The sequence below is a fragment of the Pleurodeles waltl genome, chromosome 4_2 (genome assembly GCF_031143425.1).
Source record: "Pleurodeles waltl isolate 20211129_DDA chromosome 4_2, aPleWal1.hap1.20221129, whole genome shotgun sequence".
NCBI classification, from domain to species: Eukaryota; Metazoa; Chordata; class Amphibia; order Caudata; family Salamandridae; genus Pleurodeles; species Pleurodeles waltl.
Genome location: NC_090443.1, coordinates 630,903,464 through 630,975,552, shown reverse-complemented (window position 1 = coordinate 630,975,552; position 72,089 = coordinate 630,903,464).

Sequence of the window (72,089 nt, the reverse complement as noted above, 5' to 3'; positions counted from 1 at the left end):
GCTGCCACTATGGGGCACATGAGTGTAAAGCCAGACCCCCTGGACAAGGAGGAGCTCCAGAAATCCCTGGACAAGGAGGAGCCTCAGAAATCCCTGGTTAAGGATGCCCCACAGAAATCCCTGGACAAGGAAGAGCCCCAGAAATCCTTGGTAAAGGAGGCCCCACAGAAGTTGCTGAACCACAATACAGTGGCCATGGAGCAGCATCCAGAACCAGAGGCCAAGGAGCAGCATCTGGAACCAGAGGCCGGGGAGCAGCATCCGGAACCAGAGGCCAACGGGCACCATCAATAATCAGTGGGCAGCCAGCCCCCACCTCATCCTGTGGGCAGCCAGCCCCCTCCTCATCCTGTGGGCAGCAAGCCCCCTACAGAACCAGTGGGCTAGGAGCCTCCTCACAATGAGTCACAACCCCCACCCACACCACTCCCCAACCCCTGAGGTGCCTGGCCATTTCCAATATGAAGCCCCTGAACAGTGGAGTCCCGATGCTGTAAGGAGTCAAGTTGGGGCTTCGACTTTGACCTGTGGGCATTAGTGACTTTGGACTGGCATTTGGGCCTACATTTCTTTGTTTCTACAGTTGTGCATGTTTTTGCATTTTACATATTCACACAAAAGGAATACAGTGGTTGGAACTGTGTATGTGTCCTTTTTTTATTTACTCCGGGGTTCTGTTGCTGTTTATTCCTGTGCATGTGTTTCTGGTTGTGTGGTGTGTATGGTGTGTGTTGTGCATGTGTGTGCCACTCTCCCCCATCCCACCCTTGTGTGTTAGGCAGCTGTACTCACCGTTGTCGTCTTCATCGGCGTTGGTGCTCCAGGATTACCATGGCGTGGTACAGCATTGGTAATACTTGCTATACAGGATCCATGGCGGCCACGGACTCCTGTGTGTTCCTGGAGGTGAGTGGCTGGTTTTAAGTGATGTGTTTCCACCAGACTTTTAGTGTTGTTGCTACCACCCCTGAAATTGTGGAGCTGTGCTATGTCATGGTATGGTGGGTGGATCCTTATCTTCTGCCTGCCTGTAGGTGGCTACCTCTGTGTTCCGGTTCATACCTCGCTGGCGGTTTGTGTGGCACATTGGCTGTCCATGAGAGGGATCACCGCCATGGTCATAATTTGGCAGTCATTACCGCCAGCCTGTTGGCGGTGATACTGCCATGGTAACCCTGGCAGTCAGAAAACCGCCTGGCTCATAATGATCACATATATGTGTGACCTGTACTATAAACCCTTTTAACAGAAAACAAAGAAACAGAATCTTGGAACCGACTGCCCCTCCAAATTATAGAAAGGGTCAATTTAGACCATACTGGTATATTTGACAAAGAATGATTATGAAATAATAAACACAATGACAGTTGTTTTATCTGGGGAGGTCAAAACCACTAGAATTAAAAGAGTAAATCTGCAGTGCAAGGAACCGAACTGCCATTTTTGAAGGATCCAAAGAAAGATATTTACAGAGGCCAAATATGGCTGCGAACATCAATAGCATTATGTAGCTTTGATGACAGTTAAAAGTGAAATGCAAAGATTTCTCTTTACATTTCAGAATCATCCTAATTTTTTTTAAAGAAAGTTAATTTAAATGAATGATTGATCTTTGCAACATATAAAAAGCATTTTAAAAAAACTTTTAAATTCCTCTGTAGCATGACTATGCACCAATATGGAAAAATCATGAACTTCCAAAGAAGATTTTTTTTAAATAAAGCAGTGATACAGCCTTAAATAGAAAGTAGCAGTTGGATATGGAGATAATTGATATGTGGAGAGGTAATTAAGCTATTTGAAAAGTGAATGACTGAGTTTTCATTCCTTAATTTTAGGAGCGGGTGGGATGAAACCATAAAAGACTGGGCAAATTGGAATTCATGAAAGCTTAAGTCATGAGAAAAGAAAGAGTTGCTATACCTCCCATTTATATTGTGTTCCTATTAGTTGACATCTCTTCGGGTATGATAAAGATGAAGAAAAATGAGAATAAGTCTGCTGGGATAGAAATTACCAGAGAAGAGTGGAATTATTCACATCAGTTAGATCAGTTAGTGCATAAAGCCGTAATTGTGGGAAATTTTGGCTAAATTCAATTCTTCTGCATATGCCATTTCCATTGGACATATAAAAGTACATACACTATTTTATACAGTTACTATTGCTGAAGATGTTTAGGGTTTGAAGACAGATGGGAACATATCTTTTATACTGTCTCTCCTTGAGTAGTTTGGAGACTAATACACTTAAGGATTTAAGAAAGGTCACAGATAGAACGCTTAGTATAAGTGTAAGTAGAAAGTTAGCATTATTAAGCATTGACTTAATAAGTATAAAGGAAACAAGAAAACAAGATAACTTAGGAATCATATTGTATACTGGATCTATGCCAGCAGAACATCTTCACACAACACTGGTAAGAGGAATATCATTCTATTTTGTTATTAATAGAAAGAGAAAATTGCTTGTATAATGTTTCAGTAGAAGCTGTTTTCTTCAAACAATAGGGTTGGGACATAAATGGAAACCCATTTGGCAACCTTGATTAAAATATGTTCAATCATATATACTATTCTTCACTTCAGCACTGTCCTATTGTTTTATCCCATATTGGCTTTCACATTTTTCAGTGAGTTCAGACTGACATGATAACTAAAATTTCTGAATATGAAATGGACGTTTAGCTTGGCATTTGCACATGAATTACACCCAGGACTCTGTTATAGAAACTGCTGATCATGAATTGGTTGTTGAAGAGGCAGCATTAAAAGAAGCAATGTTTATTATGTAACACTTAGAGATAAATTATTAATTATATTAAGGGTGCTTAAAATTTTGTACATCTGTACCACGACTGAAGACAAAGGAAAAAACTGCATAAAAGGTTGCCATTCACTGGGTTTTGTAAATGTCGCATATTTCTAATGTGTTTTAAACTTTGGCATTAGAAAAGCATTTAATAATGTGTTATTTTTCAACTGACATACTTTATTAATTGCAAAGCAACATATGTATTCCTTAACATACAATACCTATGTAATATGTTAATCATTGGTAACGCTATACAATGCTTGTAGACATGTATCTCTAGAATCAAGGCTACTATGAAAAAAGTAGATTAATGTTATCCCAATGTAATGCACTGTAGATAGAGACATGAAGGTGATACATCCTTGCTGGAATGTGCAGACATATTCCTTTTAACAGAACATTATAGGCATGGAAGGAGAGAAATGTGGTTGAGGCAAAAGGGAACAAAACAGGTTTATTTTATTTTTTCAAGTTGACATCAGGAATGAACATTTATCAAGGAATATATTTTTTCCTTATAGCAGTTTGAGTTTAGAGACTCTTTTTTAAGAATTATATGTATAAGGTTATTGTTTAAACTTAATTCCTCTGTTGAATAAATAATGACATTAATTCTCAGCTGTTTTTGTAGTTTAACTCTTAAGACAATTGCATATTCTGGCATTTAAGCTCATTTACATACTTATGTAATAGGTCATATGACATATATAATTTTAAGAATCCTAATATTGCACATGGCTTCATACAAATGGATACCTACTGGTACACAGAGAGGGGATGAAAATGTGTATTTCTAAACTAAAATGATTTATTTGTGATGGGTGAAATCCCCTCCCTTATATGTGATTTGTTTTGCTATGTTTTTAAAACACTAAGAAAGATAGGGCCAGATGTAGGTAGCGTTTTGCATGGCGCAAACTGCGAAAATCACAGTTTGTGCCATGCAAAACGCGCATCGCGATGCTCATTCACATTTTGTGAGTCGGTACCGACTCTCAAAATGGGAATGTGACTCACAAATAGGAAGGGGTGTCCCCTTCCTATTTGCGTCTCGCACCGCAATGCTAAATTGATTTGTGACCGCAAACGCGGTCGCAAAGCAATTTGCAGTTACCACCAGTGTCACACTATGGGACCCCTTCCCCTTTGTGAATGTTGCCATAAATGTTTTTTCAGAGCAGTCAGTGGTCCAATGGACCACTGCCTACTCTGAAAAAACGAAACCAAATGGTTTCGTTATTTGTTTGTATTGCAACTCCTTTTCCTTTAAGGAAAATGGGCTACAATACAAAAAACAAAAACAGCCTTATTAAAAAAGCAGTCACAGACATGGAGGTCTCTTAATATTAATGAGGTGGGTCTTTGCGACCACATTGCGATTCGCAGATGGTGTCTGAGACACCGTTCTGCATCCGATTTTGCGATTCGGAAATTGCTACATCTGGCCCATAGTGTAAAAGGTGGAAATTTGGTACTTGTGAACACTGTTTAGTGAAAATTGAATTTTAATAAATAACACACTTTTTTGGTCCCCGATGTTTTCATGCCTGAATATAATTACTTTAGAACACTGTGGCCCGTATTTATCCTTTTTTTAGCGCCGCATTTGCGCCGCTTTTTGACGCAAAACGGCGCAAACCTACAAAATACAATGGCATTTTGCAAGTTTGCGCCGTTTTTGCGTCAAAAAACGACGCAAATGCGGCGCAAAAAAAGTATAAATACGGGCCTGTGCACTTTATAACTACTAAAGAGTAGACAAGTGCCTGTGGTATTTCTCTAAAATTGAATCTCCCTATTTGGCATATTTAACTTTCTTGTATTGCCATTGTAAATGGTGCTTAAAGTGCACCTATGGAATGGTAAAGGATATGCCATATGTGAGCTTCAATGTATGATTTACACCATTCACATACTTGAGAAAAAAATGTATCTACCAGGGAAACCACTGACCTCTGGCTGGGTTGCAGTTTAAATGCACTACAGTGACACTTGGCAGGACAAATGTATTTGTCTTGCAGGAAAAGTCTAAGTTAAAAATTTCCAACATAGCATGAACATGACTGTGCAGAAAATAAATAAGTGTATACATATAGGCAAGGTATGTATGGTAAAAAAAAAAAAAAAAAAAGTTTTTTGTTATTTCCACTCACTGTATTTTGTTTTCGATTCATATTCTAAGCATGGTGTTATTTGTGTTTGGGTTATACAACTCCTTTTATTTTTCAGTGGCCTCATTTACAAGCAGTGGGAAAACATGCTATAAATATGCTTCTAAAGTGTTACTCCTATGTTAGAACGAATGCATGACTTATATGACATGCTTAATACACCCTCAGAGTACTCCTGAGAAAGTATAAGGTCACTCATTTAGTATTCCCATGCATACAATTCTTATTTGGGTTACAGAAGTAGAGGTGTTTCTTCTCCATTCCCATCTTGAGAAAAAACACCTTCAAGTTTGACAGCAGTACATTCATGAGTTCTTTCTGAGTGGAAAAATACCCCCAGGGGACACACACATAACCATATTCTTATGAGGCTAGTGTACTTGCTTAGAGAGTGTCACTGGAGTATTCAAAACTGACATCTAATGCTAAATATGTAATGCAAATATCATTTTTGAAGGTAAAAGTTCTGTAAATCTTAATCATATACACCAGGAATGGAACTTTACCCGAACAAATTAGTTTATTTTCACATATATTTTTTGTGACATATATGTACAAACCACTTTTTAATGATCTTGTAACTTAGATAAACACTTTTTACGTATCTGATATTTTCTAATATTAATTTGTAAATTCTACATTTGAAATGTATTATTTGCACATTTATTTTTCTAAAGTTCTGTCAATGGAAGTATAAAATAAACTGTGTCGCTATCACATTTAAACACAGGGGTGCATTGTATTATACATTTTACATTTTATCAAAAACAGTATTGTACACATTTTGTACATGTAATCAAACTAGCCACCGTTTTGAGTGGCGATGACGCACTTAGTATTAAAAAATAAACTGGTTTGTATTCTAAAAAGATGGGCACCTAACCTTGCCATCAGGACATTTGCAATCCAATGGCCGTCGGTGGAGGTTGACCCTTAGCAGGTGTAGCACTCCACAATGGACACAGCCATAGGCTAATGTGTGTGACAGAAATGTAAGATGGCCAATGGCTCTGTCTGTCTCCATTGACGAATGTGTACCTTGTGTAAATGTATGTGGTGTTACAAAAAAGCTCACTTGCCCCCTAACACTGCAGCCAACAACACCTTCTCCACTTCTGCTGGTGTTATCAGCCACTGGGAGCCATGATGGCAGGGAAAGCATGTGATGGTGCCCCGAACTTTTCAGCTGAGGAGTTGGAATTGCTGACCACAGAAAAGCTGTACCTGTACAGCCAACTGTACGGGAACCCAGATGAACAGGCACATGCTTGAATGGAAATGTATTTCTAAGTAACTTGTTTTTATATCATAGGCTAACTTGTCACTTTTAGTTTCTGACTGCAGTATTATGATTGGAGTGTAGTCAAATCAATAATTTGGTTGAGAACAAAATTATGTTTAACAATGTTTTTAAATGTCTGTAAATTTAAATGAAAAGCTTCTGAATGGATAAGGTGATTTTTTATTTCAATTTACTCACAATTCAACATTTTCCATGGACACACTGCATGCCTCTGACTCCCAGTGGTCAATAGACACTGTACCATAAGTATAAGTGAACAATACACCTGTATGTTGAAATGAGAGAAATGTAAAGTGAAAGTTATGGACTTGTCTGAATATTTTTTTCACTTTAAATGTCACCCATTTTCAGAAAAGTTAGTATCTGGAAGTATTATCCATGTAATGGTATTGCATATGGGGAAAGGTATATCTCTGCAGAAAATACATATGACACAGGCTCTCGGTTACCCATACAAATATGACCCATTACTGCATACACATTACCAAAAACCATTCTCTCATTGACACATATGGCAGCCCTCCAATAATATCCTTAGTCATAGTATGTGGTTCTAACCATCATATCTGGCTCTTAAAACATTAGGTATTAAGCCAATGAAACTGGGCATGGGGGTGTGTGCTAACAATGTATACGTTGTTTAGCCTTCAGTAGGTCAAAATGATTTATACTGATCAGAAGTTCCAGTCACAACAAAAAATATTTAAGAACCCTGGCCTAGATGATGTTTGTGGCCTTGATTTGTAAAATGAGGACATCAAAAGTGATGAGGGTACTCACCATGCCACTGAAAATTAGTATTTCCTAGGAAATAATACTTTTTAGAAAATAATCTATATCAACATTTTGGAAATGCTTGTGATATATGTTACAAAAGTATGTTACAGCAATATAGAAAAATAAAAACTCAGAAATCTTTTTCCCCTTATTTTTCTTGCAATATTACACACCCAAGAAAGTGCATAACCTGGGGATCTACAAGCAGTGCAGCATCCTTTGCCATAAGAGGTAGAAGGACCTATGACGGTGGACCCAAAAGTAATCTGAAGTCCACCATGGCCAGTCCTCCCAAAATGGGAAGCACGTGTGTCACACATGGACTCCCCTAATGGCTTGCATACTTGCAGTGGCCTATCTAGACCTTGATGGACAATTGAGAACCTAACATCAGCATCGAGGAGGAGCATTTATTTTGAGTTCTTATTGTAAGTTAACTATTTTTTACAGCAATAATTCATGGCATCAACATAGAGGTTGACACACATCCAACACACAAGAAGATTTCTGAAAGGTGTAAGTTTTCCACAAGGAGCATGATGATGTGTTTTGTGTATTGAGTTGTGGTAACGGTTGACACTAAATTCCTTTTTACTACCAAAAGACTGTTTTGACTAGACACTTACCTTCCTAAGACAAAAGAGGAACCTGGATTTTGTCTGTTCTAAGGGACAGTTTTACCAAAAAGGTCACCATTTATGATTCTTTCAGGTGTGATGCTCCATCACAAATTTGAGGAGGTTATCTTGGCCCTAATACAGGTTACATAGCATAAAATGTAAGTATGATGCAGTGGATGCTTTTGACTTCACATTAGTGAGTTGGTATAGTGACCAGACAATACTGAGCATCTGATCCAAAATGACTAGGAACATGAGAACAATGGCAACATTTCTTTAAAAAAAACATTTCATAAATATGTTTTCATTGCAAAATTCAAGTCTGTTCATGTTAACAGTTGCAGATTGGCATGAAGCCTTACTCCTTCATGAAAGTGCATGTAAGCCAGTTCTGTTTCAACAAACAAGAATTTAGTAGGCAAACTATGTTAATTAAAACAGACAGGAATGTGTACACATTGGTGACAGAGTTACACATACCCCAAACAACATTTATTCTGCCCTTTTTTATGTTTAGATGATAAATACGGCCCTCATTATGAGTCTGGCAGTCTCATGACTTCCAGACTCGCAGTGCCGGACCCACCGACAAAAGGCTGGTGGTGGGACCGCCACATTATGTCTGTGGTGGAGCCGCCACGGTCAGACCACTGACCCCACCAGACTGCTGCCATCTGGCAGCCTGGTGGTCTTGGTGGTTATCATCCACCAGGGCAGCGCTACTTGCTAGGGATTATGAGTCCCCATTCGCCAGCCTATCCATGGTGGTTTACACCGCCATGGAGAGGCTGGTGGAATAGGGCCCCCTCATTGCTCATGCACTTGGCATGTCCAGTGCAGGGGCCCCCATGAACAGCCCCATCACACATTCCACTGCCCGAATGACGGGCAGTGAAATGCACGATGGGTGCTGCTGTACCTGCCGCACATCCACATTGGCGCCAACTCCATTAGTAGTTGGCATCCATGTTAAGGCCCTGTTTACCGTATGGCTGGTTGGCGAAAATGCTGTTTCCGCCCGCCAGCCCTGCTGTGAACTCTTAATAATGCCGGCGGGGTTCACCCACGACACTCATAATGATGGCCTAAATGTTGCAGCAAAGGAGTTATTGGAAAGGACTTTTTCAAAGGAAAAATATACATGGAACAAAGGATTCTTGCTAGACATTTTTCAGGACATTTGTTTACTTTTCAAAACAACCAACCTCTACCATTCAGAGGTGTTAACAATTCCATGAGAAATTTGAATTGTTGAAGAGACGTGCTCTAAAGTGAAATGGGACCAGTGATGGTAATTTACAAAACTGTGAGAAAATGGGTCCATAATATGTATCCTACATGCATGGGGTAGTGCTAAAGTATATCTACGTTTTATAACCGTGAAGCAGGTGATAAGTTGAAATTAAGAAATGTTTTGCAAAATAACCTTGTGATCATTTTGATTTGCACATATATAAAAAAAAATGCTGGATGTGTCTTTTCAGCATCTTCAGGAGCAGGCCAAAGACACATAGGCCAGGAAGGTGAGGGAGCAGCTGCAACTGTTTTTCAGGAGTAGAAATTTCAGACACCAGCAGACACAGTGACATGGAGGGTGAGGAGGCTGGCATGGAGGGCACCAGCTCTTCATCATTTTCAGAGGCCTCCACAAGTGACCAGTCCCTCATGGTGGCAGTCCCTACATGACCTGTTCCATTTGCATCCTTCAAGAGCAAACTCAAGGGGCTAAGAGTACCAGTAGTTTCCGTCCTAATTCAATGGGATGCTCTACTTGAACCAGATGTCCAGAATAGGAAGCCCCTGACCTGTAGAAAAACATAAATTATGGCGAAGGACAGAGCTGGTCCCAATATGTAATCATGAGTCCAGAATCTCAATGGATAACTTATACAACGAGCCACAAGTCTTTTCACTTCATTTAATTAACTAATTTGCTTATAAAGTTGTTGACAAAAACAGACAGGAGTACAGCCAACACATGTTTCACCCCCAGTGGCTCCCATTCCTGGGGCTTTTTGAGTGCATAATAATAGTTTTCCAGTCAAATGGCACAAAGGGCTCACCACAAGAAAAAATCGCAAGGTAAATCACCCATTGCTGCAGTCCTAGACTGCTTTAATATCAGTAATGTAGCTCCAATCGGATCTTTCTGTCTCTCTGCGGGCAACCAACCATGATTGCTTAGACACTGCTAGTTAAGCACTCATGTATGTACCAAAATGGTCATGCCTCAGAAGTAATGTGAGCTATGTGAACTGCTTTAAAGTCAGTAATGTTGCTCATGTATGGTCTTTCAGTACCATTAGAGTCAGACCCTAGATATATTGAAAGAGCTCTGTCCTTCACCCCAATTTATTCCACTCTGCATCCTTGTCCACCACCCAGGTTCTCATCTCCACCCTCCCTCTTGCTCCCCCCAGTTGGCCAAACGCACCACTCTGATATGGCTGGGAATTCCTTTGCTACAGGCACCTCCCTCCTGTCCCTGTCTCCCCAGCTGGGTTCAGTGAAGAGGATATTGACCTATTACCCAGCACCTCTGTAAGCCAGACAGTATTTGTGAATGGCATCTACGGGCGTGGATCCTAAATGCAACAAATAGTTGCATTCCAGATGCAATTCATAGTTCAATGTCTGACATGCAGAGAACACAAGTGAAAATAACCTCTGCACTGACTTCAGGCCCCCTACTGACCAAACCTTGTACCCCTACTCCTGTCCCTTCCTCATCCTAAATACCACCTCCCTTGCCAGTCCCAAGCACAATCACTTCTTGGCACGTATGTACTACAACAATCAAAAGCAGCAAACATATACCTGCACATAAACACAAACACACAAAGAAATACAATAATAAGCCCATCCAACAGACACAGACTATTGACACTATACCCACAGGCACCAAAACAACCACTACCACCACCACCCCCCTACCAAGCTCAGAAGCACCACTACCACCCCCACAACCATCACACTCACAACGAGAACACCAAACACCACAGACATGCACCACCTTTACTACAACAACCAGAGCCATCACCACATCCACAACCACCAGCACACCCAAAAGCACCACAACCACATCATCTACCTCTACATCACACTCATCTAAGCATGCACAATCACATAAAGTCTCTCACACACACACACACACACATACACAAACCTGCAGGCAAAATAACACCCACCAAACCCACATGCTCACAATCACCAGGGTACAAATCACCTATAAAACCACATACATGCAAAGATCCATCAGATACACCTGTATCTACAACACATACAGACACATGTACCACACCCACACCAACCACCTCAACAGCACATTCACCCAAATAAACACACTCTAAGAAAAACACATACACACCAACATCCACCAAACACAAATGCACACATTCATCGGAATAACACATACCGTCAAAGAAACTCACATCCAATTATTCACCACATACACCAGTCCTACATGTACCTGCAAAACAGATAGACACACACACCTACTCCAGCTCCCCCTACCCTTCAAACCCCATCCTCTCCCACCCCTTCTTTCCCTTCTCCTCCACCTGCTTTTACTCCTTACCTGTTCCTGAGCCAAAAGAAACCAAACCCATCCCTCAAAGATCATTGAGGTACCTGCTTTGCTCACTTGATGATGCTTACTGAGGAGGTTGCCTTTGGCAGTGTCATTAGGAGCCAAGTTCCTGGACAGAAGCCCAAATTGTTCATCCAAAGACTTTATGGACAATTATTATTATTTTAGTTTCAACATTAATTCTGAGCGAAGTATCTAATTTGTTTAAAAAAATTATTATTTATTTTCACAAAGTTTGTCCTGACTTATTTTAAAATTATTAGTAATTGATTGATGACAATGTTCTTAAAGCAAATGTGAGTAACATGAACCTAATTTCATTTATGACAGTGACAAACAAGTGTATAGTGCATATATCTGTGATAAACAATTGTAATTAACATGTTAATTTTGCTGCAAGCATTAATCAAGATAACAAACACACGAAAATTAAACATGTTTATATTTTTGTACCTTGTGGATGAAGGTGTGTTTATTTGAAAGTGATAAGCGTTAATAATAAACGCTTATGCATTACACATGAAAAAATACTTTTCAGTTAAATTACATCTAATGATTAAGAGAAAATGCACTAGACGAGGGGAAATGTGACATCAATACATATATGGCATGTTTCAGGTTTAGAGGTGACACTGAATATTCATTTCTTGTTAACCCACTTGTTGCATTGTGCAGTGCAATTAGGGCATTTTATTAGGTTTATGTAGTTACAATAATGTCTGATTTGACTGGTAAATGTAAATAAAATATAGAGGTGTGTTTCCTTACATTTCTATAACTACAGTATTACACACATATGCATTGGACATTATTGTACTATTGCTTGCAAGTATTTTTTTTTAAATGCACAACTCCAGAACTAATGTAACAGGTAAAACAGTAACGTACCTTTGGTTCTGGCAAGAACGGGGTTGATTTTTGTTGAGGTCCAGTAACAACAACAAAGGTAGGACTTGTACAACTGGGTTAAGGGTGGCACAAAAAGTGAAAAGTAGAAAAAGGTATGTTTTGACCTTATATGCCTTCAATTCCACCAACTCAGGCGAGGAGGTTTAGCTGCGTGTCGGCAGAAGGCACATTGTGATTGGCCTGGCACTAAAACTGGCTGTGGTCCTGCAGGCAGCTGCTTTTGCCTGTGGTGCCATAAACGCAGGTGGAAATTCTGGTGGTGACATTGGTTCATCAACAGACTTTGATCTATGAGGCGCCAGCATCTATATAGAGAGGGCGGACTGCCTAGTGTGTGGACAGATTATCTGACAGAAAAATGACAACGGGACCGATTTTGCCAAGATCGAACTCAGGCCCTAAGTAATTGCTCAAATTGTGTTTTATGTACTATGAAGGATAATCATTCTGGTGAAATGGTAATATTGATTTCTCTATGTGGTCTAGATGATTAGTACTCTTGTTAATTGGTGAATACTCTGTATTCACTATAACCTCACTTTGTATTAATAATATCTTGGTAACGGCTCCAGTTACCAAACACTAGATGCAAACTAGATTCTATTTATTTACCTCTATTTTATGCACTTCTGAGTGACATGTATGGGCTGCAATGGAACAGTTTACTGAATAAATGTTTACAGACATGGATCAGTAGAGATCCTGCTCCTGGCTGACTGAAAGTATAGATAGAGAAAATCGTATTGTGTGACTGTTCAAATTGTCAGCCTTATGTTGGTCCTCCCCCAAACATTTTGGCTTCCTTCTCCATTGTTGCTGATCTTATTGTTGCTGGCCATAGGACTCCAGTGCTAAAGTAGATATGCTCACTTGTTAACATTTGGAAGTGGTTGTACATGTACCTAGAGCCTGTAAAGTAAAAGTTACAAATAGGTCTGCAGCACTTATTATGCCACCCAGTTAAGTAGCCCTTTAAACATGATTCAGGCCTGCTATTGCAGTCTGTGTGTGCAGTTTTAAACCACCTTTTCATCCTGGCAAAACAAACCTTTTGCCAGAACCACACCATCTTCTTTATTATATGTGAGTCACCCCTAATGTAGGCCCTAATCAGCCCACAGGGCAGGTTGCAATGTATTTAAAAAGTAGGTTATGTATTTTTAGGTTTTACCTGTCCTGGTAATAAAAAACTCTTAAATTTGTTTTCACTACTGCAAGGCTTACCTCTCCGATAGGATACCATTGGAGCTGCCTTTTTACATCTATTAAGTGACAATTTCCAAATGGGAGTAGTTAACCAGTTCATGTTTGGTGTCTTTAGAATTTGAATGAAAAATCATCTCTTATTGCACAGTGGGCTTTTAATTTACAATTTTAGAAAGTTGGCATTTCCTCTATTAGCCATTTGGTACCTGTAGCAGGGCCCATGGTCACATAACTGTGTGTTGTTGATAGTTGGGCCTTGTGTATTTCTCCTAGACAGCCACACACAATAGAGAGCTTATGCGTGCCTGATTGGGCCATTGCTAGCTGTATGGGAGGGCACAGCTGGGCATAGCTGTACTTATACTTGAATAGACTGTGTCCTGCCTCCATACCAACGTCTGCATAGCCCCTGTAGTTAGTCTGGAGCAAGGGCATGCCTGCTCCTCTAAAGGTATGCTGCCCTGCTGTGCTCACATTCTGCCCTATTAACTTGGTGACCACGACTGCCCTGCATCTGTTGAACCCAGTACCCCAAAGTGACTCACAGGGACAGAGGGTTCCAACAACCTTGAACCCAGCACCTGGACTATTCCATCAGTGAGTCCTACCCTGCCAAGTGGTGCCACCCCCGTCCTGGACATTTGGAAGTGGACTTAAAAGTGCTCTGCCAGCCCAACTCTGGACCTAGTAGAACCAAAGTATCTCCTCTGCTGTGCAGTCAAACCCAAGCAGAATTGATGCACCACCTCTACTGCAAGGGATTCCCCAATGCAAAGCACTCCACATCAACCTCACAGCCCACATCGGAAATGTTGCCTGTCAAAGCTTTCAGGATGCAGGCCCTCACATCACGAAACTCTCCGGTTTGGCAGCCTCAATGACAATGCAGGTTCTCGCATAACAGCATCACAGGTCATCCGAACCAACATGTACCCTTGACTGTGCGTTGCATTCCCAAAATCAGGCTTAATCAACTGGATTCTCAATAACAATGCAGGACCTTGCATCGCAGATACACAGCTCCTCAGAACAGATGCATCTCCTTGGCTGCATGCCACAGCACCAGACCTCACAACACTCTGCAACCAAGATATAATTGTGCCCAGCCTGTACTCGTGACTTTGTCCTGGACTAGTGCAACCAGATATCCACAGTTGGTGATATGAGAATTTAGGGACTATTCTCACTGAAATCGTTAAACCTGAAAATTGCCAGTTCCAATGATTGGATTTTTGTTGCTTTGTTATTGTTTTGTTGTTTTATTTATTCAAAATAATTCTATTTTTTAAATCTGGTGTTGGATCCTTTTGTGGTGTGTTTTCACTGTGTTACTGATTGAAGGGTTGTACAAATTTCTTATACATTGCCTCCAAACTACGCCTGAATGCTCTGTGCCAAGCTGCTGAGGCTTCAGCACAGGTTAATTTAGGGTTCACTTGTGACTTCACCCTGACACAGATTGTGGTTTCCTACAGTGACCTTGAGACTTATGACATTATGGCCGTCATTACAACCCTGGCGGTAGGTGATAAAGTGGCAGTAATACTGCCAACCGGCTGGCAGTAAATACCGCCAAATTATGACCATGGCGAAAAGAGCTCAGACAGACAGCAACTTTACCACACTGACCGCCGGGGTGGAAACAACAGGCACCACGGTGATAGCCGCCAAAAGCCAGATGGAAGTCAATGTTCTGCCCACCATATTAAGACACATCAATCCACCACATTTTCCGGGGCGGTACCAACGACATCGAAAGCGTGGCAGAAACAGAGCTCAGAATTGAAACAACACCAACTGTGGAGACTCAGGGAAGAACCACGCCGCCATGGAGCCTGAACTGCAGATATTCCAAATGCTGTTCTACGTCCTGCTCCACCACTACCACCAATGATGGCGAAGACGACCACGGTTAGTACAGCTGCCTAGCACACAGGGGAGAGGGGGAAGAGAGTGACACACCCCCCACACACACACCATACACACAAGCAGATGCAGTATTAAAACATATAAATCCAGTACCCCTCAGGAAAAATGTAAGGACAACACGAATAGATAAAAGTGAGTGTAATAAGATAAATAAAGTAGTAATACGTGCATCCAATCTAAATGTATATCCATATTTACAAATCAAGGGACACTGCCCAGTCCTCAGTGTTCGTGGGCCACAGGGCAACACCACAAAGTCAAGGGTTCCCATTACTCCTTCAGCAACACGGAGAAACACTGGAGGGGCATCAGTTGGAAAATAGGCAGGCACCTCATGGGGATGGGAAAAGGGGGACACCTCAGGCGGCAGATAGAATAAGACCACTGGTCCTGGAGGGGGCAACATGCCCTGTGCTTGGTCCTGGGGAGTGCAAGGCCACAGTCTCTTGAGTGGGTGACTTGCCCACATGATCTGGAGGGGGCAACAAGCCCTGTGCTTGGTCCTGGGGAGTGCAAGGCCACAGTCTCTCAAGTGGGTGACTTGCCCACATGCTCTGGAGGGGGCAACATGCCCTGTGCTTGGTCCTGGGGAGTGCAAGACCACAGTCTCTCGGGTGGATGGCTTCTCCACTGGTTCTGGAGGGGGCATCGTGCCCTGTGATCTTTATCCTGGGGAAGATGGGGTGAGTGTATGTCTTGTCCACTGGTTCTGGAGGGGGCATCGTGCCCTGTGATCTTCATCCTGGGAAAGATGGGGTGAGTGTATGGCTTGTCCACTAGTTCTGGAGGGGGCATTGTGCCCTGTGATCTTCATCCTGGGGAGGATGGGGTGAGTGGATGGCTTCTCCAGAGGTTCTGGAGGGGGTATTGTGCCCTGTGATGCAGGTCTTGAGGAGAACAAGGTCGCAGTCTCTCAGCTGGGTGTCAATCCCAGAGGATTTGCAGGGGCAGCCCGCACAACAGCCCATGGATGGAAGACTACACACTGTCCGCCGGCGGTGACGGCTGCTCAGTGGTGGGTGATGGTGATGTTGCCACTGTTGGTGGGGTGAAGCTCCTGCCTATCCCCTGCAGCCTCAGACAGCTGCCCACCACTGGTGGTGGTTGTGGGGGTGATCGTGGGGGGAAGTTTCTGCCCATCCCCTGCAGCCTCGAAGGACTGCACCACCATGGTTGTTGGGGGGGGCTACAACTGAGTCCCAGCACCAGGCCCCTTGTCATTTCTGCCTGTGGGTGCAGGCCCCTTGCCCTTCCTGGCAGCAGCTGGTGATGGCTCCTTGCTCCTCTTGGCAGCAGCTAGGGATGGCTCCTTGATCCTCTTGGCAGCAGCTGGGGGTGGCACCCTTACCTTCACGGTAGCAGCTGGAGGTGGCACCTTGACCTTCCTGGCAGCACTTGGGGAAGGCACTCTTTCCCTGTGGCTGCCTGGTGCCCAGGATCCCTTCCCACCACGAGTTGCTGGGGCCATTACTGGGCCCGTGGACTGGGTGGCTGGGGTGCTTGCCTGGGTTTTACACACCGTGGCCAGACATGGAGGACGGGAGGGTGGAGGGGTAGGGAAGAGGTCAGTGGTGGAGCGGAAAAGCTGCTTAGGGACAATGGAGCGGGAAGAGGAAGAAGGTCTCAGAATGGAGGAAGAGGGAGTGGTTTTAGGCAGTGTCTGTCTTCTGTGTTGGGTGTCAGGTGCATGGGCTGGATGCTTTTGTGAGATGGATGGCTGTTGGGTGTCTGACTGCTTACATTAATGTACTTTGGGAGGAGGGGGCACTGACACAGTGGGAGAGGACACAGGGGACGTTTGCATGGCTGTTGGGGTGGTGACTGCCAGTGAGGTGTGTGTTCTGAAAGGGGTGCTGCTGATGGAGGTAGGGGTTGAGGTTGTAATGCATGTAGGTGTGAATGTCGACATAACTGGGAGGGAGGTGGAGGAGGAGGAGGAAGAGGAGGTAACAGGGGAGGCAGTGGATGTTGGTATGTCTGCATCTGGATGGAGTTAATGCGAGTGCCTCTGGGATGATGTGGGGGGCCTGTGTTTGCCTGTACCACTCTTTTGTGTTGTCTTCTATGCATGCTCGTCTGCATGTGTGTTTGGGATAGGTTGGGGTTGAGGGTAATTGGATTGGGTAGAAGAGGTTGGAGGGAGGAGGGTAGAAAGAGGGACAAAGGCTGCCATCAGAGGGGAGGCCAGAGCCTGGATTGATCTCTGTTGGGCCACCAAGCCAGTGTAAATGCCCTCCAGAAATGCATTGGACTGTTGCATTTGGGCTGCCAGCCCCTGGATGGCACTCACAATAGTTGACTGTCCAACAGAGACGGATCGCAGGAGGTCAATAGCCTGCTCACTCAGGGCAGCAGGTCTAAGTGGGGCAGGGCCTGAGGTCCCTGGGGTGAAGGAGATGCCCACCCTCTGGGGTGAGCGGGCACGGGCAACTTGATGAGGGGCTGCTGGGAGGGCAATGCTGGTATGGGAGTGGGGGCTGTACCGGTAGCTGGGGTGGGCACAGAGGTATTCGCCACCACCAGGGAGCTTCCATCGGAGGAGGTATCGGTGTCAGAACTGCCCCCTCCAGTCTGCGGCGTGGTGCTCCCCTCACCCTCCATCCCAGTGGTGCCCTCAGCCTCAGTGGACTCTGCCTCCTGGGTCCTGTGGGATGCAGCTCCCTCCATCACCGGTGCCTCTGCTTCTCTGACAGATGATGGTAATGCACATGAGGACATGATGACAAAACAAATGGGGGCAGAAGAGTCAAAGGATACACTTGGTCAATGGCTGCACCAACACCACCATTGGTGTACATAGCACCCTCACACACAGGGCACAGCCCTATGCACTATGCAGTGCACTACCAGTAACAATGCTAGTGCCAGGGCATGGGGAAGGACACATACCGCACACTTCAGCATACCTGGGACCCACACACCCCTGCCCACTAGTGGATGCCTACTAGCTGGTTGAAGAAATAAGACATCAGAACCATGCCCAACATGGGACCTACACTGCAATGTCAGCCCTAGCCTAAGGACCCCCACAGGCACACTTTCCCCACCCGGACACCACCCCACCAGGCATAAGTAGTAATGATGGGCTCTGTACTCACCCCCTTGTTGCTGTTGTGATGCTCCCAAATGCCCATCCAACTTCGGATAGGCCACCGCCAGTATGCGGGCCATCAGGGGGGTCAGGGTTCGACGGGTACCTCCTTCCTCATTGGGAGGCCATGCCCAGCAGGGCCTCCACCGTCTTCTGTGCCCAACATCTCAGGTCCTCCCACTGTTTCCGACAGTGGGTGCTCCGCCTGCGTAGACCCCCGGGGTCCACACATCCTTGGCTATGGCACGCCATATACCCTTCTTTTGATGGGCGCTGACCTGCGGCGGAAATATACACACAGAAAGGTATTATTTAGACCGTCAAGCCTGTTACACTCATGGCCCACCATAGCCCTCCCACCCCCGTACGCAGAGACATGGCCCAGCATACATCCTACATGCTGCCCAGGAACCATCCACCAACCCCCCCTACATGAGGCCTTCACACACACCACTCCATGCATTCATGCCCCATGCATTGTGCTCACAGTGTACTCACCTGTTGGTCTAGAGGCCCATACAGCAGTCTGTACTGGGGTAGGACCCCATCCACCAGTCTCTCCAATCCTGCAGAGGTGAAGGCAGGGGCCCTTTCCCCAGTCACACGGGCCATGGTAGGTTCCAGACACAAGTCACAGCAACACATGCAGTGTAGGTCCCCTCCTGTTGAAGGTCAGGTAGCAAATGAGTGAATAGATAGAAAATGACAGTGACGTCCGAAGCGGTGCATACCGTCACCACTGGTGTACATCACCATTGGCCACTGTACCCCATAGGGCCCAATAATAACCAATGAGCATTGCTGTTCCCGACCACCTCCCACAATGGAACACAATGGAAGTGGAATTACCTCACTTCCACCTGTCCCTCTATACAGGACAGGTGGACGCCATTTCAGGGGGGTAGACCATGTATCAAAACTGTGTCACAGATCGCAATTGTACATTCAAGCCATATGCCACTAATACATTAAAAAATCACATCATGCATTGAACTGTAGTGGCTACAATGTACATATTATAAATTCTTATCACTCTTTTGCCCCATAGATTGCAACCGCTATGGATGAATAGGAGATGGAGACATCCCCCGTGTACAGACCCCTGGTGGACTTGGCAACACTGGAGGACAGGCACATTATGCTCACCTACAGACTTGACATGGTCGCAATCATGGAGCTGTGTGCCCAATTGGAGCCTGACCTGATATCTGCTATCCATAACCCCTCTGGGATCCCTTCTCTTGTGCAAGTGCTATCAGTGCTCCATTTCTTTGCAACTGGCTCTTTCCAAGTGACAGTGGGCTTGGCAGCAGGAATGGCAGCCAAAGTTCTCAATAGTGCTGACCAGAGTGTTGTCTGCCCTGATTGAACACAAATGTAGCTACATTGTTTTCCTCCAAGTGGATAATTTGGCCACAGTAAAGGCTGACTTCTATGCAAGGGCACATATATTCCCAACATAATTGGGGTGATTGATGGAACACATATTGCATTTGCCCCCCTCCTGACAAAATGAACAGGTCTTCAGAAATCAAAACAGTTTTCACTCGATAAATGTGCAGAAGGTGTGTTTGGCAGACCAGTACATCTCCCATGTCAATGCTAAGTATCCAGACTCAGTGCATGATGCTTTTATCCTGAGGAATAGCAGCATCCCAAATGTGATGGCCCAACTACAGAGGCACAGGGTATGGCTAAGAGTTGAGCCCTGGTACCCACCCAGTGGATGATGGTGTATGGGTATGGTGTGGACCATATGGCATAGTGTGTGGCTAACAGTTGTCTCTCAATATTTGCAAGTTGGTCTGTTCACCACTACCTCTCATAGCTACTGACCTCTGTGAAGAATGCCAGGACAAGGGCAGAGGAACATTGCAATGAGGCACATGGGTGAACAAGAAGGATGATAGAATGCACCTTTGGCTTCCTGAAGGCCAGGTTTCGGTGGCTCCATCTAACTGGGGGATCCCAGTGCTACTCACCCAAGAAGGTCAGCTAGATAATTGTGGCATGTTGCATGTTGCACAACCTTGCCTTGAGATGCCATGTGCCTTTTCTGCAGGAGGAGGAGACTGGAGATGGCCATGTGGCAGCCGTGGCCCTGTGGACAGTGAAGATGAGAAGGCTGAGGATGATGACAACAGAACTGCAGTGATTAGACAATACTTCCAATGACACACAGGTAAGACAGTGTAACTTCACATTTCTATGATAGTTTTGTGTTTGACATTGTCACTGGCAGGCTGTGAATTCCCACTTCTATGCCCACTCACTGTATCCTTTGGCAACTCTTTTTGCAGATATTGGTGCCCCACTATCATTCCTGGTGTGCTCACTGCAGCCAACTACAGGTCTTTCCTATGTATACATTACTGCACAGTTGAATTGCAATGTTTAAACCTTGTTAAACTAATTCATACTTAAATCATTATAAATACTCCATACTTGTATTTTTTCAAAGTGTGCTTATGGCAGCGCCTGAAGAAAAGTGGGAAGTGCAATGGGCTGGATTGATGATGGAGGAAAGTCCAGGGTAAATTCCAGTCTCCTGGTAGCACAGGTGCATTGTCCAAGGGGGCATAGGAAGAGGAGCAATGGAAGTTCAAAGTCGACAGGGTGACAGAGTGGGACACAAAGGTGACAATCAGGAGAGTCTTATTTCCTGGCAGAGGTATTGGCATTTGTCGCTGGCTTCTGCCTGGATCACAGGGAACTTTTGTGGGATGGTTCTCCTTATGCAGGGGGAGGGGTGCTGGTGGCCTGTTGGTCCTGTGGTGGGGCCTCCTGTCCACTAGGGGCAGCGGAGGTGGAGGGCTGTTCAGTAGTCTGGCTAGTGGCAGGGGCCCGCGGGTCGGACACTGCCTCCCTCATAATGTTGTCCATGTCTGCCAGCACCGCTGCAATGGAGACCAGGGTGGAGTTAATGGCCTTCAAGTCCTTCCTGATCCCCTGGTACCGTCCCTCCTGCAGCTGCCTGTTCTCCTGCAGGTTGTCCAGGATCTGGCCCAGCATATCCTGGGAATGTTGGTATGGTCCCAGGATAGCGGTGAGTGCCTCCTGGAGAGTTGGTTCCCTGGCCTGGACTCTCCCTGGTGCACAACAGTCCTCCCAGCTTCCCGGTTGTCCTGTGACTCTGTCCACTGAACCGTGTGCCCACTGCCACTGATCCCAGGTCCCTGATTGTCTGGGTTTGTGGTGTGCCCTTGGGTCCCTGTAGTGGTAGACACACTGCTGATTGATGTGTCCTGGGGACAGAGGTATGGGAATGCTGGGTGGGTGCTGTGGTGGTGTTTTCTGAGGGGTGAGGCTCTGTGGTGTTTTGGGACTGTGCCTGGGTAACTGACTGTCCGGAGGTCCCTGATTGGCAAAGTTGATCATCCAGATCCAGGTAAGCAGAATCGCTGTCATCACTGTGGGCCTCTTCTGTGGGAGGACTAAATGTTGCTGGCACCTCTTCTCCGGTGACATTGGCTGGAATACCAGTGGGGATGTATATGCAGTCTTATTATTTCTGTGTGTGACATATTGTGCATAGGTGGGTTACACTTTATGGTTGTTATTGCCCTGGCAGCTTTTCCTCGTTTGAGTTATTATGTGGTGGGCTATATGATTCTCTAATGTGCATGTTTTAGTGATAGGTGTTGATGCAGGTCTGTGAGTGGTGTCCATGCATTGGTGGTGCACACTGGGCTTGGTAGTGGGATGAGTGGGTTGTGATTTTGGGGAGTATGGCAAGTGGTAGAGTAATAGGAGTGAGGGTTAGGGGTGTGGCATGTGATGGCATGCAGGTAGGGGGGTGATAATAATAGAGAGTTGACTTACCCAGTCCTCCTGCTACTCCTGCCAGGCCCTGGAGATGCATGATTGCCAAAAACTTGCTCCTCCCATATTGTTAGTTGTGGGGGATGAGGTGGGGGTCCACCACCAGTCCTCTGTACTGTGAGCTGGTGTCTTGTTGCAATGGAATGCATCTCTCCGTAGGTCGTTCCACCTCTTCCTGATGTCATTCTGCCATAGCTCCATCTTCCTAGCAATGGATATCTGCTGCACCCCTAATCCCAATAGCTGTGGCTCTATCCATATGATTTCTTCCACCATGACCCTTAGCTCCTCCTCAGAGAATCCGGGGTGTCATTGTGGTGCGATGGGTGTAGTGTGAGTGATGTGGGTGATGGTGTGTAGGGTGGTGTGTTGGGGTGTGTGATGTATGGTGCGTGGGTGGTGAATAGGTGATGGTGGTATTTGGCTCTGGTTCTGTGAGTGCTATTGCTGTATCTCTCTGTTGGCAATGGTTTGTAGTCGTAAAGGGTTATGGGTACTGTGGCTGTGTCTTTTATAGTGGTGTGAGTGTGTGGATGTGGTATCTGTATGGATGTCAGGTGTGTGTAGTTTGAATTGTCCAATGTGGTGTTGTTTTGTATGTGTGTGTGTATTTTGAGTGAAGTGGTATATACCGCCAATGGTTTACTGCCATTGAATGTCCGCCTTGGTGATTCGTGGGTCATAATGTTGTGGGTGTTGTTCTGTTGGCGTAACAGTGTGAGTTGTGATACTGGCAGTTTATCACTGACCTTTGTGTGGTGGAATTGTGTCTGTGGCTGGATAGTGATTGATTGGTGTGTGTTTGTCATAATATGGTGAACGGATATCCACTGCGGCGGCGGTATGTTGGCGGCAGTCAGCATGGCGGTAAATGGGATTTACCACCAATGTCATAATGAGGGCCTATGTCTTCTCTTGAGACCATATGTATCATTATTCCAAATTGTGATTACCTAATTGTGATTCTCTGTGAATCGCAATCAGGTTATTGCTACTTGAAAATATGGAACTCGATGAGTTTCATTTAGCGTTTCCTAATGGGTCTCAAGTAGACTTACCTCATTAATATTAAGGAGGCAGGTCTCAAGTGAACCCATTAGGAAATACAAAAATCACAGGGATGGTGGCCTACTGGGCTGAGCAGACCAACATGTCTTTGATTGGTTTTAAATAAAGCACTATTATTTTCTTTTAAAGCTGCCCATCCCATTTTCTTGAAAGGAAAATGGTATGCATTTAAAAAAGAAAGATTACAAGTTTTATTTTTATTTTTTAAGAGTAAGCAGTGGTCCTTGGGACCTCCCCCTACTCTTTGAAAAGAACCTTTTCTCTACCATTTACAAAGGGGAAGTGGTCTCTAGAAGATCCCTTCCCATTTGCAAATGGGTTACTACTTAAAATAGTTGGTAACATTCAAATGTTTTGCAACCGCATTTCAGTCACAAACATTCCTACATATCATTGCGATTCGTTATTAGGGACGCCCTTGACACGCCTCTTCCTAATTCCGAATGGTATGTATGTGCATCTCCAAAATGCGATTGTGTAACATTTTATCGAATTCCAGACGGAATTTCATACATACCAAGATGCATGTTTGCGGTTGCAAATGGCCTGAACAGTAATATTTTCAGTGTAGTCAAGTCTATCTATAGTATACATTTTATTCAAGCACTGTTACCATTATGAAGCCTAACTTCCCAGGATGCTAGAAATATACTTTTCATTCTACATGTTAGTATTTAGTCATATGAACAAGTTCTACCCTCACATGCATTCGGTACCAAAGGTGGGTGTATAATTCAAGCATTCCAAAGTTTATTTCTTCTAGCATCCCCACTGTTGATTTGTTTCTTAGAATACTTATTAAGAGAGTATACTACAAAGCATAATCAGCTGTCATAAGAAACATTTAATCTAATCTTATCATTGAGATCCATAGGATTCTTTGTGTTCAATCTTGTTATTCAGTGTTATTCTCTCAATGACAAGAGACTCTTGCGTGTTTGTTCTGGTGCTTCTTCAATTTAAAACCACATTTGAGTTAGAGTTTGTCCTTCTCTTAACAATGTTGGATCACAACTGTATTCATATGCTTCATTCTTATTATCTTTTCTACATGGGCATTCGAGTAGATATACACAACTGGATATTTTTCAAGTCAATGTAGTCTAATTCTAATTTCCTCACCTGTTTTGGGATGGTGAATTGTGTTACTTTTTATTAATCTTGAATAATATTTGTAGTTTAGTCATAGAAAGTTTAACTGTGGTTATGCCAATGTTAACCTTTCCGATTGTGGTCTTCTGTCTCTTCTAAAGATCTTAATGGTAAGATTTTTACCTTTACACAGGCAAACAAGTTTCTCTGGAAACTGATTGCTTAATACTTTCCTGATTCTACAAGATTACTTGTGTTCAAAGGATACTTTGTGATTTATGCATCTATTCAGCTTATATATTAGAAAAAAGAGTTTTGGGTTCTCAATGTTGTGAATTTAGTTGGTTAGGTCATCATTGTGATTAAAGTCTCTTTGGTTTAGAAAGTCTCTTATTGGAGCAGGACCAAGACTGATTTGAATATGGCTTGTCTTTGTCTAGGATTTTATAGTGGGCAAAAAATGTGAAACATTTGCGTTTTTATGTAAATTTACATCAACCTTTATTCAAGAAATGCTCCCAATACTTTGAATAATCTATGTTTGACCTATTCATCCACAACATGATTTAGATAAGACCCAAAACTCCGTGACTGAGACAAAGGCAGAAGTGATGTTACAGGCTGTTGAATAGTGAAACACATGACATGTTTATTGGCCATGAAAGGTAGCTTACAAATAACCTTCCTATGAGAGCTAGGCAGGTGCCTGAAGTATTCCTAAGACTTTGCTGTTATACCTTGCCAATCTCACGTTATGCATTTGTATATGTATGTGGTATTTATATAGAAAATAATGACTTGAAAGGCTCATGCAAGGTAGTATATATTAAAAGACAAAGACAATGTCAACATGTGATCAGGTTCGAGGAATGTTACTTCATCATAATTTAGTGTTCTTTAAAGAGATTACTTTTCAGCTCTTTCCCAAATTTACTTGATTCATATTTTTTGAGCCACCTTTAGCTGGATAAAAGTCTTCTGGATAGAAAGGCAATAATTAGGTCTATTCCAAATGGCACAATTGCTGATGGAAGAATTAATATCTCCTTTAAAAATATTTACAGCAAAACATTGTACCCAAAGTCATAGCTGAATGCAGATGTTAAGATTTATGAAAATACTTGCAAGTCAAAAATCCAGATTGGTCACCAGCAGGCAGCTTGGGTTTTTTTATGGACAGGAAGACACAACCAGTCTGACTAGCTGCCTTCTTTTCGAAAATGCATTAAGGGTCTCTTTTTAGACTTTACTCTGGTAACCACCAAAACACTATGGGCCTCATTATGACATTGGTGGTTAATCCCACTTACTGCCACGCTGACTGCTGTCAACATACAGCAGCCACGGCAGATATCTGTTCACCATATTATGACACACATTCATTAATCCCTCAGTATTCATTCACATACATAAATCCGCCACACCAAAGGTCAGTGATAAACTGGTGGTTTCAAAACCCACACCGTTACGCCAACAGAATTATGTCCATCACATTATGACCCATGAATCACCACGGTGGATATTCAATGCGGTAAACCATTGGCTGTACATACTACCGCGCTCAAAATACACACACTCAAAACAATACCACATTGGACAACACACACCTGACACCGATACACACACACCACACCGACATACCCACACCACTATAAAACACACACCCATATTACCCACAACCCCTTACGAATACAAATCATTGGCACAAGACAGACACCACAACCACAGAGAAAACCAGAGCCACACACTACCTACACCTATGCACCACCCATGTACCACACATCACACACCCCAACATATCACCCTACACACCTTCACCTACACAACTCACACAACACCCATAGCACCACAAAGACCCCCCAGATTCTCAGAGGGGGAGCTAAGGGTCATGGTGGAGCAAATCATCAGGGTAGAGCCAGAGCTATTTGAAGCACACGTGCAGTAGATATCTATAGCTAGGAAGATGGAGCTATGGCAGAGAATCGTGGACAGGGTCAATGCCATGTGACAGCACCCAAGAACCAGGGATGACATCAGGAAGAGGTGGAGCGACCTACGGGGAAGCTACGTTCCATTGCAGCAAGACACCAACTCGCAATCCAGAGGACTGGCAGTGGACCCCGCCTCCTCCCCCACAACTAACAAAATGGGAGGAGCAAGTCTTGGCAATCATGCATCCTGAGGGCTTGGTCAGAGTAGGAGGAGGACTGGACTCTGGTAATTCAACACTATACTACTACTACTGCCCTACCTGCATGCCATCACATACCCCCACCCTAACCCTCACTCCGATCACTCCACCACTTCGCACACACCCCTCCATCACATCTCATCCATCCCAATGGCAAGCCCTGCATGCCATACCAAGGCATGGACACAACTCACAGACCTGCATGGACACCTATCACAAAAGCATGCTCACTAGAGAGAATCAGCTATTCCACCACATACCAACATAGACAAGTGAAAACTGCCAGGGCAAAAAAAAAAACAAAGAGGGCAAGCCACGGATGCACAATATAGGGACCCCAGGCCACACCTCGCACCCAAGGCAATCAGAGACCTGGGGTCAGTGGCAGTGGGCACATGGTTCACGGAACAGAGGCACAGGACAACAGGGAAACTGGGAGGACTACTGTGCGCCAGGGGGAGGACAGGCCTAGGGAACCGACTCTCCAGGAGGCACTTGCAGAGATCCTCGGAGCCTACCAACATTCCCAGGACACGATGGGCCAGATCCTGGACAATGTGCAGGAGAACAAGCGGCTGCAGGAGGGACAGTACCAGGGGATCAGGGAGGACTTGCAGGCCATCAACACCACCCTGGTCTCCATAGCAGGGGTGCTGGCAGACCTGGACAATATTATAAGGGAGGCAGTCTCACAACAGCGGGTCCATGCCACTAGCCAGACATGTGAACTGCCTTCACCTCTGCTGCAGCTAGTGTACAGGAGGCCCTGCCACAGGACCAACAGGCCACCAGCACCAGCACCCCTTCCCCTGCAGAAGGAGAACCACCCCGCAAACGTTCCCTGTAATCCAGACTGAAGCCAGAGACTATTGCCAAGACCCCCGCCAGGAAATGAGACTCTTCTGATTGTCACCCTTGTGTCCCACACAGCCACCCTGTCCACCTTGAACTGCCATTGCTCCCCTTCCTATATCCCCTTGAACAATGCATCTGTGCTACAAATAGACTGGAACAATACCCTCAATTTTCCTCCATCATCACCCCATCCCATTGCACTTACCCGTCTTTTACCCAGCACTTCAATAAACACCCTTGGAAAAAATAGACGTATGGAGTATGTCAAATGTGTATTCATTTAAACTGGTTCAAACAATGCAATTCAACAATACAGAAAATGAGCATATGTTAATGACCTGTAGCTGGCTGCAGTGATCACACCAGGAACTATTATGAGGCACAAAATCTGTTAAATGAATTGACAAAGGGTACAGTAAGTGGGCATAGAAGTGGGAAATAACAGCATGCCAGTGGCATAGAAATTAAATATAATTATAATAATGAAATGTGAAGTAACACTGTCTTACCTTTGTTTCATTCAAAGTACTGTATGATGACTGCTGTTCTGTTGTCCTCAACCTCTGCCTCCTCATCCTCACTGTCCGCAGGGTCCACTGCTGCCACAAGAGCATCTCCAGCCTCCTCGGCCTGCAGAAAAGGCAAATGGCATCTCAGGGGAAAGTTTGGAAACATGCAGCATGCCACTATTATCTGACATGCCTTCTTGCGTGAGTAGCACAGGAATCCACCTGTCAGATGCAGGCATCTGAACCTGGCCTTCAGGAGGCCAAAGGTCCGTTATATAATCCTTCTGGTTTGCCCTTGTGCCTCATTGTAACGTTCTTCTGCCCTTGTCCTGGTATTGCTCACAGAGGTCAGCAGCCAAGATAGGTTGGGGTAACCAGAGTCACCTGCAAATATTTAGCCACACAGTATACTTTATGGCCCACACCATACCCATAAAGCAACATATACTGGGTGGGGACCAGGCCTCACCTATTAGCCACACCCTGTGCCTCTGTATTTGGGCCATCACATTTGGGATGCTGCTATTCCTCAGGACAAAGGCATCATGCACCGACTCAGGATACTTAACATTGACGTGGGAGATGTACTGGTCTGCTAAGCACACCATCTGTACATTCAGAGAGTGGAAGCTCTTACGATTTCTGTACACCTGTCCTTTCTGGCGGGGGACTAATGCAATATGTGTTCCATCAATCACCCCAATTATGTTGGGGATATGTCCCATTGCATAGAACTCAGCCTTCACTGTGGACACATCTACCACCTGGGGAAATACACTGTAGCTGCACATGTGTTTAATCAGGGCAGACAACACTCTTGTAAGCACTATTGAGAACATTGGCTGTGACATTCCTACTGCCAAGCCCACTGTCACTTGGAAAGAACCATTTGCCAGGAAATGGAGCACAGATAGAACTTGCACAAGAGAAGGGGATCCCAGTGGGGTGACGGATAGCAGATATCAGGTCAGGCTCCGATTGGGCACACAGCTCTGTGATAGTGGCCCTGCCCAGTCTATAGGTGAGGGTAATGTGCCTGCCCTCCAGTGTTGCCAAGTCCACCAGGGGTCTGTACACAAGGGTATGTCTCCATCTCCTATTCATCCACAGCGGCAGCAATCTATGGGGCAAAAGAGTGAGGAACCGTCACAAACTGAACAATTGGGCAACAACAGAACATTGCATGCTGTTATTTTGTAATGGGTCAGTGTGAATTGTCCAGTATTTCAAAACAGTGATGCAACAATTATCCAGGTTTTCCCTCCAACCCTGAAATGGTTTCCACCTGTCCTCTGTGGAGGGACAGGTGGAAATAAGGAAATTCCGCTGATGTTGTGTGCCATTGAGGGAGCCGATCGGGAACCGCCGTGCAACTCCTCATTCGGTAACATTGCACCCTATGGGTTACAGTGGACAATGGTGATCTCCGCCGGCGGTGATGGCATGCACCTCCACGGACGTGATTCCATTTTATATCAGATTCCTCACTTGCTACCTGATCTTCATCACTAGAGGACCTACACTGCATGTGCTGCTGTGACCTGTGTCTGGAACCTACCATGGCCTGTGTGACTAGGGGAAAGGGCCCCTGCCTCAACTTTGGCGGCGTTGGAGAGACTGGTGGATAGGGTCCTACCTCAGTACGGACTGCTGTATGGGTCTCCAGACCCACAGGTGAGTACACTGTGGGCACGATGCATGTGTCATGAATTCATGGAGTGGTGTGTGTGAAGGCCTCATGTAAGGAGCGTGGGTGCAAATGGTGATGTGAGGGGTACGGTGGACCATAAGTATAACAGGCAGGACTGTCTGACTAATACTATTTTCCTGTCTGTATTGCCTCTGCAGGTCAGTGCCCATCAACAGAAGGGTATATGGTGTGCCATCGCCAAGGACGTGTGGACCCTGGGGGTCTACGGCAGGTGGAGCACCCACTGTCAGAAATGGTGGGAGGACCTGAGACGCTGGGCACAGAAGACCGTGGAGGCCCAGCTGGGGATGGCCTCCCAACGAGGAAGGGGTGCCCGTCGAACCCTGACCCCCCTGATGGCCTGTGTTAGACTTTTCATTCTTGGCGTGGTCTCCCTTAACTTTTTGCCTCTGTTCCCCAGGTTATTGATGTGTGCTGGACTCTGATTTTGCTGATTTTGTTACACTGGGCACTTTACCACTGCTAACCAGTGCTAACGTGCAAGTGCTCCTGTTTAAAATGTGTATGTAATCGGTTCTCCATGATTGGCATATTTGTTTTACTGTTAAGTCCCTAGTAAAGTGCACTAGAGGTGCCCAGGGCCTGTAAATCAAATGTTACTAGTGGGCCTGCAGCACTGGTTGTGCCACCCACACAAGTAACCCTGTAATCATGTCTCAGACCTGCCACTGCAGTGTCTGTGTGTGTAAATGTGCACTGTAAATTCGACTTGGTAAGTGTACCCACTTGCCAGGCCTAAACCTTCCCTTTTCTTACATGTAAGGCACCCCTAAGGTAGGCCCTAGGTAGCCCCAAGGGCAGGGTGCAGTGTATGGTTAAGGTAGGACATATAGGGCCTGATTCTAACTTTGGAGGACGGTGTTAAACCGTCCCAAAAGTGGCGGATATACCACCTACCGTATTACGAGTTCCATAGGATATAATGGACTCGTAATACGGTAGGTGGTATATCCGCCACTTTTGGGACGGTTTAACACCGTCCTCCAAAGTTAGAATCAGGCCCATAGTAATGTGTTTTATATGTCCTGACAGTGAAATATTGCTAAATTCATTTTTCACTGTTGCAAGACCTGTCCCTCTCATAGGTTAACATGGGGGCTACCTTTAAATCTGATTAAAGTGTAGATTCCCTTTAGGAGCGGATGGACATGTGGAGTTTGGGGTCTCTGAGCTCACAATTTAAAAATACATCTCTTAGTAAAGTTGATTTTAAGATTGTGCGTTTGAAAATGCCACTTTTAGAAAGTGAGCATTTTCTTGCTTATACCATTTCTGTGACTCTGCCTGTTTGTGGATTCCCTGTCTCGGTCAGTTTGACAGTTGGTCTGGTTGCACCTCACACTAGACAGTAACACAAAGGGAGCTGGGGTATAGCCCGCATATCCTGATGAGCCATCTGTGCTAGGAGGGAGGGGAGGAGTGGTCACTCGCACCTGAAAGGGCTGTGCCTGTCCTCACACAATGCAGTCTCCGACCCCCTGGTGAGTGTCTGGGGCCTGGCCTGGGCAAGGCAGGATTTCACATTCAAAAGAGACTTTACTTTGAAGTAGGCCTACTTCAAAGGAGAAATTGGATATAAGAAGGGCACCCAAAACCACAGACTTTAGAAACACTTCTGGAACCAAGAGGAACCTCTGCCTGGAGAAGAGCTGATAGCTGAGGAAGAAGTGCTGCCCTGCCTGTGACTGTGCTTTGTGGAGCTTTCCTGCAGTGCTGCTTCTGCCAGAGTAAGAGGGCAAAGACTGGGCTTTGTGTGCCTTCCATCTTGTGAAGAAATCTCCAAGGGCTTGATTTAGAGCTTGCCTCCTGTTGTTTGATGTCTCAGGGACAACAAAGACTTCTCTCTGCCAGCACCTGGAGTCTCTGGAGAGACTCCTGCTCTGACAAGTGGTGCCCTATCCAGTCCCTGGGCCCTTGAAAGGAAAGCTGGTGGAAATCCAAGGAAATCAACTTCGGACGACCCCGGACCGACGCCGCTGCTAAATCCAGGGATTCCGCCTGCACCTGACGCCATGACCTTCGCTGGAATGCGATGCTCTTCGCAGGCCCGACGCCGATGCAGCCCCGCTGAAGTCCGCAACTCCGTGGAAGTCGCCACACCACGTCGTGACCGACGCTGCTCGAAGTGCGCGGATTCAACGCTTCGCACAGACGCTGCGATCCCCTACTTCGCTCATCGACTTGTTTCCACTCTTCACCAAAGGTACTGTACTTGGGGGTCAACCCGACTCTGTGTCCGGCGCCGCTGGTGTCGGCTTGTTGGGAACGGCTCCGTCACGACGCTGTGTTAACACCTCATCGAAGCATTTTTGTTTCTAAGCGCTATTTTTGAGTTTAATCTTTAACAATTCATAACTTGACTTGTGTATGTTGGATTTTTGTCGTTTCGGTCTTGTTTTGTTTAGATAAATATTTCCCATTTTTCTAAACTGGTGTTGTGTCATTTTGTACTGTTTTCTTTAAGTTACTGTGTGTGTTGGTACAAATACTTTACACCTAGCACTCTGAAGTTAAGCCTACTGCTCTGCCAAGCTACCAAGGGGGTAAGCAGGGGTTAGCTGAGGGTGATTCTCTTTTACCTTGACTAGAGTGAGGGTCCTTGCTTGAACAGGGGGTAACCTGACTGTCAACCAAAGACCCCATTTCTAACATTGGTATCAGCGATGGGATTTGGACTTGTATTTGTACTTGACATACAGTGATTAAGTGTACACTATTATTTTGAGTGCAGACCCCTACGTGACCACATACTGCTTGTCTTGAGATTTTAGCTTTTTCTCTTTTTGTGGATTTTTCCCTACGTCCGTTTTCTTCGCTGATCTTTGATTGACTTTGAACTTCATTTGGGAACTTGTTTCTGCATTCGGAACTTTGCACTCTTTTAACCTTTCATCATGTTTCAACTTGGAGATGCATCAGTTGAAGCTGTTTTTGACCTGAAGCAATTGGATAGTTATAACAAGGCTCAGCTAAAGCAGTTTTGTAAAAATGTTGGTTGTCCCATTAAGAGCTCTTCCAAGAAGGATGAGCTGAAAAAGGCACTGAGGGCCTGGGTGACAACCAGAAGCACTGGGGGGCACACTGAGGATGAGGAGGAGGATGAGGAGGGAGAGCAATCAGTACATAATGGTATAGTGGGGGGACCTGTTATTCCCAGGGAAAGAGTCTCTAGGGCAGGTAGCAGTGTATCCTCCAAAGGTCTGACGCCTGAAGAATTGCAGGACAGACAGGCAGAGAAGGCATACCATTTGTAGCTGCAGAAGCTCAATCTGGAGAAATAAAGAGATGGGAGAAGAGAAGAGCAGTCCTTGAGGAAAGGAAGATGCAGCTGGCTCATGAGCTTAACTTAAAGGAGTTAGATCAGAGGAGCCAGTCCAGTAGGGATGGTGGCAGCAATACTACAGTGCAGCCTGAGAGAAGGGTACACATCCCAAAAGTCCTTGTGAGGGATTATAAGAGGGACGATGATATCTACTTGTGGTTCAAGGGTTATGAGTCAGCTCTCCACATGAACCTGGTCCCTGAAGCTCATTGGGGGGCAGCCCTGTGGAAGCATTTTGAGGCAGAGGGGAGGGACACACTGACAGCCTTAGGGGATGCTCGGAGTCTCACCTACCCTGTCATGAAGGAGGCCTTACTCACCAGGTATGGTCTCACCCCTGAGCAGTACAAGGAGAAGTTTAGATCCTACAAGAGAAAGGAATCCCAAACATGGTTGGAATGTGTTGATTCTTTTTGCAGGTCACTGGATGGTTGGGTGAAGGGCAGTAAGGTAAACACGTATGAGGGGCTTTACAATATAATTGCTTTGGAGCACTTGTACAGTTTATGTTTTCCAGAGCTGCGCCAGCACCTCATTGACAGCAAGCTGACTGACCCCAGGAAGCTTGCACAGGAAGCGGAGCGCTGGGAGAGCACCAGGGTCCAAAAGAGGTACGGGGGAGACCACGCCAAGGGTGGGCAGGGTCCCTCTCAGAAGAAAGGGGGGTAAGGGCAAACAGGGGGAGTTCTCTAAAGGGCCCCAAACTGATTCCCAGGGTAAGGATTCCCAACCCCCCCAGTGAAAAGAAGCCATGGTTGTCCAAAGGGAAGCCAGTGGCAGGTGGTCCCCCACGTAAGTGTTATGCATTTGACCAGGTGGGTCATGTGAGGGGGGACCCCAAATGCCCCAAAAGTACACCGGCACCCACTGGTGCACCGTCCCAGAGTTTGGCCAGTGTAGCGCTTGGGGAGGAGTTGGTTTCAGGCAGGTGGGAACCAGCAGAAATGACCCTTGTCTCACTAGGGGACAGTGAGATGGTCCAGAGAAACCTAGTGCCTGATAACACTAAGAAGTACAGGCAATGGGTGACCATCAATGGACAGAGGGTGGAGGCTCTGAGAGACACAGGAGCCATTGTGACTACAGTGAGGAGTCACCTGGTGTCTGAAGAGCAGATTGATCCCCGGGTACTTCACCAAGTAGTTGTGGTAGACCACTCTGAGCTCCTCTGCAGAGTGGCGCAGGTTCCCTTTGAATGGGGGGGGGTCTCAGGTTCCTGGAAAGTAGCTGTGAGTCCAACCATGCCTGTTGATTGTTTGCTAGGCAACGACCTGGAGGATTTCCCTTGGAAAGAGGTGGAACACATGTCTCACTTGGAGATGTTGGGTCTGCCTGGGTGGGTATGCATATCCACCCAGTCTATGGCAGCCAATCAGGGTAGTCAAGAGCCCCTGGAGCCTGAAACAGTGGCCCAGGGGACCGCCAAGAAGAGGAAGGGCAGGGGGCGCGGGAAACCGGCCCCAGAGGTTCCCACGGTCCGTCAGGAGGCAGAGCCTGAGGGTGACGCCCTGGAACCCACAGGGGAGCAGGTGGCTGAACTGGGGGAGGTCCCTGAGCTGTCACAGTGGCAGCATGAAGGGGGACCCACCAGGGAAGCATTCTGCACAGCGCAGCAGGAGTGCCCTACTCTTGAGGGGCTGTGGCAGCAGGCTGCAGCCCAGGCGGCTGGCGAGGCGCCAGGTACTCACCTGATATATTGGGAGGATGGCCTCCTGTATAGTGAGCCTAAGGTTCTTGAGCCTGGGTCAGCTCGTATGCCGGTGGTACCCCAGTGCTTCAGGGCCTTCCTACTGGATTTGGCTCATGATGTGCCTTTGGCAGGACATCTAGGGCAAGACAAGACCTATAAGAGGCTTGTCTCCCACTTTTACTGACCCTTGATGCACAAGCAGTCAGCTGCTTATTGTAGGTCTTGTCAGACTTGTCAGGCAAGTAGCATGAGTGGGGGGAAATGCAAAGCTCCCCTCCAACCTTTACCTATAGTCAGTAGCCCCTTGGAACGGGTAGGAATTGACATTGGGGGGCCTCTGGACCCCAAGACAGCCATGGGCAACAGGTTCATCCTGGTCTTGGTGGACCATGCCACATGGTACCCAGAAGCCATTCCTCTAAGGACGGTCACTGCCCCCGTGGTGGGACGTGCCTTGATGGGAGATTTTACCCGCATGGGGTTCCCCAAGGAAGTGGTATCTGATAGAGGTACAAACTTCATATCCACGTATATGAAGTCTCTGTGGAAGGTGTGTGGGGTAACCTACAAGTTCACCACACCGTACCACCCCCAAAGTAATGGTCTGGTTGAGAGATTCAACCGCACCTTGAAAGCCATGATTCAGGGCCTGTCAGAGCCCTTGAGGCGTAAGTGGGACGTCCTCTTCCCATGCTTTCTGTTCGCTTACAGGGAGGTGCCTCAAAAATGACTTGGCTTTAGCCCCTTTGAACTCATCTATGGCCACCCTGTGAGGGGACCGCTCAGTCTGGTGAAGGAGGCTTTGGAGAAAGCTCCTAGTAAACCACCCCAGGATGTATTTAGCTACATGCTGGCACTAAGAAACCAGACTGCCCACTTCAAGAGTCTCGCTCAGGAGAACCTGGAAGCAAGCCAGGAGGATATGAAACGGTGGTACAACCAGAATGCCACTCTGGTTGAGTTTCAGCCTGGACAAAAAGTGTGGGTCATGGCACCAGTTGAGCCTAGGGCTCTCCAAGATAAGTGGACTGGGCCTTTTGAGGTGGTGGAAAGAAAGAGCGAGGTCGCCTATCTGGTAGACTTGCAATCCCCCAGGAACCCTTTGAAGGTCCTACATGTCAACCGTCTCAAACCACACTTTGAGCGAACTGTGCTATCCGTGCTCCTAGCGACAGATGACGGGGTGGAGGAAGAGAGTGAGCCTCTTCCTGACCTCCTGTCTGCAGGAGAGAAAGATGGGTCTGTGGAGGGAGTGATCCTCTCCCCCTCCCTGACTGAGGAACAGCAGCGGGACTGCCGCCACGTGCTGGGACAGTTCGCCTCACTGTTTTCCCTGATCCCCGGAGTCACACACCTGTGCACACATGATGTGGACACTGGGGACAGTACACCTGTTAAACATAAGGTTTACAGGGTGACTGACAGGGTCAGGGCTTGCATTAAGGAGGAATTCTCCAAAATGTTAACCCTAGGGGTTATTGAGCACTCCAGCAGTCCTTGGGCCAGCCCAGTGGTATTGGTCCCAAAGGCTGCTACTCCTGGTGTCACTCCGGAACTTAGGTTCTGTGTGGACTACCGGGGTCTCAATGCGGTCAGAAAGACTGACGCACAACCCATCCCCCGAGCTGATGAGCTCATTGATCGGTTAGGAGCTGCCAAGTACCTCAGTAAGTTTGATTTAACATCTGGGTACTGGCAAAGGAGAGGTCAGCATTCTCTACCCCAGATGGGCACTTCCACTTCAACGTGATGCCCTTTGGGATGAAGAATGCCCCTGCCATCCTTCAGAGGTTGGTCAACCAGGTATTGGCAGGACTGGATGAGTTCAGTGCCGCCTACCTGGATGACATTGCTGTGTTTAGTTCCACATGGGAGGAACACCTGCAACACCTCTGGAGAGTGTTAGAGGCCCTGCAGAAGGCAGGCCTCACTGTTAAGGCAAGGGCCAAATAGGGCAGGGTTCTGTGGTGTACTTAGGACACCAGGTGGGGAGTGGCCAGGTGGCACCCCTACAGCCTAAGATTGACACGATTCTGGCTTGGGAGCCTCCCAAGACCCAGACTGAAGTGAGAGCCTTTTTAGGTCTCACAGGATATTACATGAGGTTTGTTAAGGGATATGGTACCATTGTTACCCCCTTAACTGAGTTGACTTCTAAGAAGCAACCCAAGAATGTGATCTGGACAGAGGCTTGCCAGAACGCTTTTGATTCCCTGAAGGCTGCCATGTGCACAGCACCTGTGCTGAAGGCACCTGACTACTCCAAGGAGTTTGTTGTGCAAACAGATGCCTCAGAGCATGGTATTGGAGCAGTACTCTCACAGCTTAATGAAGAGGGCCTAGATCAACCCATAGCCTTCATTAGCAGGAGGTTACTACCCAGGGAACGTAGGTAGAGTGCCATAGAACGCAAAGCGTTTGCTGTGGTCTGGGCACTGAAGAAGCTAAGACCCTACTTGTTTGGGACTCACTTCCGAGTTCAGACCGACCACAGACCCCTCAGATGGTTAATGCAGATGAGGGGTGAGAATCCAAAACTGTTGAGGTGGTCCATTTCCCTACAGGGGATGGACTTTACTCTGGAACATCGTCCTGGTACAGAACACGCCAATGCTGCTGGTCTGTCCAGATTCTTCCGCCTTAGTGATGAGAACTCCCATGAGGTTGGGTAGTTGCTCCCCACTTTTAGCTGGGTGGGACGCGTGTTAGACTTTTCATTCTTGGCGTGGTCTCCCTTAACTTTTTGCCTCTGTTCCCCAGGTTATTGATGTGTGCTGGACTCTGATTTTGCTGTTTTTATTACTCTGGGCACTTTACTACTGCTAACCAGTGCTAAAGTGCAAGAGCTCCTGTTTAAAATGTGGATGTAATTGGTTCTCCATGATTGGCATATTTGTTTTACTGTTAAGTCCCTAGTAAAGTGCACTAGAGGTGCCCAGGGCCTGTAAATCAAATGTTACTAGTGGGCCTGCAGCACTGGTTGTGCCACCCACACAAGTAACCCTGTAATCATGTCTCAGACCTGCCACTGCAGTGTCTGTGTGTGTAAATGTGCACAGTAAATTTGACTTGGCAAGTGTACCCACTTGCCAGGCCTAAACCTTCCCTTTTCTTACATGTAAGGCACCCCTAAGGTAGGCCCTAGGTAGCCCCAAGGGCAGGGTGCAGTGTATGGTTAAGGTAGGACATATAGGGGGTCATTCTGACCCTGGCGGTCGGTGATAAAGCGGCGGCCAACCCGCAAACAGGCCGGCGGTCAAAAAAATGGAATTCTAACCCTGGCGGGAACCGCCAACACAGGCCGCCACTTTAACACTCCGACCGCCACGGCGGGACCGACAAACAGCGCGGCGGTCACCGCCAACAGGCAGGCGGCAGACAATGTACCGCCCACCCTATCACAACTCACCAATCCGCCACCTTTTCCGGGGTGGGAGCCCCGCCGATAAAAACACGGCGGAAACAGACTACGAATGGGAAAACGCTCACCTATACACACTCCACGAGGAAGGAGGACAGCATGGAGCCCGAATTACACATCCTACCAGCTATTGTCTACCTGCTCATCTACCAGGAGTACGAACGCCGGCGCAGACGACAACGGTGAGTACTGCACCTACGACACACGGGAGGGGGGAGGAGGAAAGCTTACGGGCACACACATGCGCCATACACCCACCCCCCCACCACAAATACCCTGACCCCAATGCCGAGCAACAAGTCAGAGTGACACCACACAACCCCCCGGAATAATGCAAAGACACAATTTAAATGATCTATAAAAATATGTATAAATAGCTCCATTGAAGGAATGGCAAATATGCCATATAAAAGATACAAAAATAAGGAATGAACATAGGCAACAATATATCCATAGGCAAAAAGTCTGGCACATTCCGTGAAAGTTCCATAGTCCGTGTGCCAATGTGCACAAACACATGGCTAAAGCCCACACAGGAGACCAGATACCATTGGAGAGAACACTGCAGGGGCATCAGACGATAAAACTACAGGCACCTCAGGGGGAAGGGAAGGGGGGGCAACTCAGCCACATGATTCTACGACGCCAGATCCACGAGGGGCCTCCATGCCCACTGTCCCATCCTGGGGAGTGCAAAGCCACAGTCTCACAAGTCCCTACAGTGGGAGGCTTGCCCACTGGACCATCCTGGGGAGTGCAAAGCCACAGTCCATCAGATGGATTACCGACTCCACAGTTATTGGAGGAGGCATGGTGCTCAGAGTGCTTCCTGAAGCCCTGCTCGACACAGAACCGGCACTGTCAATGGGCCAGCGGTGCTTGAGATGAAGGGCCCAGCGGAGTGGTGTTTGAGACGGCGGGGCCCAGCGGAGTGGTGCTTGACAGGAAGGGCCCAGCGGAGCGGTGCTTGACAGGAAGGGCCCAGCAGAGCGGTGCTTGAGATGAAGGGCCCAGCGGAGCGGTGCTTGAGATGAAGGGCCCAGCGGAGCAGTGCTTGAGACGGTGGTGCCCTGTTCAGCGGTGCTTGACAGGAAGGACCCAGCGGAGCGGTGCTTGAGATGAAGGGCCCAGCGGAGCAGTGCTTGACAGGAAGGGCCTAGCGGAGCGGTGCTTGAGATGAAGGGCCCAGCGGAGCGGTGCTTGACAGGAAGGGCCCAGCGGAGCGGTGCTTGAGATGAAGGGCCCAGCGGAGCAGTGCTTGAGACGGCGGTGCCCTGTTCAGCGGTGCTTGACAGGAAGGACCCAGCGGAGCGGTGCTTGAGATGAAGGGCCCAGCGGAGCGGTGCTTGAGATGAAGGGCCCAGCGGAGCAGTGCTTTAGACGGCGGTGTCCTGTTCGGCGGTGCTTGACAGGAAGGACCCAGCGGAGCGGTGCTTGAGATGAAGGTCCCAGCGGAGCGGTGCTTGAGATGAAGGGCCCAGCGGTGCGGTTCTTGTCCCGGCGGGGCCCTGGTCAGCGGTGCTTGAGATGAAGGGCCCAGCGGAGCAGTGCTTTAGACGGCGGTGTCCTGTTCGGCGGTGCTTGACAGGAAGGACCCAGCGGAGCGGTGCTTGAGATGAAGGTCCCAGCGGAGCGGTGCTTGAGATGAAGGGCCCAGCGGTGCGGTTCTTGTCCCGGCGGGGCCCTGGTCAGCGGTGCTCCTCCCGGCGAGGCCCTGTTCAGCGGTGCTCCGCCCAGCGGGGCCCTGTTCAGCGGTTCTTGTCCCGGCAGGGCCCTGTTCAGCGGTTCTTGTCCCGGCGGGGCCCTGTTCAGCGGTGCTCCTCCCGGCGGGGCCCTGTTCAGCGGTGCTCCTCCCGGCGGGCCCGTTCAGCGGTTCTTGTCCCGGTGGGCCCTGTTCAGCGGTGCTCCTCCCAGCGGGGCCCTGTTCAGCGGTGGTCCTCCCGGCGGGGCCCGTTCAGCGGTTCTTGTCCCGGCGGGGCCCTGTTCAGCGGTGGTCCTCCCGGCGGGGCCCTGTTCAGCGGTTCTTGTGCCGGCGGGGCCCTGTTCAGCGGTGCTCCTCCCGGTGGGGCCCTGTTCAGCGGTGCTCCTCCCGGCGGGGCACGTTCAGCAGTTCTTGTCCTGGCCGGGCCCTGTTCAGCGGTGCTCCTCCCGGCGGGGCCCTGTTCAGCGGTTCTTGTGCCGGCAGGGCCCTGTTCAGCTGTGCTCCTCCCGGCGGGGCCCTGTTCAGCGGTGCTCCTCCCGGCGGGGCCCTGTTCAGCGGTGCTTGTCCTGTGAGTCTAGGGAGCCAGACCTGGCCAAGACTTACCGCTCATTCGCCATCCGAACTTGCGGTCGCGGCGCCCTACTGTGATGGAGTCCTGGGCCCGTGGGTGTCGTCCGTTACACCCGGAATGGGGCTGGTGGGGCCCTCCTGGGCAGCTCGTCTGCTGCCTGACTTCTCCGCCCTGCTGCCCTTGCCCTCCTTCGCTGGAACTCTGTGGGCCTTGCCTCCCTTGGATGATGTGGCAGGTGACGGGGCAAGGCTACTGTCCTTGGTGGCAGCCGTCTCAGGCTTGTCGCGCCGAGCCTTTTTCTTTTTTGTCCTCTTCCCAGGGGGGGGGAGCTGGCTGTCCCCTTGCTGCTGGCCGATGTCCCTGCCCGAGGATCTGGTGGACTCCAATAGCCCTGCACTATGGTCACAGTAGATGCAGGGCTGTTGGTGGCTGAGGTGCTTTTTTTAGTCTTACAAGATGGAGGGGGTGGGTCAGTGATTGGAACGAGCTCAAGGTTGGAATGGAAAAGGACTTTGGAAGGACAGGGACGGGTAGGTGTAGTGGGTTTGGGAGTGGAGGAAGAGGATGTGGTTGTAGGAGAGTCAAGTGTGCTGTCTTTGGGTGCAGGTGCTTGTGACGGAGGCTGTCGTGAGGTGGATGGCTGTTGGGTGGGTGGCTGCCTGCGTTTGTGTGCTTTGGAAGAGGGGGTGACAGACACACTGGGAGAGGACACAGGGGATGTGTAAATGGCAGTGGGGGTGGTGACTGCACGTGTGCGGACTGTAATGGAGGGTGTACTGGTGATGGAAGTACTGGCTAATGGTGGTGTGCATGCAGGTGTGAGTGGAGACATCACAGGGAGGGAGGAGGGAGATGAGGAGGTGGGGGACACAGAGGTGGTAGTGACTGTTGGCATGTCTGCATCTGGATGTTGCTTGGGTGAATGCTTGTGGGATCTGTGGTGCTTATGTCTGGATGAGCTGCCCTTGGGTGTAGAGGTGTGTGCAGGCTGGTCTGATGGTGTGGATGGGATAGGCAGAGGAACAGGAGACTGGGACTGGGTGGAGGGAGTCAGAAGAGGGAGGCTGGAGACAGGGACAATGGCTGCCGTCAGTGCTGAGGCCAGAGCGTTGAACGATCGCTGATGGGCAGCCTGACCCGAATGAATGCCCTTCAGGTATGCATTGCTCTGATGCACCTCCCTTTCTACACCCTGGATGGCATTCAAAAGGGTAGACTGCCCAACAATGAGTGTCCTGAGGAGGTCAATGACCTCCTCACTGAGGGCAGCAGGGGTAACTGGGGCAGGGCCTGAGGTGCCTGGGGCGAAGGAGATGCCCGCCTTCCTGGGCGAGCGGGGACGTAGCGAAGGCTGAGGGGCTGCTGGGAGGGCAGGGCTGGTGCGCTGGGTGGCGGCTGTACCTGTTGTGGCAGTGGGCACGGATGTTGCCGCCACCGCTAGGGAGCTCCCTTCCGACGACGTGTCGGTGTCGCTGACGTCTCCACGGGTCCCTGTTGTGGAGCTCCACTCGCCCTCCGTCTCACTGGTGTACTCAGAGTCTGTTGTATGGCCCTCCGGGGCCATGTGAGATGCAGCTCCCTTGTGCGCCGATGCCACTTCTCCTCCGCCTGATGATGCTAATGCACACATGAACAGGAAGACAAAGAAAATGGGGGGTGGAGAAATGAAGACAGGTTGAGTGCATGCATTGGCAACACCATTGTCGGAGAGGACAGACACAGAAGCCCCCTGAACTAGGCCGCGCAATGGGGGTACACTACTCAGTTATTGTGACTAGGCCTACGGGTCTATGGACGACAAATGCACACATGGGTGAGGCCGGACCATGGATAGCTGTACTTGGCACCCTACAGAGGTGGGGGGCGGGGGCACAGGGCCGTGTCTAACGGAGGGGCCTAGCCTACAGAATGCGGCCTCGCCTAGAGATAGCCACAGCCCTCCTCCCCCACCCAGACACCTTCACTGCGCGCAAAGATAGCAGAATGTGCTGATACTAACCCCCTTGTGTCTGCTGTGATGTCCTCACGCGCCCATCCAAATCGGGGTAGGCCACCGCCAGGATCCGGGACATCAGGGGGGTCAATTGGCGGCTGGCACCCCTCCTACGTTGGGAGGCTATCCCCAGTAGAGACTCGGCGGTCTTTCTGGTCCCGCGGCGGATGTCCTCCCACCTCTTTCGGCAGTGGGTGCCCCGTCTGTTGTGGACCCCCAGGGCCCGGACGTCCTTGGCGATGGCACGCCAAATGTCGATCTTCTGTTGGGCGCTGACCTATGTGACATGTACAGGGTGGTAAAGGAAATCGCATCAGTTTTCTGCCTGGTCAATATGAGTGGCCCCGCCCTCCTCAACCTTGCCATGTGGCACATGCTCTCATCTTTCGTGCGTTGCACTCATCATTCGCTCCCCTCCCCACCATCTTACATACACCCCACTCAACACAGGCATAGCCCATTCAACGTGCACCCTGTGTACTAACCTGTTGGTCTGGAGGACCGTAGAGTAGCGCATACTGGGGGAGGACCCCATCAACAAGTTTCTCCAATTCTTCGGCAGTGAAGGCAGGGGCCCTATCCCCAGTCGCAGCAGCCATTGTATCTCCCAGACCGAGGTCACAGCAGCACTTGCAGTATAGGTCCTCTCCTGTGGATGATCAGGTCTCGAGTGATTAATCAGATAGAAAATGGCGGTCACGCCCGCGGCGGTGCGTACCGCGGCGGTGCGTACCGCGACCGCCGGCGCACATCGTCATTGGCTCCTGAGACCCATAGGGTTCAATGTTAACCAATGCTGCTTTGCGCCGCGGTCTTCGACCGCCTACCGCCACGGTGTGCCACGCCAGCGCAGTGACCTCACATCTCACTGTCACACTTCACAGGTCAGGCAGCCGCCATTTCAAGGGCCCACATGGCATGATTTCTACTGCGTCACACAGGCCTAGGCCTTGCATTGCCACTCATACAAGCCGTTCCATGTATAGCGATTCGTGTACTGTGCAAGCTGTGTGAACGAACCTGTGGGTTGCTTGACTCTGTGCTCCATGTTGTCCTTCCTAGGCACTGTCCGCTGGGACTTGCGAGGAGAACGATGAATCCTCCCGTGTACCGACCGCTGGTGGACCTGTCGACAATGGAAGAACGACATATCATACTTACATACCGGCTTGACAGAGCAACTATACATGAACTATGTGCCCAGCTGGAGCCAGACCTGATGTCCCCCATCCGCCAACCCACAGGGATTCCCCCTCTGGTGCAGGTTCTGTTGGTACTCCATTTTTTGGCAAGTGGGTCTTTTCAGACAACAGTGGCCATATCATCTGGGATGTCTCAGCCTATGTTTTCTAAGGTTTTGTCCAGAGTGTTGTCTGCCCTGATGAAATACATGCGGAGCTACATTATTTTCCCTGAGGTGGGCGAATTGGCTACAGTGAAGGGTGATTTCTATGCCCTTGGACATATCCCCAACATCATTGGGGCCATTGATGGGACCCATGTGGGTTTGGTTCCCCCCAAAGACAGTGAGCAGGTGTACCGAAACAGAAAAAGTTATCATTCGATGAATGTCCAGGTGGTCTGTTTGGCTGACCAGTACATCTCCCATGTAAATGCCAAGTTCCCTGGGTCAGTGCATGACGCGTATGTCATGCGAAATAGCAGCATCCCTTATGTGATGGAACAGCTACAGAGACACCGTGCGTGGCTAATTGGTGACTCTGGTTACCCCAACCTGTAGTGGCTACTGACCCCAGTGAGGAATCCCCGGACCAGGGCAGAGGAACGGTACAATGAGGCCCAGGGGCGATCTAGGAGGATCATAGAAAGGACTTTCGGGGTGCTGAAGGCCAGGTTTAGGTGCCTGCATATGACAGGGGGATCCCTCATGTACTCACCAAAGAAGGTGTGCCAGATCATCGTGGCCTGCTGTATGCTTCACAATCTTGCATTGCAACGCCAGGTGCCTTTTCTGCAGGAGGATGGTCCAGATGGTGGTGTTGTTGCAGCTGTGGAGCGTGTGGAGAGTGAAGAGGAGGAAGACGACGGGGACGACACGGACAACAAGGATACAGTCATATAACAATACTTTCAGTAGCACACAGGTAAGAAACAGCCACCCCAATTTACATTTACTTGAGGCCTCATGCGTCTCCACTGTCTGTGTTTCCCCCCAGTTCCGGTTGACTGATTTGTGACTTTCCTTTCCCTTTTCAGAGCTGTATGACCCACTGCCTGACTTCAGCTTTGTTTGCCCATGGACTAAAGCTTATTGAAATTGGTATGTTGTCATCACAAAGTAACTGGACATTATTGAACCGTTATGTGTAATACATTTGTTAAGAATACAAGCAGACTCCTGTTTATTTAAGTGGAATAAGTGATTTATTTTAAGTGCTAGATATAGGTAAATGATTGGGAAGCGGGGATGGGTGGGAGTAATGTCCATGGCAGAGTCCAGTTCTCAGTCGCACAGGTGCATTGTCCATATGCCTGTGGAAGGATGGAGCAGGGGCAGTTCAAGGTTGTACAGGGTGACAATGTGGGACAGTGGGATGACATCAGGGGGTATCTTAGGCTGGCGGGGGTCTTGCAATCCTACTCTGTCTTCTTGTGAGATCTCAGGTTCCGCTTGCGCGGTGGTTCTTCTTCTGCAGGAGGTGCGGTTCTGGTGGCCTGTCGTTGTGTGGGGGCCTCCTGTCCACTAGCGCCGGCGGAGGTGATAGGCTGTTCCTGGCCTGGGCTAGTGACAGGGGCCCTTTGGGGTGCCACATGGTCCTGCAATGTGGTGACGATCTGGGTAAGGGCCAGGACGATGGTCCCCATTACGGAACCGATGTTCCTCAGTTCCTCCCTGAACCCCATGTACCGTTCCTCCTGCAGTTCCTGGATCTCCTGGAACCGGGCCAGTACCGTCGCCATCGTCTCCTGGGAGCGGTGGTATGCTCCCATGATGGAGGAGAGGGCCTCTTGGAGAGTCGGTTCCCCGGGCCTGTCCCCCCCCTGTCGCACAGCAGCCCTCCCAGTTCCCCTGTGTTCCTGGGTCTCTGTCCCCTGGACGGTGTGCCCACTACCACTGCCCCCAGGTCCCTGTTGTTTTTGGAGTGGTGGGTCAACCTGGGTGCCCTGTAGTGGTGGACACACCGCTGATTTACGTGCCCTGGAGACAGAGGCATGGGCCCGCTGGGTGGGAGCTGTGCTGGTGTTCCCAGAGGGGGTTGGGTCTGGTGTAGCCTGTGGCTGTCTGTGGGGAACCAACTGTCCAGAGGTCCCCGATGGGCCGAGTTGGTCGTCTGGCTCCAGGGAGACAGAGCTGCTGTCATCGCTGGGGGCCTCTTCTGGGGGTGGGATGGACATCTCTGGACCCTCCGTGGCGGTGTGGTGGCGTTCGGGTCCTGCAGGGGTATAAAGGTATGGTTATTGCTTCTGTGTGTGGCATTTCGTGTGATGGGTGGGTGTCCGTGTACCCATGTGCAGGCATTTCCTTGTGGGGGTTTTTGTGAGGGTGGCTTGTGGGGGTGATGTGTTTGTGCAGTGGGCATGCTTTGGTGATGGGTGTCCATGCTTTGGGGTCGCATGCAGGGCTTGGTGTTGGGATGGGTGGGTTGTGATGGTGAGGCTTTTGCTAGGGGTTGGTGTGATGGGGGAGGGGGTGAGGGTGGGGGTATGATTTGGCATGCAGGTGGGGTGGGGGTGGGAAGCAGTAGTGAAGATTTGACTTACCAGAGTCCATTCCTCCGCCTACTCCTGCGAGGCCCTCAGGATGCAGGATGTGCAAGACTTCCTCCTCCCACGCTGTAAATTCTGGGGGAGTAGGTGGGGGTCCGCCGCCAGTCTTCTGCACCGCTATGTTGTGCCTTGATACCATGGAACGCACCTTCCCCCGTAGGTCGTTCCATCTCTTCCTGATATCCTCCCGATTGCGTGGATGCTGTCCCACCGTGTTAACCCTGTCCACTATCCTTTGCCATAGCTCCATCTTCCTGGCAATTGTGGTGTGCTGCACCTGTGCCCCGAAGAGCTGGGTCTCTACACAGACTATTTCCTCCACCATGACCCTGAGTTCGGCGTCACTGAACCTGGGGTGTCTTTGGGGTGCCATGGGGTGGTGTGGTTGAGGTGTGGGGTGGCGTTTGTGGTGATGAGTGTGGTGCGTGTGGTGGTGTGTGGTGTTTGGTGCGTGGATTCTGTGTGGGTGATGGTGTTGTGTGCCTCTGTGTTGTGGGATTCTCTATTCTGTGCTCTGTCTCTAGCCTTCGTCAATGATTTCAGGTCGTAGGGGCTTGTGGGTGATGTGGGTGTGTGTTTTATATTGTGTTGGGTGTGTGGGAGTGGTGTTAGTATGTGTATCAGGTGTGTGTATTTCGAACTGACCAATGTGGCTGAGTTTTCTATGTGTGTGTGTATTTTGACCGCGGCGGTGTGTACCGCCAATGGAATACCGCGTTTGAAAGACCGCCGCGTGGATTTGTGGGTCGGAATGGTATGGGCGTATTTCTGTTGGCGTGGCGGTGGAGGTTTGGTCAGCGCCATTTTTTCACTGACCTTTGGTGTGGCGGATTTTTGAGGATGTCGGGTTTTCAGCGGTTTGCCAGTTGCGGGTCAGAATGACCGTGGCGGTTTACCGCGGCCGCGGCAGTGTTATGGCTGCCTTCTGGCCGGCGGTAGCGCCTTTTACTGCCGAGGTCAGAATGACCCCCATAGTAATGTGTTTTATATGTCCTGACAGTGAAATATTGCTAAATTCATTTTTCACTGTTGCAAAGCCTGTCCCTCTCATAGGTTAACATGTGGGCTACCTTTAAATCTGATTAAAGTGTAGATTCCCTTTGGGAGCGTATGGACATGTGGAGTTTGGGGTCTCTGAGCTCACAATTTAAAGTTAGGAAAGTTGATTTTAAGATTGTGCTTTTGAAAATGCCACTTTTAGAAAGTGAGCATTTTCTTGCTTATACCATTTCTGTGACTCTGCCTGTTTGTGGATTTCCTGTCTGGGTCAGTTTGACAGTTGGTCTGGTTGCACCTCACACTAGACAGTGACACAAAGGGAGCTGGGGTGTAGCCCGCATATCCTGATGAGCCATCTGTGCTAGGAGGGAGGGGAGGAGTGGTCACTCGCACCTGAAAGGGCTGTGCCTGTCCTCACACAATGCAGTCTCCGACCCGCTGGTGAGTGTCTGGGGCCTGGCCGGTGCAAGGCAGGATTTCACATTCAAAAGAGACTTTACTTTGAAGTAGGCCTACTTCAAAGGAGAAATTGGGTATAAGAAGGGCACCCAAAACCACAGACTTTAGAAACACTTCTGGAACCAAGAGGAACCTCTGCCTGGAGAAGAGCTGATAGCTGAGGAAGAAGTGCTGCCCTGCCTGTGACTGTGCTTTGTGGAGCTTTCCTGCAGTGCTGCTTCTGCCAGAGTAAGAGAGCAAAGACTGGACTTTGTGTGCCTTCCATCTTGTGAAGAAATCTCCAAGGGCTTGATTTAGAGCTTGCCTCCTGTTGTTTGAAGTCTCAGGGTCAGCAACGACTTCTCTCTGCCAGCACCTGGAGTCTCTGGAGAGACTCCTGCTCTGACAAGTGGTGCCCTATCCAGTCCCTGGGCCCTTGAAAGGAAAGCTGGTGGAAATCCAAGGAAATCGACTTCGGACGACTCCGGACTGACGGCGCTACTGAATCCGGGGACGCCACCTGCACCCGACGCCGTGACCTTCGCTGGAACGCGACGCTCTTCGCAGGCCCGACGCCTCTGTAGCCCCGCTGAAGTCCGCATCTCTGTGGAAGTCGCTGCACCACGTCGTGACCGATGCCGCTCGAAGTGCGCAGATTCAACGCTTCGCACAGACGCTGCGATCCCCCACTTCGCACATCGACTTGTTTCCACTCTTCACCAAAGGTACTGTACTTGGGGGTCTACGCGACTCCATGTCCGGCGCCGCTGGTGTCGGCTTGTTGGGAACGACTCCGTCACGATGCCATGTTAACACCTCATCGAAGCATTTTTGTTTCTAAGCGCTATTTTTTAGTTTAATCTTTAACAATTCATAACTTGACTTGTGTATGTTGGATTTTTGTCCTTTTGGTCTTGTTTTGTTTAGATAAATATTTCCTATTTTTCGAAACTGGTGTTGTGTCATTTTGTAGTGTTTTCATTAAGTTACTTCGTGTGTTGGTACAAATACTTTACACCTAGCACTCTGAAGTTAAGCCTACTGCTCTGCCAAGCTACCAAGGGGGTAAGCAGGGGTTAGCTGAGGGTGATTCTCTTTTACCCTGACTAGAGTGAGGGACCTTGCTTGAACAGGGGGTAACCTGACTGTCAACCAAAGACCCCTTTCTAACAGCCTGCATACTGGTGGTCGCCTATCCTGAGCTGGATGGGTGCTCAAGGGCATTACAGCAGCCACAAGGGGGTGAGTACAGTGCCCATCATTACTTCTAATGTCTGGTGGGGTGGTATCCGGGTGCGGGATGTGTGTCAGTGGGTGCCCCGAGGCCAGTCCTGACATTGCAGCTTAGGTCCCCTGGTGGCTAGGGTTTTGAAGGGATAGTCCTGCTACCTAGCTCGTAGGCATCCACCTCTGGTCAGGGCTGCGTGGGTCCCAGGTGTGCTGGATTTGGCGGTGTGTGCCCCTTTCCATGCCTTGGTGGCTAGCAATATCACTGGTAGTGCAATGCATAGTGTGTAGGCCTGTTCCCTGTGTGTGAGGGTGCTGTGTATGCCAACAGTGGTGTTGGTGCAGCCACTGACCAAGTGTATCCTTTGCTCTTCCCCCCTTTTTGTTTTGTCATCATGTCCTTATGTGCATTAGCATTATCTGATGGAGGGCAGAGGCACTGGCGACGGAGGGAGCTTCATCCCACAGGACTTAGGAGGCAGAGTCCACCGACGCTGAGGGCACCAGTGGGATGGAGAGCGAGGGGAGCACCACGGTGGAGACTGGAGGGGACAGTTCTGACACAGATACCTCCTCTGATGGAAGATTCCTTGTGGTGGAGGACACCTCTGTGACCACCGCAGCTACAGGTACAGCCCCCACCCCGTACCAGCACCGACCTCCCAGCAGCCCCTCATCGAGTTGCCCATTCCTGCTCACCCAGGAGGGTGGGCATCTCCTTCGCCCCAGACACCTCAGGCCCTGCCCCAGTGAGTCCTACTGCCCTGAGTGAAGAGGGTATTGACCTCCTGAGATCCATCTCTGTTGGGCAGTCAACCATTTTGAATGCCATCCAGGGACTGGCAGCCGAGATGCAACAGACTAATGCATTCCTGGAGGGCATTCACACTGGTTTGGTGGCCCAACAAAGATCGATCCAGGCACTGCCTCCTCTCTGATGGCAGCCATTGTCCCTGTTTCCACCCTCCCCCCTCCAACTTTCTCCTCCCAACCCCATCTCCTCAACCCCAACCTATTCCAAGCACACAGGCAGACGAACATACATTCAAGGCAACATACAAGAGTGTTTCTGGCAAACACAAGCACCACACGTCATCCCACAGGCACTCACACAAACGCCATCCAGATGCAGACATACCGGTATCTACTATTTCCAATGTTTCCCCCTCCTCCTTCTCCTCCACCTCCCTCCCAGTTCCGTCTACACTCACACCTGCATGCGGTACACCATCATCCACTACCATCATCACCACCACACCTAGCAGAACACACACCTCACTGGCAGACAGCTCCACAACAGCCATGCACATGTCCCGTGTGTCCTCTCCCATGGTGTCTGTGCCCCCCCTCCCAAGGTACACAAACGCAAGCACTCAGATACCCAACAGCCATCCACCTCCCAACAACATCCAGCCCATGCACCTGCACCCAAAATCAGCAGACACCTCCTACAACCACTCCTTCTTCCTCCACTCCCAAACCTTCTCCCTCTTCCCGCCCCATTGTCCCTAAAATACTTTTCCTCTCCACCATTGACCTCTTCCCTACCACTCCATCCTGCACGTCTGGCCAGGGTGGGAAGAACCGAGCTGAGCACCTCAGCCACCCATTCCGTGGGTCCAGTCGCCAACATACCCACTCATAGTGGGAAAGGAGCCAGGGCACATGTCCTGAGGGTGAAGGAGCGTGCACCAGGCAGCCTCAAGGGAAAGGAGCCTGCCTGAGCTGCTTCCAGGAAGACTAAGGAGCCTGTCGAAGCTGCTGCCCAGAAGACCAAGGAACCTGCCCCAGCTGCTACCAGTAAGATTAAGGAGCCTGTCACAGCTGCTGCTAGGAAGAGCAAGGAGCCTGCACCAGCAGGCAGGAGGAGCAAGGGCCTGGGGCTGGAATTGTGATGGAGCCCCAACTACCAACCACCAATGAGCAGCCACCTTAGGATGCAATGGATAGGCAATAGCTTCTCCACAGCAGCAGCAGCACCACCACCACTGGGCAGCTGTCCGAGGCTGCAGCGGATGGGCAGGAGCTTCCCTTCACCAGCAGCAGCAGCAGCACCACCACCACTGAGCAGCTGTCCAAGGCTGCAGGGGATGGGCAGGAGCTTCCCCCCACCAGTAGCTGCAGCACCACCACCACCACTGATCAGCAATCCGAGGCTGCAGGAGATGGGCAGGAGCTTCCCACCACCAGTGGCTGCAGCAGCACCACTACTACCACTGAGCAGCCATCACTGCCGGTGGACGGTATGTAGTCCTGCCTCCACGGGCTGCTGTGCGGCCCAGCCCATGCACATCCAGTGGGTATGACACCCACCTGAGAGACTGTGACCTTGCACTCCCCAGGATCAAGAGCAAAGGGCACGATGCCCCTTCCAGAACCAGTGGGTAAGACACCCACCAACCCCATTCTCCCCAAGATCAAGAGCACAGGGCATGATGCCCCCTCCAGAACCAGTGGGGAAGACACCCACTCGAGAGACTATGGCCTTGCACTCCCCAGGATCAAGCACAGGACATGTTGCCCCCTCCAGAGCATGTGGGCAAGTCACCCACTCGAGAGACAGAGGCCTTGCACTCCCCAGGAGCAAGCACAGGGCATGTTGCCCATCCAGAACCAGTGGTCTTGTTTCATCTCCTGGCGGAGGTGCCCCGCGTTCCCTTGAGGTGCCTGTCTGTTTACCAAATGATGCCCCTGCAGTGTTCTCTCCATGTTGATGCAGGTGAAAAGTGGGGCCTTGGACTTTGGCCTGTGGCCATGTGGCCCACTACATGTAAGTCACCCCTAAGGGACACCCTAGCTAGCCCTATGGGTAGGGTGCATGTATGTAGAAGGCAGGACATGTGGAAGGTTGCATAGCCTGTCCTGGTAGTGACAAACAGCCTAACTTGGTGGCTCACTGATGTGAGTGCTGCCTTCTCATAAGATTAAATTAGAAATGCTCTGCCTTATGTGTAAGGGGTTTTGTTTGATTCATGAGGGGTAGCGTAGGCATGTTTGGTTTGGTTGTAATGGTGGCAAGAAATGCTGCTTACTAGTGTAGGTGTATTTTTTATTACTATTACAGAAATGCCACTTCTAGGAAGTGAGCATTTCTCTGTGCTTATGACTCTGGTGTTTTGCAGCTTGCCTCCAATCCACGTCTGGTCAGACTGACAGTTGGGCTTTGTGCATACTTTTCCGACAGCCTGTACACAGGGACAGTGGAGGTGTCACAGAGATGCATCTACATATTACATGGTCTTCCTGGGCTGATAGAAGGGAGAGGTGGGGCACACCTGGCCTCACACAATAGGGTTGTTTACCCCCCTCTTCTCCTCATTGTAAAACACACAGAAAACCGAGTATAAATACAGGGGAATTTTCCCCACAATTTAGACATTCTTGGGACTCCAGAAACTTACTTCAAACTGGACACAGGACGCTGGTGAATGGATTTACCAGGACCCACCTGGGACTGCTGCTGCTGTGCTGACATGTGACATGCCTGGTCACTAGGAGGAACTGCCACCATCTGCATTCCTTGTGCTGGCTTGTTGTTGAGGCCTGGTAGCGCTGTGCTACCCTCCCTTTTGTCTCCAGAGGCAGGGTGCTGTGGCCCCTGACCCCTGTACTTCCCAAGCAGCACGAGGAGCGCTCCTTTTCTACCTATATAGTGCCTGGAGAGTACTTTTCAGCATCCCGCTGGCGCTTCCAGAGTACGTTGCTGTGTCCATTCCTCACCCCATGCTCAGTGTGCGTGCTTTGCCACCTTCAAAGTTCACCGCCGTGACCCGATATGCAAGAAGTGCCTGAAGCGCTTTCAAAAAGTGCTCCATTTGCTGCCCGACTTCACCACTGAAGCCTGAGTGTTTTTGACTGTTCAAGCACATCTCGCTCCACCCAGTACCCCCAGGGCACCGAAAGAAGGAAGAAAGGAGTGAGTAGGCTCCAATAGTGACCCCGGGGAGAAGCTCACATTCAAAAGAGCCCCGAGATACCAGCAGGCACCTTCCTGGTGCCTACACACTGCAGGGGCCCGGGAATGGCAGGAAGGCGGCTTGCGCAGTGTCGGGTGCGGCCACGTTAGAGCAGGAGGGAAGCCTCATCAGAGGCCCCTGCTCTACTCTTCATTTTAGGCAGCCGCACCAAGGAAAAGGGCAGCTGCCTACAACGACGCAGGGCACGGGTGCGGAAAAGGAGTTTCTTTCCCCTGGCCACTGCCTTAGGCCTCTGTTGTTTGTGTGGCCCCCCAAGAGGGTCAGTCATGACCCGTAGGGGGTCACCGAACGTGTCGGAGCCGGATTCAGGTGTGGGCCCCGACACTCAGCACCGTAGGGGGTGCCTACCGGCCCCTCCCCCCAGGATCAATGCGTGGACCCCGCTTCGCATCTAGGAGCTACGGGGGCCCCTCTAGTGACCTTTGCATCACAGAAAGTGCCATTCATCATAAAAGAAACAGGTACTTTCCTCTGACATACTTAAAAGTTCCTAATATGGGCTTTAGGGGTTTATAGGCTAACCGGTTTGTTTCTTGATGTACCATATATGTTTTGCCGATGTTCCTTTTATGGAACTGCTCTACAGATATGTTTCCATGACTTGTCATAGGTTTTTATCATGCTCTTAGGATAGGCATTTTATGTTCCTTTAAAACAAAATCTCATGGAAACGCGGCAACGACCGATAATGCATCGATGATTTTTTCTACGCCGAAATATCCTGAATGAACTGTGGTGGATTTTCCAGTGGAAGTAGTTCCTCTTCTAACAATGGCCGATGACAAGTAGTTTTCGTCTAGTTATCACAGTCCTGGAATGAGTAAAACCTTTTTTTACTCTTTGTCTTTCATCTTTTGAATGAACAATTTGTCTTAGTGCTTTGGATGTTCTTGAGAAAGATTGTTGTAATCCTGATGAAGCACCAGTGGATCCATTTTGGACATTTGTTGAGGTGCAAAACATGTTGACTTTTCTTAAGAGTTAACGTCATTGCACTTGACTTCTAGAGGAAGTAAAGTCTGGGATCATTAATTCCCTTTCACTTTGTTATTGTTTTTAATCTTGACCGGGTCCTGGCTCATTTATTAAAATATTTTCTACTGAGGAGGTAACCAAGCCAATTTTAATTGTAATTTTCCATCGCTCAAGCTGTTTCTTTGTAACCTAAGACTATTTGGTACTAAGGTACAATTAATTCCTTATGGTAAGATGGTCCGATGTAGGATCCTGTCAGACATTACAACACCAGTCTGACGTGGAGCATAGCCCGATGATGATGCATGACTGCTTTTGCTACTGCAGGAGTGTATGCCGGTGTTGAGAGGTAACAATACCCTCCATCTTTTTGGAACTGTGAACTCATTATCTTTATATTTTCTGTTCCTTGACAAAGGAATTTATTTCTTTATTGTGATTCATGACTACTGCTTATGTTGTAGAATCCTGAGTACTTACAGGTTCTAATGTGAGTACTGCTTATTCTTGCAGAGTATTAGAAACTTGTGTAACGTTCTGACATCTGCTAAGGTAGCAGAGTGTTACTGACATGTAATGTTTGGTCAAATTATGTTTTGTGCAATACAGTTTATTTTTACATGGCTCAGTGTTGTGTTTACTTTGTGGGGTACATATTACGTCACATGTGTTGTGCGTGTTGTGCAAATGCTTTACACATTGCCTCTGGATAGGCCTGACTGCTAGTGCCAAGCTACCAAGGAGGTGAGCAGGGGTTATCTTGGACGTGTAACTCCCTTGTCATGACTAGAGTGGGTGGGTTCTGCCTGGCTTAGGTGCATACCCTAGCCAACCAGAAACCCCATTTCTAACAATCTTATTAACCCCTTAGCTGCTGGGCCGTTTCCCCCCCCCAGTGCTGAGCCCTTTTTTGGCTATTTGGGGTCGTTCGCGCTTAGGCCTTCATAACTTTCTGTCCACATAAGCTATCCACGCCAAATGTGCATCCTTTTTTTCCCAACATCCTAGGGATTCTAATGGTACCCAGAGTTTGTGGTTTCCCCTGGAGGAGACTAAGAAATTAGCCAAAATACAGTGAAAAATGTGTTTTTTCCAATAAATGGGAAAAAAGGCCTGCCGAAGAAGGCTTGTGGTTTTTTCCCTGAAAATAGCATCAACAAAGGGTTTCTGGTGCTAAAATCACCATCTCCCCCCTTTCATGAACGGGCAGACTTGAATCAGAAAACCACATTTTTCAACACAAACTTGGCATTTTACTGGGATATCCCCCATTTTTACTATTTTTGGTGCTTTCAGCCTCCTTCCAGTTAGTGACAGGAATGGGTATGAAACCAATGCTGGATCCCGGAAAGCTAAACATTTCTAAAAAGTAGACAACATTCTAAATTCAGCAAGGGGTCATTTGTGTAGATCCTACAAGGTTTTCCTACAGAAAATAACAGCTGAAATAAAAAAATATTGAAATTGAGCTGAAAACAACAGCCATTTTACTTTATGTTTTACTCTGTAACTTTTTCCTGCAATGTCAGATTTTTTAAAGCAATATACCGTTATGTCTGCTGGACTCTTCTGGATGCGGGGATATATAGGGCTTGTAGGACCCTAGGTACCCAGAGCCAATAAATGAGCTGCACCCTGCAGTTGGTTTTCATTCTATACTGGGTATACAGCAATTTATTTGCTGAAATATGAAGAGTGAAAAATAGGTATCAAGAAAACCTTTGCATTTCCAAAATGGGCTCAAGAAAAGGTTTTGAGGAGCAGTGGTTATTTGCACATCTCTGAATTCTGGGGTGCCCATAATAGCATGTGAATTGCAGGGCATTTCTCAAATAGAGGTCTTTTGCACACTCTCTTATATTTGGAAGGAAAAAATGTAGAGAAAGCTAAGGGGCAATAACACTTGTTTTGTTTTGTTTTGTTTTGTTATTCTATGTTCCCCCAAGTCTCCTGATAAAAATGATACCTCACTTGTGTAGGTAGGCCTAGCATCCGCGACAGGAAATGCCCCAAAACACAACGTGGACACATCCCATTTTTGACAGACAACAGAGCTGTTTTTTGCAAAGTGCCTACGTGTATATTTTGGCCTCTAGCTCAGCAGGCACCTAGGGAAACCCACCAAATCTGTGCATTTTTGAGACCTAAGGGAATCCAAGATGGGGTGACTTGTGGGGCTCTGACCAGGTTCTGTTACCCAGAATCCTTTGCAAACCTCAAAATGTGGCTAAAAAAACAAGTTTTCCTCACATTTTGGTAACAGAAAGTTCTGGAATCTGAGAAGAGCCACAAATTTCCTTCCACCCATCGTTCCCCCAAGTCTCCCGATAAAAATTATACCTCACTTGTGTGGGTAGGCCTAGCGCCCGCGACAGGAAATGCCCCAAAACACAACGTGGACACATCCCATTTTTTGACAGAAAACAGAGCTGTTTTTTGCAAAGTGCCTACCTGTAGATTTTGGCCTCTAGCTCGTGGCGCGCTGACGTCACAAAGGGGCGGGTGGGGGGCGGGGGGAGAAACAGAAGAGTTCCGTGTCTCCCTGGGATAAAAAAAAAAAAACTCCTCGGCCCTCCCTGGTGTCGGCCACTGGTCGTGACCCGCACCAGGGAGGTAGTGTGGGCGTCGGGCAGTGGCCGACGCCCGCACTTAAGAGGTTAAACTCACTTTAGTAAATGTGTTTTGTCCTTGCATTATTCAGCCGATTATGTTTTCTTGTGCATCTGATTGTGTGTATTGTGTGCGTGCATGGGGTGTGTGTGGTACGTGTGTGTGTCACAGTCATTTTCCTCCCTCCCTCCCTCCCTTGTGTGCTAGGTGGCTGTACTCACCATTGTCGTCTTCGCCGTCATTGGTATTCACGGTGGAGCAGCACGTAGAATTCCATGGGGAAGTTATCCAGCTCGGCTCCATGGCAGCGTTGTTCTTCTCTGTATCTCTAATGTTGAGTCGTTTCACTTCTGTGCAGTGTTTCTTCACTGCTTTTAATGTTGTTGGTACCACCCCGGAAAAGGTGGCGGATTGGCATGTCTTAATATGGTGGGTGGAACATTGAGGCGGCTACTGCCACGGTGCCTGTTGTTTCCGCCCTGAAGGTCGGTGTGGTAAAGTGGCTGTCTATTGAACCTTGTTGGCGGTACTGCTGCTACTTTTACACCAACCACTAGGGTTGTAATGAGGGCCTATAAGTAGTCTTTACCACACTGTCTTTAACATTCAGATAAGTACTACACAAGTAAATATATAATGAATTGTTTTTAATCTTTGCCACACATTCTTTACCATGTGGTACTTAACACACAGGTAAATATGTATATTTTATAGAATGGCATTTGTTCATGTTTTATGTTTTTTTTTAAAGATATAGGGGGTTATTACAACTTTGGAGGAGGTTTTAATCTGTCCCAAAAGTGACGGTAAAGTGACGGATATACCACCAGCCGTATTACGAGTTCCATAGGATATAATGGACTCGTAATACGGCTGGTGGTATATCCGTCACTTTACCGTCACTTTTGGGACGGATTAACACCTCCTCCAAAGTTGTAATAACTCCCATAATGTGTAAAGGTATAGGGAGGTAAGGGTGATTTTAGGATTAATGGTTGGTAGAGGTAAAAGAAGGCAAGGGTGATTTTAGCGTAAATGGGTAGGTAGAGGTAAAAGGAGGTAAGGGTAATTTTAGGGTTATGGGGTGGTCACAGGTAATGGGAGGTAAATGTGATATAAGGGTTTGGGTTAGGTACAGGTAAAGTGGGTAAGGGTATTTTAGTGTTTAGGAGAGAGCAGAAGTAAAAGTAGGTTCGGAGATTTAAGACAATTCTTAGAAATCTGGGTGGCAAATTCACCAAAAAAAGAAAAATAGATCGTATAGTGACTGCACCAGCACATAGAGGGATGACTAGGGGATCCATGAGAACCCTTTTCTCCCTTTGAGACTGCTGCACTTAAGAGGACACATACAGGGGGTCATTCTGACCCAGGCCGGCGGCGACCGCCAGAATACCGCTGCGCGGTCAAAAGACTGCCACGGGTATTCTGGGTTTCCCGCTGGGCTGGCGGGCGACCGCCAGAAGGCCGCCCGCCAGCCCAGCGGGAAACACCCTTCCATGAAGATGCCGGCTCCGAATGGAGCCGGCGGAGTGGAAGGGGTGCGACGGGTGCAGTTGCACCCGTCGCGATTTTCAGTGTCTGCATGGCAGACACTGAAAATCTTTGTGGGGCCCTGTTACGGGGGCCCCTGCAGTGCCCATGCCATTGGCATGGGCACTGCAGGGGCCCCCAGGGGCCCCACGACACCCCATACCGCCATTCTGTTCCCGGCGGCCAAAACCGCCAGGAACAGGATGGCGGTATGGGGGTCGGAATCCCCATGGCGGCGCAGCAAGCTGCGCCGCCATGGAGGATTCCCCAGGGCAGCGGGAAACCGGCGGTACACCGCCGGTTTTCCGTTTCTGACCGCGGCTGTACCGCCGCGGTCAGAATGCCCATGGGAGCACCGCCAGCCTGTTGGCGGTGCTCCCACGGTCGTTGGCCCTGGCGGATTTTACCGCCAGGGTCAGAATGACCCCCATAGTCCTAAACCCTTTTGTGCACACTTTTGATGTGCTTCCTAACGGTATGATATTTTTTGCGCCCACATCTGTAAAACAGCGTGGGTGCAGAGGCAAAGTGATACCCTCATTTTCTGAGGCACATGCAAATGAGAGAACACCCTATCACAATAACACTGGCAATACATGGCACCAGCACCATCAGTATTACAAAAGGGGCCCCACAAGAGTCTGTGGCCTTTTCTTCAATATCAAAGTGCCCAGGGGTGCACAAAGCGGATGCACATGCCCGTTGTGCACCCAGAGCACTTTCTGAAATGGGCCCCAGGTGTCTATTTTATTCACACTCTTCATTTCGTTTTTTTTTCAAGTTCGTGCCTTTCTTTTAAATTTCTTGTACATATTGGGTGTGCCTGGACATTATGAGCCATATTTACAAGCCCCATGGCGCAGTACAGTGCAGCAAATGACTGTGCTGTGTCACCCTGCACCACAGGGAAAGACTAGAAATGCACTGTATTTGCAAGATACAGTGCATTTCTGTCCTTCCCCCTGCACTGGTGCACAAGTTGCTGCCTAGCACCAACACAGGCACCCTTACACGCACAAAAACAATCTAAAGAGGCATTTTCCTCTGTCTATGTGTGCTGCTGAATGCAACACACATGAAAAGAGTAAACAAAAAGGAGAAATAAATATATTTTTGCTCACTGCATCTGCCCTTGGAAGGCATACGGTTTTGATGCATTCCCATGTGTGCAGATTATTGTAAATATGGGAATGCGTCAAAACTCATGTGTGCTTTGTGTGAACACCCACCACAATACCCATGGTACGCCTCCCTGATGCAGTGTAAAGCAACGCAGAGGCTTGCGCTACATTGCCTTACATCATATCTAAAAGGCAATGAAAAGCCAGGCAATGTGAATTTGCATGACCTTGTAGATATAGGTCTGCGCTGTGCGTCACTGGTGCATCACAAACAGTGATGCACTGGAGGCGCACTGGCTTGTAAATATGCCCTATTGTGTTTTTTATCAGTTTCTGTATTTATTTCATTCAGTTATTTATTAGGCAGTAATAGCACCATGGGTCACTTAAATATGTCAAGGTGCCTAGAGGCAGATGACTTTTCCCTATTCTGCTTTCCTGGTTGTTGGATACACACTCCAGTCAAGACCCTGAATTCTTGCCACTGAATGGACACACCACAGGGCTTATCTACAGGCTCAGTGGCACACGGCAGCGCAGCAAACAACCTTGCTGCGCTGCCCTGTGCTGCAGAGAAAGGGCAGAAATGTACCATATCTACAAAATGCAGTGCATTTCTGTCCTCTCCCCCCTCCCTAGCACTGGAGCTCAATGAGCTGCCTAGCATGATGCAGGCACTCTTGCACCATGGTGCAAGGATGACTGAGTCACAGACAGGATTGTTTCTGTGCAGGAAGGGACAACTTCCTGCAAAAAAAATAATCCATGGAGGTGTTTTCCTTTTTCTTTTTGTGCTGCATTCTGTAGCATACATAGAAATAGGAAAAACAAGGAGGAATAAAGATATTTCTTCATGTTGCACCCTCCAGTGGAGGTGTAAGATTTTGACACATTCCCAGGTTCACAATGTCTTGAAAATCTGGAAATGCTCCAAATCCCATGGATGTTACACAATAAAATCCACTCAACACCCATTGAACTCCTCCCTGATGCAGTGTAAGGTGACACAGCAACTTGCACTGCATTGCCTTACAACATATGTACAAGGCCTTGAAAAGCTATGCGTAGTGGCTTTGCATGGCCTTGTAGATGTGGGCCTGCACTATGCACTACAGGTGCATCACAAAAAGTAACACACCAGCAGTGCAGGGGGCCTGTAAATAAGCCACCAGTACTTTTGATTAATTTTTGTTGATATGATAACGCTTGTCCTTATTCTAACCTCATTATCTGTTGTTTTACGGATGGAGAGTTCAGAACATTTCTTGACTTTTTGACACTTTTTGTAATATTCCAGTTGTTCTATTGATCGTGAGGGACCTAACGATTTTTTATTTTCTTTATTTTTGCTTCTTTTTTTATTTGACTTTGTTTCTGATGTATCAAAAACCTTACTGCTGTCCCTCAAGTCACAGAGATCATCTATACGTGACAATCTATACATTATGTTAACCAACGTACTAATAGTTTGACTGTAGAGTGGTGCACGGAGAAGCCATTTTTCAATGTGCATTTCTTTAGACTATTGACTTCGACATAGATAGTATTGAAGTTTAATTAAGTGTTTGAAGAGTAAACGGATATTGTGTTATATTTTAAACTCTAAACTAATAGTTTGTACTGAAATAATTTTGAATTTCTAATAATTAATGTTTAAAACGGGTGCAAAAGTAAAGAAATGCAGGTCTGAGCTATACTGACAAGAATGCATTAACAGAGTCATTTTGTTTCAAAGTTACTGTGACATGAATGCTAATGGAGAATTATTAATGCAGAATTTATAGTTTACATATTAAAATGTGTTTTATTTTAATATATTATTGTGCGATATTAGCTCACTTGCATTGGCCTAAGTGAGGCTAGCTAGGCCTTGTATTTCATGTCTGTGCAGAAAACGTCGTCATCCTGTTAACGTGAACTTTCTTTTAGATTTTGTTCTCATGGGAAGACTAGTTTGACAATAGGCATATGTTGTTTAACACTTAGACAGTTGTGAGAATATGACATTGGATGTGGACATCGTAGACTGTAGACTAGCAATTTAAACACTTGTTTCAATCTTTTTTGGAGCTACATGGATAGATGCTGGTCTTATGCAGACTTGGGAAAGTATGGAATTGTTTCAAGTTTGAGTGGTATAATCAATTTCTATTGGATGATGCCCCATCAAAATCAAATGAACTGTTGCTTTGACAAATCAGGTTTCAGTTTGAAATTTAATATGTCAATGCCAAGCTGGACTTTGGTCAGCATCTTGTCAGAGATACAAAGCGATTCCCAAAGAAGAGAATCTGACCACTTTTGCACTGTTTCCTAAATGTTGGGCCCCTTGGAAAGATACCTTCCTCTCTGTCTGCCTTTGCTCCTTTGAAATGCCTTGCTGGGATTAAGAGATGTTTTTCATAACTCTTAAAAGGACGCATTCGAGCTTCTAATATCCTGGAGAATTTCCTATTTGCTTACCATTTGCCGCCCCATTTGTTATTTTTATCTTTTTCCTGCATGTGTTCTGCCCCAAAGATGTTTTCCCCTGTTTGGCTAAACTGTAGGGTTTCCCTATGCTCAGCCAAGTTGAACTTTGATAATTTTAACTGCCTTAATGCTGATTAAAACTGAGCAACGTCTGTTATCTTGTTGATGTTTTGCATTGTCTTTTTTTAATGCCTAGTTCTCCTAATGTTAGTTTGCTTGAACGCATTTCATCAACTTGGTCAACCCTTGGTGATTCTGTATCTTTATAATTTTATCTTGCAAATTGTCTACCTGACTCTGAGCTTTCGTTTGTAACAAACCCTTTAATCTTATTCTTGACTGGAGTTTTCTTTGTATGGCCACATTGGTCATACTGCGTAACTTAATTGGTTTGTATTGAAATTTTGTTGTATGGTTCTGCCATAGCCTATTCAGGGTCCAAAAATTCCATTGACCTCGTTGAGCACTGATTCCTGAGAAGGATGAAAATGCCCCAGCATTTCTTTACTTAGATACATTGGCTTGCCTGAGTCACTTTATCTTATCAGTTAGTGTATTGCTTTATTTGTAAAGCTATATGCAGGAGCTTTACTTTGACATGAGTTTTCAAGCTGCCTAGATGTAGAAATATTTTCCTTCTCTCCTTGCTTGATTGTGGGTGGAAATCCTTGATATGAGGCCCTTGATTGGGGTGTCACAGCACAACATGCTGCTCCTGCGTGCAGTAATTTATTGGTAAAACCAGACAATACTTAGATAAAGAGCACCTTGAAAACTTCACAATATAGTATAGTGTATGACCCTGGATTAGCAACCCAATAGAGTGAAGCTGTATGCCATCTATTCAGTCTTGTGTGTACTTCACCACTTGAGATCAACTTGAAGGTTGGGGTAAAATATCACAAAACTAAACACAGCCATGACAACATCGTATTTCTCATGGGAAATTGGCTGAAAGCTATCTGTGTGTACTGTAATTATTTGATAACAATTTGCCCTTCAATTCGACACTAGGGCATGTGTCAATAGTAAATATTGATAGGGAGAAATATTTACCTCAGTACCCTTTTTATGACACAGGTTGAGTATGCCCTGAATCCACTAAAGAGGAAAAACTATAAACAAACAGAAGGGAAGGATGTTAATACTGCAAACAGAAGGAGGTGATGTCTGTCATCCCTGCCATATTCTTTCATCAATGGGTCCAACAAACCCACATGCTTGGCATACTCAAGGATGTCACAAGCTTTTCCATGAGCCTTTGAGATTCTAAGCAAAACTCATCTTGTTCATGGAAAAGTAGTTCTTAGAGAACGTTGTATTGCTCTGTTTAGATACAGCAAAGGGAACATCTCTGAAGAATGCATTTCAGATGATGAGATAGGGAAGGCTATATACAGAGGTGCATAGGGAAGACACCTGGGATGATGGCTTATTGATTGAGTACCATTAGGCTCAAAATTGTGCAGTTGTTGTGCTAAACATTCCTGGAGCTGAACATTTGGGGCACTAGTGCCTGGTTATCAAACGGGAGGCAACATCACTAATTCCAAAACCTTGCATGTCCCCATGCCAGAGAAACAATTAGCAACTAATTTTGTTGTTGAGTACCGGCATGAAAATACTTACAAATGTCATTGCCAACAGAGACATCACAATAAATTATTCCATAATCCATTTTATGCAAGGCACAAATTGAAACAGATTGCAACCAGGCCTTCTCAAATTGCCACATACAGCATATCTACGGTGGTGCCTGAGCAGGATGCCGGTAGAGTGCAACTGTCCCTGGGAGAATGAAACAGAATTTATTCAGATCATCATTGGATTTATTCAGATCTTGTTGCAATCTGTTTATTTTCCACGAAGCCCTTAACACTGTTAACTTATTATATTGATTTGTGGGATTAGACGAACTCATGCCAGTGTGCTACATCACAACCATGGTTGAGTAACACCATTTTCCAGAGTACTGGGTTATCAAATCAGGTAGCAAGTAAATCTTTAATTCCATTCAATTTTGGTGTCATTACGCCTTTGGTAGATGTTACCACCCAGACCACAGGTATACAGAAGTGGCTGCGTGTACTCAAAGATGTCCCCCATCCTATCCTGATGAAACCTAGAGAATACAAAAAGTAGTTGTGACATTGCCGACAAAGCAACAGCACATAAACTCATTGATGATCAGGATTATATCGAAATGCGAGCCAATGTAAGCTCGGAGGACTAAAAACAAACCAGCAGTTCTGTCAGTGGCGGCTGCCACTCAACATGGGCAGTGGGGCGGGGGAACAGGGTGGGGTGGCTCAGGGGGGAGGGAATGGGTGAACAAAAAAAAGCTTACCTGTGGGGGAGACGTGTTCATCTCCCCTCAGTCCTCGACCTCTTCCTGTTCGTAGGCTTCCACCCAATCATGATGCTGCTATCACAGCAACAGCAGCATCATGATTGGTCTGAGCGGCCTGCTTCACTACTCAGACTCATAATATAGGATGCATTTAAAAGATATATTTTTCTGTGGTGTGTTGTATTAATTATTCAGGTTTTATGGAACTTCACCACTTTCAATTATTGTGATGTCATCAGGGTTAAGGTCCTGCAACATTACTTCCTGGGAAGATTCAAGATTAAAGGCCAAATTCTTTCACTTGTTGTGATGTCAGTAGGGCCAAAGGATGTGTGATGTCACATCCATTAACCCTGGGTTTTTGGTGAAAAGGCATTCATGATTAGAGCTTCCTTCATCCATCGGTTTTGTATGAGCGTTTTATTTGCATATGAGTGGAGAGAGAAAAGGAAGTAATAATTAACAGAGAGCAAACAGGAAATGAAATAAGATGGAATATGAAGAATTGGTAGAGGAAAGAAAAGGGAGAAAGAGGTCAGTGAACATGAGAGAAACAGAGAAGAGAGTAGTTAGCGAATTTGAGAGAATGCATAAGAGTAAAGGAAAGCTGTTGGTTAATGGAGAGAAAAAGACAGCAGAGACGAGAGAATTAAAGAGTGCAACAGGAGAGACCTTGGTTGCATTCAAATGATTTCTTTAGTGTTACATTTCTGGGCATTGAGATGTGAGAGGCCCCTATCTTTTGCGTATGGTCTATACAAGACTATTACAGTTTAGTCGTCTATTTCCTAAAGATGCTCTTCATGACTAAAACATGAAAGGCACATAAACAATTAGAGTGGCTTACTCCAAACAGAAGTTGGGCAAGCTTGTCTGCCAACCAATAATACCAGGAGAAGAGCAAGCGTGGTTCAAAGGCTGCACGTGCAGCCCAAGGAAAGGTGTCACTACACAGCTTGAGTAGACGGAAGAAATGCTTCATTCACAAACTACCTGCTTAGTAGCAGGGGAAGCTGTAGCAAGCGTTGGTCATAAATAGGGTGAGCAGCTTCCAAGCCTTGCATGAAAAGCAGAATGGAACACTTAATTCACGCTTCATTCACATCCAGCAAGAGAAATAGCATGGACCATTTTTCCACACGCAACTGGAGATGCAGTTCGTAAAAAAGTTGTAAAGAACTCCAATTCTCAATAGTAATGTAATGCCATACATATAGTTTAATCCGGATACAAAAAGAAACCGTCTTCTTCCTTCGGTCATCCCAGCCAGAATGCCCTCCCGTCACCAGAATCCCCCCCACATTCTTAGACCCTCTACATTCCATTACAACATTCTGTATTACCTAGTTATAACACATTTCCCTTCCTAAAACAAACAAATAAGAAGAAGAAAAATAAATAAAATTGTATGATCACAATTATACAGTAAATCAAATAATGTAAATATTAAAACAAATAAATGAAATAGAAATACAAAACCATATCTATACAACACTAACACTAAAACTTCAATTAAACAAAATCTCTAAGTTTGAACGGTGTACAACGTTTCCTCGCATTACATTTCACACTTGAAGCAACAGAATAACCATTCATGACATTGCCACTATAATTCTTTTGATTTCCAGCAACCCCCATCTCCTCAGGGGTTTCCTCTGAGGTTTCTGCAGGAACAAACAACTCATAATCCCTTTCATTTCCCCCACACTCAACAGGTCGTGCAATTTCCTCACCAAAACCACTCCACCCTCCTATCAGGTGATCCAAACACTCCCATTTGTTAAAGTCATCACAGTTACCACAGCACTTCGCCACTCTTCTCACATTCCACACATTGACATCCTGTGTAACCACACTATTCCTTAACACCTTGACCACCTTGAGAGCCTTTCCAAACATACTTTCAGTCTTTCTTGCAAAACCAGGCTTACGTATCTTAACCCAATCTCCAACCACAAAGTCGGGTGCCTTCACATTCCACTTCCTGTCATAGATTTCCTTAATCTTCATCTGTTTGCCTTTGACCCTTTCCCTGACTTCTTCCAGAGACACCTTTTCCCATTCTTTGCCATGCTTCCTCTTGAACCACCAAAGACATAATTTCGACACAGGATGTCTTCCCCTCAACAATCTAAAAGGATTTACTCCTGTCGTGGATTCTGGAGTAATCCGGTAATGCCATCATTTTTCTCTTAGCTTGTCCTTCCACAAACCTCCAAAACCACATGCCCAAATAATGCTGTCTTTAAGAACACGGTTAAACCTCTCCACCTGTCCATTGCCTTGTGGTTCATACAATGGAGTGGTAACATGTTTAATGTTGCTGTACCTAAAAAACGTTTGTGTATCACCAGCAATCAATTGAACCCCATTATCAGAAATCAAAACTTCTGGATAACCTTCCCTAGCAAAAATCTCCTTGAGACATTCTATGATCACTCCCGCTGATACACATGGAACCATTTTTACCTCTGGCCATTTGGAAAAATAATCGATGAGCACTAAAGCGTAACGTGCATCAGCTGGCAGAGAATGAAACGGACAAGAAATATCAAATCCCAATTTCTGCCAGGGAGAAGTCAGCCAGGCGACAGGAACCAGAGGTGCAGGCACCGTTCTTAACATTTTTTCTGCGTTCACGCAAACATCACACTCCCTGACAACTCTGTCTACCATTTTATCTAATCCCGGCCACCAGAAACACGTGCGTACCAAGCGTTTCATGGATGACATACCCGGGTGCCCCTCATGAGCTATACTCAAAATGATCTGCATCAAGCCTCTGGGAGGAATACACTTCCCTTTCTTGAACAACCTCTCGTTTTCCACTTCCAGTTCATCCCTAACCTTAGCAAACATTTCTAATTCCGCCGCAACCTTACCCCTAACTGGCCAACCATTCCTCACATACCCTTTTACCTCCTGTAATACATCATCATTTTTCTCACAATCCAACAAACTTCTTCTTTGATGCTCCCAAACTCTTCAGTCATGTATCCTGACACAGTGGAAATTACTTCATTCTCTAACAGCTCACAAAATGCATTATCTTCTTTTGTCTCATTCTGTGGAAGTCTTGACAAACAATCTGCCACCGCATTGCTCTTCCCCGGTACATATTCCACCTTGAAACAATACTCTTGCAATCCTGACACAAGTCTGGCAATGCGAGCCGTGGCATTCCAACCCCCACCTGGAGAAAGAATACCCACTAAGGGTTTGTGATCAGTTTGGAGAATAAAATTTGTACCCCAGATATAATCTCTAAAATGTTCAACAGCCCAGGTGCATGCTAACAACTCCTTCTCAATCACAGCGTATTTTCTCTCCGCATCATTTAGCGTACGTGAGGCAAACAAGACATTCCACCTGTCCTTACCACATCTTTGAGATGACACACCTACAATTCCATACATGCTCGCATCCACCGTCACCACACATTGTGCTCCCACACTGAAAGGTCTCAAAGTGGGAGCGCCCACAATTTCCCTCTTAACTCTCTCAAAAGCTTCATTTTGTCTTTCTGACCACTTGTACTGGACTCCTTTCCTTGTAAGTTCTCTCAAAGGTTCCATTTTTGTGGCAAAAGTTTCGATAAATTTACTATAGTACTCACATAAACCAGTAAAAGGTAGTAGTTTCTCCCTATTATCAGGAGCAGGCGCTTTTATAATAGCATCCACCAAAGACTGTTTTGGAACTACCCCATCACCAGACATGGCATGACCCAAATATTACACAGATTTGGCAAAAAATTTATACTTTTTTTCCTTTAGAGTCAGTCCATTTTTCCGCAACACATTACACACATTTACCACATGTTCCTTGTGATCTTTTTCATTTCTGGAAAATATTAATATGTCATCTTGAAAACACTTGACATATCTATCCATGTCTTTGAACAAATGATACATTGCTCATTGAAAAACTGATGCTGCAGAGGCTAAGCCAAATGGCATCCTCTTGAATTGGAACAAGCCCTGTGGGGTGATAAAAGCTGTAAGATGTCTTGAGTCCTCAGTCAACTCTATCTGATGATACGCTGATCTTAAGTCCAAGGTGGTGAAAATGTTCGCCCCTTCTAGCAGACTAATCACCTCGTTGATCTTAGGCAGAGGGTGACCCTTTACTATAATGTTCGCATTGACTGCCCTCAAACCCACACATAACCTCAAAGATTTGTCAGGTTTACGGTTCAACACAATTGGAGATACCCATTCAGAGGATTCAATTTCTTCTATAACATTATTTTCTATCATCTCTGATAATATGTGTTTTAATTCTTCTCTTACACTTATGGGTACATTCCGGAGATTTTATACCACAGGTTTAGCAGTATCCTTAACCTTTATCTTGTGGCTGTAATTCTCCAATTTACCTAACTCTTTGGTGAATACTTGTGGAAACTTAGAAATAATCCATTCCTTGTTCTCCCCACTTCCTACTGCAAAGACAAGGTTCCTTACTCCTAGGGTTCAAAATAATGTTCAATTTTCCATGATCCTTCCAACCAAAAACATTCAAGCCTTTTGCAGCCACATACAACTTAACGTTAGCTCTCCTTTCTTTAAACAAGATTTCCGTCTCAACAAACCCCATCACATCAATAGTTGAACCTTCAAAACTCTCAGCTACAATGTCAGATTCATTTAAATCAGTCATGTCCCACATTCCTTCAAACATTCGTTCAAAATAATCCTGTACAATAATCGTCCACGGCGATCCCGAATCTGCCATGAGTCCTAACTTTCTTCCTTCCACTAGCACCTCACACATAGGTCTTTTTGACCCATTACTTTCGCCATCAACACTCTTCAGTGACAACACCGTGCCACTTTGTTCATCACCTCCATCCACCTCACCTTTTCTAATATTCACACACGCCATTTTTCCTCTCGGCATATTAATATTTTTTTTTAAGTCTCTGCATACCCTGGCAAAATGCCCCACTCTACCACATTTCTTACACTCCTTGCCAATAGCAGGACACTGAGATGATGATGCTAAATGACTGAAACTACCACACCGAAAACAAGCATATTTATCCGACTTGTCAAACCTATCTTTTTTTCCTACCGCACTCTTATTGGCATTTAAATTACTATTAGTATTCCCTCTCACAGCACCCACAACATCCAATTCCATATTACTAGCCTTGTCCGACTCTTGTATTGTTTTTATCCATTTTTCTGACTGCTCAAGTGCTTTAGCAGTTGCAATGACATCTTGTAACTTAGGATCCCCCACAAATGTTCCTGAATTGTCCTGCTTTTTACATGCACAATGATTTGGTCTCTGATCATTTCATCAGTCATTGCTCCAAAATTACAATGTACAGATAAACCACGCAGTGCCGTCAAAAAGTCATCAAAAGTTTCTTCAGGGTGCTGTATTCTAGTGTAAAACTTGAATCTATTCAATGCAATGCTTGGTGTCGGCCTGAATCTATTTTCCAATCTCTTTAATGCTTCTTTAAAAACATCCAAGTCTCCATCACCTTGTTCTAGGATAGCAACAGGTGGTAGGGTTCTGAACACCATTTGTCCCTCCGAGCCTAAACAATGTAGTAAAATATTTTTTTTCCTATCTTGGGCCACGTTTTCATCATCCATCGCTTTCATATAGGTCAAGAATTCTTCCTTCCACCTGGACCAAGGCATAGGTGGATCACCTTTTGTTTGTAAAAATGTAGCCGGTGGTTCAAATTGCATTTTGAAGGCAATAAGAATATGAAATAATGTTGGAAGGTTTATTCCTTATTTTTTCCAACACAAGTTGGACTCCAGTCCAACATTCTATGCCTAGGTGTGGATCTTTTTTCACTTTTTAGTGTAGTCCTTTTTCTATCCTAATTGGAAACAGGAATCACAATCTCCAGTTCTCATGAACCAGTCATCCAGGCTGAGCCAATAACTTAAACCAGCAACTGAAGCGAACACCAAGATATAGTAAGCCACACTTTATATATATATCTCACACGACATACAACTAACGTGTCTTTAATAGTTCACACGCGTGTTTATTTAGTTCACCAACAGCGCAAGGAAAACTCTGCAGCGCGTATATCCTGAGCGCGCTACACTGCCGTTGGAAAATGCTGTCACGCTGTAAAGAATGGCAGCGCGTGGCATGTTTAAATGTTGCTGTATGTCAACCGCAGCAACCGCACCAAGAACTGCTTATTATCGATGCAGTAATTCATCCAAAAAGTAAAAGGTTATGTAATCACTCTGTACGATCCGTCCACAGTCTGGTGCAGTGATAAGCCGTTGAGAGGCAGACGTCTGAGGCATCGGTAATATCGAGAGAGAAAAAAACTTCTTAGACGCGTCTAGGTCCGCTTTAGAGATACTGTATATTCCAGGTAAAAGTATCTCCAAACTCTCATCGCCACTGTAAAGAACTCCAATTCTCAATAGTAATGTAATGCCATACATATAGTTTAATCCGGATACAAAAAGAAACCGTCTTCTTCCTTCGGTCGTCCCAGCCAGAATGCCCTCCGTCACCAGAATCCACCCCACATTCTTAGACCCTCTACATTCCATTACAACATTCTGTATTACCTAGTTATAACAAAAGTTTCATGTACACATCTCATAATTCAGATCCCATGTTTACTCCCAATCGTGAAGGAACATCTGCAAGAAAACGTACTCCACGCAGCCTGAGCAACAGCACCACACATATTTTCAACACGTTTCAATAACAGCGTTTACAAACATTTCCTTTCTACGTTGCAAGTGTAGCTGTATGGAAATATTCCTTCAGAAACAACACGAGCGGCATCAGTGTTATTTCTAGACACATACAACAGTCCCCGTGGGCTCAAACCTGTAAAATGTGGCACTTTTCCTAGATATTGGCTGCCTTACAGATTCCAAGCGTATGATCTTACAGAGTCATTGAGTTGTTCCATTAAAATGTAGGCCTCAAGCACTTGAAACTAAACACGCTTATTGCAATGGACGAATCGGTAAAAGATATATTAGTTTGGGATCATATGGTTTTATTAAATGTGTTCACATGTACCTGAGTGAATTTGAGTAATCATTGGGCGGGGTGGGGGGGATGGATGTCCATGTTAGAGCTGTAGGTTGGTTTACTGTGTCCTTCCTGTCAGACTATGAAGTCTCACTTGAGAAAAGTTACACAACAGCACACACTAGAGTTTACAACTCTTTCCATGGAGGGAACCAGTATAGACAACGGCTGAGAGGCCAAAATATTGCCTTTTTCATAAGCATTGGTCAGATAATTCGGCAAAGGGACCAGAAAACCTTTTGGAAAAAGATTAACACACTCATTAATGCACACCATGGAGCTCTGCCCTGTATGATATTTGAAGATGTATGGATATCCTACATGGGAGACCACTACGGCTAACTACCACAACCAATTAATTCAGATCTGTGTCCAAATTTCAGTTTCCTCTGCAATAGTTGTTTTGGCTAAAGAGATTAAGCTGCTAATTGAGTGCCTTAATTTAACTAGAGCTCGTGGCATGACAACAATCCTGCAGTGCTGATTAACGCGCACAGCGACTGGTGGGCAAGGGTCTATGCGCACTTGCTTGTTTGGATATTTACTGTCCTCCTTCATGGAATTGTTCAGTAGTAAAGCCTATTAGGAAAGAAGGTAACAGTAATCTCCACTAAAATGTTTGGCTATGAGGCCTTCTTGATATCTCTGAGAAGGTTTTTACTAAAAACCCTTTTGGAATGGGTCCATATAAATGGGATTATTCTCATTGAATATAGTTTTTTTCGGGAGGGTCACTCCACAATGGATCACTGCTTTGCCTTATGGACCATTAGTAAAATATCTGTGGCAGTAAATAACATGCTCTGCTGCTCTTTTATGGATTCTGACACAGCCTTTGATGAAGTTGATAGGGGAGTACTGTAGGAAAAGCTCTTTGCTTAGAAAATACCAACTGAGCTTCTTTATCTGATTTAGGCATTCCATAACAATAACTGGGTGCAGGTTGAGTTGGATAGCTCTGGGCGTTTGTCCAGGAGGATTCTTATCTCGAATGGTCTCCTGCACGTGTGAGTTTTGGCCCTAAACGTTTTTAGTCTATTCTTGGTGGATTTACCCTCAATCTTGAAATCATGTAATTGTTTTCTCCTAAAGTAGGGGCCTTGAATATCCCTTGCTTGCTGTATACAGATTTTTTTAATTTTGGTAGACTATACTTATTGGGTCTACAAAGGAAATTACAGACTATTGAAGCATATAGAAAACCTGATTCCCTCAGAATAATTATGGAAAAAAAAAACTAAGCTAATGGTGTTTGGGA